Below are 51,494 nucleotides of genomic sequence, written 5' to 3'. Positions count from 1 at the left end.
TTCTCCTGCCTCAGCCTCCTGAGTAGCTGGGATTACAGGCACGCACCACCATGCCCAGCTAATTTTTTGTATTTTTTAGTAGAGACGGGGTTTCACCATGTTGACCAGGATGGTCTCGATCTCTTGACCTCGTGATCCACCCGCCTCGGCCTCCCAAAGTGCTGGGATTACAGGCTTGAGATACTCTTTTTCCCTCTTCAATATTCTCCAGCAGCTTTGTTGGTAGAATAGGACAACTCCATCCAAATCTGCTGTTGACATCTTGACATTGGCTGCCTGATCACATAACCTAGTCAAGCCTTAGTTTCTTCCTCTGAAAACTTCTGTTCTAGGGTTATGTGAGCTGCAATGGAGATAATGGAGATGAAAAGACACTGTAACCTACAAAACCTCTACATGAACATCAGATAGTATTATTGTAACCTTAAGAGCTACTTTACTTCTCCTTCCAGGGAAGGTAGGTATCCCAACATAGGGATGCTGGAAATAGGAACTCTCCCAGAAGTTTATGTATAGCAGAGGGCAAGCCTTTGTGTGACATGAGCTAAGATAGCCTGTTGAGGACAGACTTGAGATTTACAATCGTCCTCTCCTTGAAATGACCGCTCCTGTGTGTTAGCATTTGGGCCAACACACGTCCCTTTGCCCTTCCTGAAATGATATATCACCCACTCTCCCACCAAATTAGCAGTCTTCAGGAGCCACATAAATTCTAGTCTCCATTATCATTGTAACAATCGAGAACAAAGAATCATGACGTTTGTTTAAGGACTGGAGATTTATCTCAGCACAGTGGCGGGTCTGGTCTTGTCCTCGTGGAAGGGCAGTGGTGACTGAGTATGCTGGAGTTTCCCCCATCTCGTCCTTGGGCTGGGCTCCTAAGACACTGCCTCGTGGCCTGGGGGCTGCTAACCCCGGAGTGCAAGAGGCACCCCTGGAGTTGTTGCATGTGCAGGGCAGGCTGAAGGCAGCAAGCGCCGCCTTGTTCACCAGTGGATGCCCACAGTCTAGCACGGTGCCTGATTATGGGAGCTGCTCAGGAAATGCTTGTTGAATGATTAAACTAAGTCCCCCAGCTTTCAGAGAAATGCACAGATATTGTCTCTTGGGACTGTGGAAAGTGTTGGGGAAAAACGAAAACACTTGTGTGATACCAGGAGGTTGTTTTGACATAGAAGAGTTTTATTTTCTTGGTACATTTTAAGCTTCTTGAGGAGAATATTTCTATCTTCTCTCTATATATATTTACCTATATCTATCTATCTGTCTACTGCCTATCTATCATCTTTTTTTTTTTTTGGAAACAGAGTCTCACTCAGTTGCCTAGGCTGGAGTGCAATGGTGTGATCTCGGCTCACTGCAACCACCCCCTCCGGGGTTCAAGCAATTCTCCTGCCTCAGCCTCCCAGTAGCTAGGATTACAGGTGCCTACCACCACACCTGGCTAAGTGTTTTGAATTTTTAGTAGAAATGGGGTTTCACCGTGTTGGCCAGGCTGGTCTCGAACCCCTGACCTCAAATGATTCTCCCGTCTCGGCTTCACAAAGTGCTGAGATTACAGGCGTGAACCACCATGCCCAGCCTCATCTATCTATCTAAACTATCTGCCTGTACATTCATCCATCCATCTATCCATGTCCATATCCATATCTTATCCGTATTTATACCTATATCTATGGTGATTTGTGGCTGTCAATAAACAAGTAGAGACCAACTAGCTAGCCACTTAGTTAACTAACTTGTACTGCTTATGAGAATGTTCACATTCTTCAAGTGACTTCATCCTTCAAGCAATCCAAGCTGAGGTGCATTGTCCTCTCCTATTTGCAGAAGAGGAAATCGAGGCATTAGAACTGGTGAAACTGAGATTCAAATCATGCCATGCTCCTTCACTGCACCACCTTCTGGCTTTGGAAAGGGAGGCATGGAGGTGAATTCTGAAGATGAGCTGTGCCTGCTCGTCTTCTGAGCAACTCTTCCTGTAAGATGTAGGTGAGGTGAAGAGGAGACACCCACAGCCAGGCCTGTAGGTAGCAGTGGAATCCTTTGTCCATGTTCTGATTTCAGGAACTCTGAAATTCCCTCCGTGGTGATTAGTTTAAGTCTGAGAGCTATGTTCAAACACAAATATCCCTGGGAAGTCTAACCCAATAACAAGCAGTCATGGGATTAAATGTGGATGCATTTTGGACACTTTTCCCCGAAGACATTTTGATGTGAGCTAGGATGGGTTGAACAGAAGGCGTCAGCTCACAGAATAACTCAGACGCTAAAGAACAAAAAAATTATAAATCCCAAATATATTTAATTTAGCCTTAATTAAAATTAAGTTGAGACCAGAGGCCACAGTCTTGAATAGCAAAAATCTTGAGAGGATATAAGACCTTTCAGAATGCAAAGCATTGGATTAACCATGGTTTGTGGATAACAGAAGAGCTTAGAGGATATTTACAGACCCCTTATTATAAATTTAAGTTAAATCTCTGCTTATTCCTCAACTCGTTCGCCTAAAGTAGAATTTCTGCTAAGTCTGTTTGCTAAGAAGAGCAAAGGGATTTCCCATAAAGTTACCATGTTACTTGTAAACTTGAGACTGAGTTTGTTATATAGAAAACTGTGCTTGTCGGCCAGGCACGGTGGCTCACGCCTGTAATGCCAGCACTTCGGGAGGCTGAGGCAGGCAGATTACGAGATCAGGAGATCAAGACCATCCTGGCTAACATGGTGAACCCTGTCTCTACTAAAAATACAAAAAATTAGCCGGGCGTGGTGGCACATGCCTATAATCCCAGCTACTCAGGAGGCTGAGGCAGGAGAATCACTTGAACCTGAGAGGCGGAGGTTGCAGTGAGCCAAGATCATGCCACTGCACTCCAGCCTGGGTGACAGAGCAAGACTCTGTCTCAAAAAAAAAAACCAAAACCAAAACCAACCAACCAATCAAACAAACACAGAACCTTGCTTGTCTTAGGGGTTGACTTGACTCACAGACTCTCTCTCTGTGACTGTACAGATGAACTTCTTATCTACTCAACCCAACTATAAGTTTGGGCAGGTTCTCCTAGAACTAGGAGCACAGCTAAAGACATTCTATCTTGTAAACATAAATGAAATGTAAAATAAAGTGACTTGCATAATAAAGTGACTCTGATTAACTTTTTTGCACAGTGCAGAACTTCAGAATAAGTAAAAGAAAACAATGATGAAAGTAAAAGCATGTAATAATGAAATAGAAAACCAAGATAGAATACAAAAAAGCAACAAAGGCATAACTTGGTTCCTGGAGAAAACTAATCAAATCGACAAAACTCTGGCAGTCTTGATCAAGAAAAGAAGAGATGACATAAAGGGGAGAGGAGCAGAATTTCAAAATCCGCTTCACAAAGAGGATGGAAAGAACGTTACGAAATTGGGGAGAGAGGTAAAGAGCCCTGTCAAGGGGTTTTGTTAGCCCTGGTTGTTCCAGTTGGGTGGTGTGTTTATCTCTAAACCACTCAGTGTGGCTGGGAGAATGGAATATTCTGGAATGCTCTAGTCTAGATGGCATGTGTACTTCTGGGAGATGAAGGTATTCATCAAGTGAGCCACACAGACTGAACGCTGAGGAGGAGTGATTCTCTCCAAAGAAAAGTCGTGCCCTGTCGTCATGAGAAGGAGCAGCTGGTGCAGGGTAACACAGATGCCACGGACGCATTACGCCGGTGATGAGGAGGAGGCAGCAAAGGTCACCAGAAACCAGTGCCTGGGTCCTGAGGGCCCCTGGGCTGATTTAGGAATCTGAGTAAGATATCCACAGGCAGCTCTTCAAGAACATGATGCAATCTAAGAGGCCAATCAGGGACAGATTCGGAATGAGTTCCAAGCTTGTGACACCAACTGAATTTATGAAGAAAACAAATGGTGGGAAGCGAGAAACAGGATCCACATTTGGTCAGCAGCCAACCGCAAGAATAGCACATTGGGGTGATGTGGTCAAGAAGGGACTGACATACTCTATGATTTAAACAAAACAAAACAAAAAGGACGGCCAGACTTGATGGCTCATGTCTGTAATCCCAGCACTTTGGGAGGCTGAGGCAGGTAGATCATGAGGTCAGGAGATCGAGACCATCCTGGCCAACATGGTAAAACCTGTCTCTACTAAAAATACAAAAAATTAGCCAGGCATGATGGCGCACGCCTGTAATCCCAGCTACTCGGGAGGCTGAGGCAGGACAATTGCTTGAACACAGGAGGCAGAGGTTGTAGTTAGCTGAGATCGCACCACTGTACTCCAGCCTAGGTGACAAGGGCGAGACTCCATCTTAAAAAAAAAATGGACAATTTTTTTTTCTTTTTCACCCCAAGGAATCTAGTTTGTAGCCATTCAAGCCAAGTGCTCTTGGTGTTTGGATGAATAATTTTGTTTTAGTTGTTACAGCAAGCATCAGAGTCGGAAGTTTTAGACATTGATGGAGGCTTTCCAAAGCTTCTAGCTGTGGTGACAAGACCAGGTGAGGGGTGGGGATGAAGTTAGATTGGAAAATGGGGGGTAGCAGAAGAGAGGGAGGATAAGCAGCATGATGAGGTATCTGAGGTTCTTACAAGATTCACAGTTTGATGTAGAATTTAAAGCCTATTTTGGGTCCTAAAATGGAATTCCCAAACTGTGATATTCTTAGTCACGTTCTTCTGTAAGATTTCTGTTGCTTCTTACAGATTCCACCTGAGAGAAATTGTCTCTCTAATGTCTGTATTTCTGAAATGTCATTCCTTTGTTCAATCAACCAGTGTTACACGGAGGGCTTACCAAGAGGGAATCACGGATAGCCATATGGTCTAAAGATTTCCCATCCACCACCGCCCGTCTCCCTCTTCCCATCCTGACTGGGCTTCTAGCTGCCAGCTCAGCATCTGCACATGGAGACCTCCTGGACATTTAAAACTCAACATCCCCAAAACTAATCTCTTGATACTTCTCTTCCAGCCAAATCCTCTCCTCTTCCAGGAGTTCTCATCTTAAGAAACGGCACCTCCATCCACCCACTGGCTCCAGCCAAAACCTGGGAGGTGTTCTTTCCATTTCTTTCCACTTCTCTCCTAAATTCACCCAGCAGCAAGTCTTGTTGCTCCCTTCTTCAAGATACACCTTGAGTCCACATCCACTCTTCCATGCCACCTGTCAAGCCCCAGCTGCCATCATCTCTCCCCGGGACTAGGTCAATGGAACTAGTTTCCATTCTCCACTCAGCAATCAGAAAGAACTGACGTATAAAGGACAGCATGCCGCTTCTCTGAGTGACATCTTTCAATGGCTCCCTCTGGCATTTGGAACAACACGCAGGCTTTTTGCCTTGGCCTGCAAGGTCCTGCACAATTGAGCTTCTTTCTGCCTTTCTGACCTCGTTTCATCTCTTCCTCCCCTCACTCTCCATTCTTTGGCTACACAGGCCTGCATTCGGATCCTTACATGCACTCAGCATTTGCCGGTCTTGGTGAGTTCACACACTCCGTGCTTTCTGCCTGCCCATCCCTCCCTTTTAGCCTCTGTTACTGCCCATAGCCCTCCTGCACTTGTCTGTCCTGTCTCATCTCAAAGCACTCAGCTAAGTTCTCAGAAAGGCTTCCATCATCTGACAGGATTTGGTTGCGTCTCCACCCAAATCTCATCTTTAGTAGCTCCCATAATTTCCACATGCTGTAGTAGGGGTCGGGTGGGAGATAATTGAATCAACACTATGGCCGTTTCCCCCATAGTGTTCTGGAGGTAGCGAATAAGTCTCATAAGATCTGATGATTTTATTAGGGGAAACCTTTTTCGCTTGGTTCTTTCATTCTCTCTTGTCTGTCACTATGTAAGACCTGCTTTTCTCCTTCTGCCATGATTGAGGCATCCCCAGCCATGTGGAACTGTGAGTCCATTAAACCTCTTTTTCTTTATAAATTATCCAGTCTCCAGTATGTCTTTAACAGCAGTGTAAAAATGGACTAACACACACCTCAATTAGCTCTCCCCTCTTCTCTTCCTTCATATGCTCTATCAATATTTGCCATTGCTACTGATTTGTGCATTCTTTTAGTTTAAAGCTGTCTACAATGAAGGTGGGGACCATGTCTGTCTTAGTTATTGTTTTACTATTGATGCCCAGCACATAGTAGGTGCTCAGTTAATTCTGACAGAATGAAATGACAAGTAGCTGAACGTGAGGGTGCATGAATGCATGAATGAATGCCATTTTGAGCTTCCAACACGTGTAATCATATAAAATAGAACAAGTTTGAGACTTTAAAGAAGGCCACTCCAGCCTGCACCATTTCAGCCGCTGTAGGAACATGCGTTATTCGCGTCACAAAGACATGGCTTGAGTAAGTGTACATCCAAACAAGGATTTTTACATTTTCAAAAACTCTTGCTATTTCCTGAAACAGATTGTGTCTCTCTGATTGTCTATTAAGTTTTTTTTTTAAACTGCTGAGGAACTTGGAACTACACCAAAGTAATCTGCATTTCCATTTTTATATTTTAATTTATAAACTGCGCCTTATAATTTACAAGCACTCACTTACTTAGTGTCTCTAGCAGAGCCGAAACAAATACTAACTCTGCCAGCCCTGCTACTCCAGCCTGCTCTCTGTGCCATTCCTATCGGGAACTTTTGAGTTTTTCAGGTTGGAGAGGGTGGGCTGGAGCTAGCCCTAGCGTGGGGAAGTTAAGGTTAGTAACAATGATGATATGTCACATTTATTTAGGAAAGGGTGACGAAGGGCTCTTTATTCACATTTTATAGATGAAAAAATAGAAGCTGGAGATGGGAATCACATGACCAAGAAGGTTTGCTTGTGACCAATGAACCGGGCCGACTGTCTGCATCTCTGGAATTCCTCACGCCAAGGGCCTTTCTGGAACGCTAAGCCAGGCTCTCTCAACCTCAGCTCTAGCACCATTTTGGCCTGGATCGTTCTTGCTGAGTATTGCAAGGTGTTTAGTAGTATCCTCAGCCTCTACACATTAGACGCCAGGGGGACCCATTCTAAATGTCTCCAGGCATGGCCAAGTGTCCCCTGAATTACTCACGACTGAGAGCCACAGTACAAGACGGTGGTCATGACTTTGATTAAAATGGAGGCACAGAAGTCAGGAAAACCCGTCTCCCCTCACAGGGGAGCCTCTCCCCCGACTTCTCTACAATCTAGCCACATAGAACTCTGCTCCAACACTCAGTGCCTCCTTTGTGGTATTAAGCGCTTTACTTTCTTGATCTCATTTAACCCCCCAAAATGGTTACAACAACCTCTTGGTTACAGGTGAGGAAATGAGGTTTAGAAAGATCACAAGTTGCACAGCAGTGAGTAGCAGGCTGGGACTACACAATGACACAGCAATGAGTGGCAAGCTGGGATGCAAACCCCAACCTGTCTAGTCCTGGGGCCAGCGTTTAGCTACCCCACCCTGCCCCCTGCCACCCTTCCCACTCTCACAGGTGAGAAATAGATTTTCTTTTTCTGGGTCAGCAGGGAGTGCTGTTTCAGAAGCCTCGCTCCTCTGCTCTGTAGAGCAGTAGTGCCTCCCTCCTAAGGCAAATGTTTTTCAGGTGCACAGCACACATCCATGATTGTGGGTCTGCATGTCTGTCGCCGTCCCCAGGCTGTGGTCTGTGTCCTGAGCCCCTAACACTGGGCCTTGCTGAGTACAGCATTTGTAAAAGACGTTTTCCATACAGCAGCGAGGATTAGACACAGCAGCCAGTTGTGGAGTATGAGCCCCCTGGCCATGTCCTCTGTGACCTTGGGCAAGATAAAAACTTCTCTGAGCCCAATATTTCCACCCATACAATGGAAGGACTCATTTCTTAGGACAGATGGGAGAATTAAATGATGATAAATGCAGACTGGTTTGCACTGATGCCAGGCAGGCGCTGGACACATGGTCCCCAGCAGGGAGTGTCTAACTCCCTACATGAAGTTGCCTACACAAAGCTCCCTTTCATTCCTGAACCTCTCTTGGCCAGTCTGTGACCCCCATGTAACCAGTGGAGTTACCCTTTTAGGGTTGCCTGTCCAGCTAGACTGTAAGCTCCCTGAGGACAGGGGCTGTTCCTTTGTTCCCTCCCACAGCGGCCAGCCTGATAGTGTTCTCATGGATCCTGTCAATGGATCACCAACAATAATTGCTGAAGAAGCAATAGTGTGATTCCTATTTTTGCATTGGATACTGCCTTTTCAGGGTAGGTTTTAGCATCTGCAATGCTTTTCCTCGGTTTGCAGCGGAACAGTGGTGCTGTGATTCCCTTCTTCGAAAAGTTCAGGCTATTAGCCATTACTCTGCTTCTGCTTTGGTCATTTTCTTTGATTTCCCCAGCCGTACACTACCTGTGTTAAGATTCCAGCTCATTGCTTCAAACGCAAGGATTTGAAGAGGGGCTCAGGAGGGCCTAGTTAGCTAGCCTTTAAGGCTCAGATGCCCATCCTACCCATCCAGGAGCTGCTGGACCGCCGGCCAGTCAGGATGCTTTCTGGACTTCAGCAGCCTCATCAGTAAATTAAGGATATGGATGGGACCTGCCTCAAAGGGTAAGGACATGAAGAGCACAGTGGCTAGAAGGTATCACACCCTTAGTCTCTACTAACCCTCGTCTGATTGGGGCAGTGGGGTGGCCCGTGAGCAGCTGAGCGAGGGGAAACTTTCCCGGGCTTTCCAGCTCTTTAGCAGGCAGCAGGCAGGGCCCAGAGCGCCGGGCGTGCAGGCTGCAGCGGCTTTGCTTCCGCACGTTCCTCCCATCGGGAAGGCTGGCTGGCTTCAGTAACCCCTGGTGCTCTGGGAACGGGAGCCAGACCTCACTGCCCCACCGCAAAAGACGCGCAAAGCCACCCCCCTGACCCTGCTGCAATCACTTCAACATTAACAAAGGCTGCTCAAAAGTCTCTCCTCTTCAAAGCACCCAGGGCTGCCTCCCCCCCCCCCACGGTAATCAACCCAGTTCTCCACACCCCCCACCCCCCGACTTTATTTATTATCTGCCAGAAAGGACCCCAGTGCCCTCCCCGGGTTATACCCCTGGAGGGAATGCAGGCATCGGATCCTCTACTGCTCGCCAGGCCCCCAGGGGATCTCCGCCAGGCTCGGCCCCTCCCCCAAGGTCACCCAACTTTTCCCTCCGTCCCCGCGCCCGGGCCGGGGCGGGAGGGGGTGGCGGGATGGGGACCGGGTGGGGCGCCCTAGGGGCGGCGCTGGCCCCCTCCCCCGCGGGGCGGGCCCCGCCATGCATTATTCATTGGCCAGAGCCGGGCTGCGGGCGCGAGTGCTGATGTCAGGCAGGCGCGAGTGCGGCGGGCGCAGCGGCGGCGGCCGCCCAGCAGCCCGGGCTCGGGTGGGGGGGCGCCGAGTGGGGGTGGCGGCCAGCATGCTGCTCGGCTGCGGCTCGGCCTCCCACACCCGCGGCGCCCTAGTCCTCGCCAGCAGCAGCGGCGGCGGAGCAGCGAGCGGCGCCCGCATCTGCAGCGGCGCCGGGTCCGAGCGCGCGGCGCGGCGGCGGGGGTCGGGGCCCGGGCGGGGAACGGGGACCCGGCATGGCGCTGCGGAGAGGCGGCGGCGGGGCGCTCGGGCTGCTGCTACTGCTGCTGGGCGCCGCGTGCCTGATCCCGCGGAGCGCGCAGGTGAGGCGGCTGGCGCGCTGCCCCGCCACTTGCAGCTGTACCAAGGAGTCCATCATCTGCGTGGGCTCTTCCTGGGTGCCCAGGATCGTGCCGGGCGACATCAGCTCCCTGTGAGTGGGACCCCTCCAGCCCCCACCCCGCCCTGCCCCACCCTGCGCCCGCGGCCGCGAGGGAGTTGCCTCTGGCTGCTGAGGCAGCGCGACCCTGACCTACTCCCCAGGGCCCTTCTTTGCGTTGGGTGGGGGACGTGGGTGGAGTGTTGGCACCGGGGAGGACGGTGAGAACCTGAAAACCAGACAGGTCCCTGGGGCAGTGTTTCTCACAATGTGGCCCGCGGGCCACCTGCATCAGACTCACCTGGGGAAGCTTGTGCCAATGCAGAATCCGGCTGCTCTGAAGCTGTCTTTGGAGCGCAGCCCTGTAGAGTGCATCTCACGTCCCTGGGCGACTCAGAGGTGCATTAAAGTTTGAGAGGGGGTGTGTGTGTGTATGTGTGTTTGCGGGTTGGGGTTGTGTGATTGTGTAGGCGCAACTGAACACGACCTGATTGAGTGCAAACTGGGAAGAGTGAGGCCTCACCGCCCCACGTCAGGTCTGGGGTGAACGTTCACCCGTGGCCCCCTCCTAACTTCTCCACATCACAGGTTGCACAAAGCCGAGGTCAAGGCAGGCAGGCTCTGGGAGCTGAGGGGTTGCCCCACGTGGCCTGGAAGAGGGGGTCACAGAAGGCCTGGCAGAGGTTTACAGCATGTTGGGCGCCTAGCCCAGTGGCCAAGTGCTTTGAAGCCAGCCTGACTTCTTGCCCTGAGGTCAGGAGGGCTACTTGCCCCCTTTCCCCATCACACAGTTGTGTTGGCTGCGTTTTCAGCAGGAGGAGCCCACAGGAAAGGGCTTCACATGATTTATCCACCTGCCAAAAGGTGCTTTCACCCTGCCCCCACCTGGCCACTCACGCCAAACGACCAGCTCTCATAAGGGCTGTGGAAGGGGCTGGTTGGGCTGGATTTTTACTGCTAGGACGTTTCCTGCTAAGACCACTCTACTGTTCCAGGCCAAGGTGCCTGGGTGCCCATTCAGCGGTGGAGGCAGGGAATCCCCGGGGTGACGTTGCTTGCACTCAAGATACTTTCTTGTGTCCAGTGCTCCCACACCATCGACCCAAGGCAAATTGTAGGGGCCTGGACCCGGGAGTGAGGGGGTTTCCGTTTGCATTGATAGAAAGTCAGAAGAGTTTGGCTGGTGGGAACAGAGGACCTTTTGGATATTGCCAAGTTGGGTGACATGGAGGATTCCAGAAATTAGAGTTCCCTGTATTAAATCCTTCAGACCAGCAGCAGCTGCTTAAGTGATCTGCATGTGAGCTGAAAGGAATTCTGAAATAATGTATTCAGATCCTGCTGTGGCCAGAAAGGATAGGGACCTGGGGGCAGAAATAAAGCCAAGCAATCTTGCCAGCTAGTTGACCCTTTTATCTGGCAGATGGCACTGCCTCTTCCCACATAGGGGACTTCAGGTGTTTGTGAGTTTTTCCCCAGGGCCTTCATGGTGCATTTAATCAGAAGTGCTCCGACTGTCTTTCAGAGACGGGCTCCGGATAGGAATGCTTAATCCTACTCCATGTTTCATAGGTCAACAGTAACGCAATGTCTACACAAACAGAATCAGGGGCGGAGATGAAGCGATTATCCATTTTCAGGCAGGGGCCTCCTGTAGTTAAGAAAAGGAAGTGAGGGGATTGATTGAAACCGACTGAGATAATGTCTGGGGAAGGAGCTGATGGTAAAGGTTTCTGTTATTCAGACTAGTTTTCATATTGATCTTATTCATTGGGAAGTGGCTTGTCTCTTCTCCTTCCTACCCTGGGAAAGATCCTGGCCAACTGTGAGTCAGGGTTTGAAGTACAGGTGCAGGCAGAGGTTGATTGCCCACCCTGCCTGACTTCCTAATAGAAACCTATACCTACTTTTACCCATCTTTTGCCCATAGGAGCCTGGTAAATGGGACGTTTTCGGAAATCAAGGACCGAATGTTTTCCCATCTGCCTTCCCTGCAGCTGCTGTGAGTATGGGAAGATACCTCTGCGCAGTGGGGGGCCCTGAGGTGCCATCCTTGAAGGGCGGTCTCTGCCTCTTCGGTATGAGCCCTTCCCAAAGTACCCCAGCTCCATGAGTAGATCATGGCTGCCTCTTGGTGTTAATTTACCCTATGGTGCCCCCAGCAAAGCACTGAGGCTCCCTGCTCAGTTTTCTTTCCTTAGTGTGATATTTGTTTTCTTCAAAGACCTTATCGTAGACCCCAGCATGTAGATCTAGTAAATGGAGAGAGGTGATTGCTTTGACTCGTGACCTGAACATCACCTAAATGCACTGTTTCCCAAACACCTCAGTTTAAAAGAAAACTTCATTTTAAAATCTGAATGTTACTCTGGAAATAGGAATGTTTCTAGTTTACTGAGAACTAAAACCAGTCAGGCAGCATACTATGAACTTACGTGCATAATTTTATCACACCATTCCCACAATGAAGGCGTGTTGATAATCCCTTTTGATAAGGAAACTGAGGCTCAGGGAAGTTAAGTGACTTGCCCCAAATCAGAGCCAGGATTCCAGCCCAGGACCAAAAGCTCTCACTCATACGTATTCCTCATTCCAGCTTGTCTCTGTGAGCAATGCCCAAGGCACTGTGGCGTGCCCTGTAACCCAGCCTGGGTAATGTTTACCGGTGAAAAGAAATGTCCAAAAAGCAGTTTTCAAAAGCAAATCAGTGACAGGCAAAGTATGAGTACACACCTCATTCTCTTTATCTATGTTGGTTTCTTAAATCTGAGATGAGATTGAAATTAAAACAAGCGATGTGCTATAGAAAATTTTGATAAATGGACCAGGCGCAGTGGCTCATGCCTCTAACCCCAGCATTTTGGGAGGCCAAGGCAGGCTGATCATGAGGTCAGGAGATTGAGACTATCCTAGCCAACATGGTGAAACCCCATTTCTACTTAAAATACAAAAATTAGCTGGGCGTGGTGGCATGTGCCCGTAGTCCCAGCTACTCAGGAGGCTGAGGCAGGAGAATCGCTTGAACCCAGGAGGCGGAGGCTGCAGTGAGCCCAAGATCGCGCCACTGCACTCCAGCCTCGAAGACAGAAAGAGACTCTGTCTCAAAAACAAAACAAAACAAAACAAAAAACAACAAAAAAACTTGGGTAAATGGAATATAGGAGATCACTATTCATCCTAACACGGGTAGTCTTGATACTTTTGTCCTTGAAATGTTACATGCCTACTTTTCACATGATACTTAACTTTTTAAAATCTGAGGTCTCTTAGGAATTGCAGTGCTATTAAAATACACTTTCCATACAATAGAAATATAATTTAGGTATTCTTTTGCCAATTGAGTTGGTGATGGCTCAAATAGAAAACTGTACAGTGACAGTCTTCTGAAAGTTTCTTAAACAAACTGTTTTGTTTTGTTTTGTTTCCACTATTTCTTATGGGAGTGTATAATGTAGTAGAAAAGGTTTTTCTGTTTTTTGTTTTTTCTTGGTCTCAGCTGTGTGACTTTGGTCAAGTCACTTAACTTCTCTGGGCTTATATTTTCCTAAAAACAGATTTGGATGAGATCTTTTTAGATCTCTAATTTTATGATTGCTTGTATACCATAGGGCATTCACTGGCCATTTAGTTGTGCTGAGTATTATAATGTTTTAAAATAACAGGCATCAGGTCATATTTACTGAAACACACAGGGAAGAAAGGAGCAGAGTTCTGGAGATGACAAGAAAATCTGGTCAAAAGGGATCCACTTGCCACTGTCTCTAAGAGCAGGCTGTGAGAGTCAGGTTTCTGACAACCAAATGGATTCTTCTCAGGCTAACAAGACCTCATGTTAAAATGTAGCAAAAGAAATAGAAATGGCCTTGCATGTGACTCAAGTTTTACGTCTCTGCATTGGAATCTGTCTCTTACTTTCAGATTGCTGAATTCTAACTCATTCACGATCATCCGGGATGACGCTTTCGCTGGACTTTTTCATCTTGAGTATCTGTAAGTTTTGCGCTTTGTCTGTTTGCTGAACATCTGGTACCTTGGTAGAATTTCTGGTTTCTATGCTGGAATGGCATCTCTGCAAGGGTCTAGGGGTGGAGAAAGTGGAGAACACCCCATTCTCTTTTCAGCACTGACCTTTTGTAGTTGACTTGCGTACGAACATGCTGGGGCAGGAGGAGGCTGGAGGCAAAGAGGGAGAGACGAAACAAAGAAGGAGAGAGGTTCATTCATTCTCTGCTGACATTTAAGTCGTCATGTAGTAAGCACAATTGGAAATTGCATTGGATATTTTTAACTCTCATAACTAAGCATGGATTTGCTGATCAGCCGGAAATAGAGTTGCGGGGTTTTGAGGGTTACGGATTTTTAATAAAGCCTCCCTATTTGGGGGGTACAACTTCATGTTGTTCATTCACTGGCCTACATCTCTTTTGCAGTATCTCCTATGAATTGCTCCTGAGGGTCTAATTTTATTTTATTGTTTCCCTTTAAAATAAAAAGGTGATTTTTCCCTTTTGTGATGTGCAGGTCTTTCCCCTCGCAGTGAGCTTTGCCCTTGTTCTGATTTCTGCCTTTTCTTCCTTTCATGTCTTTTTTCCCCTTGAAGTTCTTTCATCCTTGTCTTTGGTAACTTTGTAATAATGTTAATCCTGCTCTCAGATGGGATTTCCTCACTTAGAATTCAGAGAGATTTTTAAAGCCTCGTCTCATTTTCTTGTCTGAGTTCAACAGGTAGTTTTAGAATTCTAGACACATCTCAGGTATAAGAAAGGTCTCTGCTGACTTTGTGTCCTGAGGAAAGATGTCCCTGAGGAATTTTTTTTCTAGAGTATACATAATATGTGTATTCTCATAATACTCTGATGTGATGGTATACGTAGTATAGAAAGTGTTGCACAACTGCAATGCTAAATCTGGCTAGGGTCTGTGAAAACCCATACATAGCCAATGGAGGTCGTGGTTGTAAAGCTATGAGTTTTCTCTTACAGGGAGTTCATCTTATGGTCACGGTTATTGGAGAGGAAGTTAGCTCATCAGTTTATGCTGAAGTCTATTACTGAAGAGACACCTCACTTTTAAAAACCATCAGTGAGCTCTCGTTGCAGGAATCAAGAACTAATTCATTGATGGTGTTGTGTTACAAAGCCCCACTCACGGAGCATCTCATCCAAGACCCTCTTACACTTGATTTCATGTGTTGCTATCAACTAAAATTTAGTTCTCCCTGGGCCTAGAGAATAGTCATAGTGAAGTCACATCCGTTCTTTCCCACAAAGACCTTAAAGCATGGCCAGTGCTATTACTGCAAGATCCCATGTGCAAGCCCGATGGAGCTTTAGTACAGAGAAAGAAGTATCGTCTCTACTCAACTTCATTATCCTTCCTACTTCCTTGTGGCTTAAAGAGCTTGGGCTTTTCCCTGCCTTGTCACCCATTTGTTTGGTGATTAGATGACGTAGGGCACAATATAAACTCAAAGTTGCTGAAAACCAAGCTTGATGGAACTCTCCCTCTGCAAAGAACTTTAATAAGGAGATGGAAAACAAGGAACCCTCTCAAGGGACAGTGCTACTAACAGAAGTACGAATAGCCAGACACCGTGCAATGCGGAAAATGTCTGGAAGCACTCCAGTCTTGCAGGGATATGAGACATTCTTGCCTTTGTATACTGTTTTCTTCTTTATTTCCCTCCAAGATTTTTTTTTTTTTTTTGAGATGGTGTCTTGCTCTGTTGCCCAGGCTCGAGTGCACTGGCACGATCTTGGCTGACTGCTACTTCCATCTCCCGGGTTCAAGTGACTCTCCTGCCTCAGCCTCCAGAATAGCTGGGTCTACAGGCACATGCCACCACGCCTGACTAATTTTTGTATTTTAAGTAGGCATGGGGTTTCACCATGTTGCCCAGGCTGGTCTCGAACTCCTGAGCTCAGGCAATCCGCCTGCTTAGCCTCCCAAAGTGTTAGGATTACAGGTGTGAGCCACCGCACCCAGCACCCCCAAGATGTTTTTACCCATGTTGCCAGCTCAGAATTTGAAGACTTCCACGCCGCTCTGGAAGGAGTGCACACCACACACTCACGTGCATGCCTTTTTGCACACGCCCTGCTACCGTGTGGAATTTGGTGTAGCTGACCTAGCCTTCAGAGATAAATCCTTATAATCCAGGAATGCTTTTAGATTTTATTCTGAAATCTTACTGATACAGTTTTTAAAGAGATACTAAGGAGAAAAAAATCATTCTAATTATACAACTTTTCCTCTTAGGTTCATTGAAGGGAACAAAATAGAAACGATTTCAAGAAACGCCTTTCGTGGCCTCCGTGACCTGACTCACCTGTAAGTCTTATGAAAAGTATTGTAAGTCTTTTAACGTGTGGAGTAAGATTCATTTCCTGGGGCCTCCCTGTTTCTTGACTGTTATTTCCATATTGTAATAGTCCTTGAAGGAAACGAATTTCTAGATTACCCCAGAAGTTTCTATGTTGTCAATCAGACACTGGCTCATTGTGACTACTCACATACTTGTCTTTATTGTCATCTCTAGCAACCTGAATTGCAGTGATAGACCACATGACTGTGTGTGAATTAAGGAGCAACCTGGGGTGTGAGGGGCTTGTGTCACTTGATGGAGGAGATGGGAAAGCCACGATTTTTTTTTATCCCAGGCTAAAGTGCAATGGCACGATCTCAGCTCACTGTAGCCTCCACCTCCTGGGTTCAAGACATTTTTATGCCTCAGCCTCCCGAGTAGCTGGGATTACAGATGCCTGCTACCACGCCCAGCTAATTTTTGTATTTTTATTAGAGATGGGGGTCTCACTATGTTGGTCAGGCTGGTCTCGAACTCCTGATCTGAAGTGATCCACCTGCCTCGGCTTCCCAAAGTGCTGGGATTACAGGCATGAGCCACCGCACCCAGTCAGGAAGGAAATTAATGTGAGTCTTATACCTGCTTGGCACCAGGCACAGGGCTGGGTGCTTAGTGAGCCTTCTCTTCTTTAGCTTTCATAATAATCTGTGAGTTCCCATTTTACAGATTTTGGAATCTAGGCTTAGATGACTAAGTGGAATGTTGGATGAGAATTAGGACAAAGTGGAATAGAGACATTTTCATGGCTCTTCTCATTTGAATGCAAATCACTTTTTTTTTTTTATGTTGGGTTAATTTGTGGTTTCAGCTAAGCTCTCTGGTTCTGTAAGAGCTTTCTGGAGATAAAATTAAACAAATCGATTTGAAATTGACTTATCAGAATGAAGCAAGTATACGCACTTAGAAAATTGATAAAATTTACAAAACTAGAAAAAATAGTGGCTGTGTTTATGAAAATATAAAAATACTCATTGCCTTGATAGGAGTAATTCGTTAGCCAGGAACCAGGTCCCTTTTGCGTGATGGATATTCTGCGTTTGAGTAAGAGAACATGTCTCCTCTCCGTAGTCAGCCTGCCTGCCATAAGGATAGTGGGGAAACTTGGAGGATTTCGACGGGAAGTGTCGGGCAGGGATGGTAGTACCTTCAGCGTGTGTAACCATGACTGGTACAGTGTGGACATAGTCATCTAATGGGGTAACCATTCACATCAAGCCTTGATATTTGCAAAGGGGTCTGTCCATAGGCCTAGCAAGCGCTTGGTTCTGGAATGCCCACAAGCAGACACTCTGCCTGAGTTAAAGCTTATGGGGTAAGGAGGGAACAGACGTGGGAGGCCCAAACATCCGTGTCAGCATAGTTGGTACTGGAGAATGTCCGAGGTCTTCATTTCTTCCTAAAAAAGCCTTGATTGTTTTTCAGATTCAAGCTAAGTGTCAAATCCCCAGATTCCTGTAGAGGCTACAGTCGTGCGCTTGGTGTTGTATAGGCTCGGGTTCAAATCTCAAGGCCATGATTTATTAATATTGCTTAACTCTGCTGAGACTTAATGTCCTTCTATTAAAATAGTAATAACTATACTGATTCCATGGGATTGCTGTACATAAAGGGTTAATGCTTGCTTGCGAAGCATCTGGCCCATTATTCATGGTAAACGCTCAAGGCACAGCCGGCGTCATCATCACATCATTCCTTCCCTCCACGCATTAAGAAGTCCCCATTTCCTTCATGGTCCATCAAGTATCTTTGACAGTAGCAGTTTGGGTGGCCAGACAGGGTCTGCTAAGAAGACAGCTGTGGGTGTCTGAAGAGGAACAGCTGTGGCCAGATGAATCTGGTTCCCAGAAGTCAGGAATTGGAGGCTTTGTATTTGAGCAAAAGCTCTGGGCAGATTATAAACCTAAAGCAAATCCCGTGTGAGGGGCTGAGTTAGCCCAGATGACAACTTTCATTTGCTCACATGGCTACGGTTCTTCCATCAGCAGCAGAGTGTGAGCAAGCAGGTATCATGTACAGACATTTGCATGTCTTCGTGCAGGTGTACAAAGTGTCCTTGGATGCATGGACTTACATACATGAGTGTACATAGCTGTGTTCATGTGTGCATGCTTATGCATTTCTTTCATGTGTACGTGTGTGCAAGAGGCACCTCCTTTTCTGTGGTATGCACAGAGAACACAAACACAGGGAGTGAGGGATTCCTGCCCTGGGGCCCAGAGAGCACAAATGCGTTAGGGAAGAACCAGCTCATCTCAGTGAGTAGGACGACCCTGCAGTCAAGCCCACAAGTCAAGCCTCTTCTCAGCTCTCTAACTTCATCTCTCTGAGTGTCCTCAGAACGTCAAGCTCTCAGTGCTCCCCCATGCTCACCTACCTTGTCCACCGCTTTTCCTCACATGCTCTCCCTTGCCTGGGATGCTGTTTCTCCTGCCCGTCGTCTCTTGGAATCTCTTTTCTTTCAAAGTCCAGATTAAGTTCAACCTCCCTCGTTAAGACGTCTCCATCTGCCTCTTCACTCCTGCCATTGGCTTCACGCAACCAGCACTTTACTGTCTACGATGGCCATACTGGCTGCTGCTGCAGCCTGGCTGCTGGTTTTATCTCCCAGCATGTTGGAAGCTCCAGGAAGGCAGGACTTTCAGTGATCCTCCCTTAGCTCTGTTCTTCCCCAGTGCCTAGCGCCAGGCTCAGCCAGCAGGACGTACTTTCTGATTTGCTAATTGATGGATGGCTTCTTAATGGAGTTGGATTTTCCATATGTGCTCTACTTCTGGGCAAGTCAGGCGAGATTTTTTTTTTTTTTTTTTTTGTGATGGAGTCTTGCTCTGTCACCCAGGCTGGAGTGCAGTGGTGTGATCTCAGCTCACTGCAATCTCTGCCTCCTGGGTTCAAGCGATTCTCTTGCCTTAGCCTCCCAAGTAGCTGGGACTACAGGTGTGTGCCACCATGCCTGGCTAATTTTTTGTATTTTTAGTAAAGATGGGGTTTCACCGTATTAGCCAGGATGATCTTGATCTCCTGACCTCATGATTCACCTGTCTTGGCCTCCCAAAGTGCTGGGATTACAGGCATAAGCCACCGCACCCAGCTGTCAGGCAACTTTTAAAGTTGACTCTTCTAGGTTGGAGATGTATTTAGTAATTCAGGTATTTAATATATTGTTTAAAGAATGAACCAGTTCAGCTCCCTCCTTTTTTTAAAAACCTCTAAGCTAAGAGAAGATACCAAGTCTCTAATGTTCACTCCTGTGCTTATAAAAGTTCCTACTTGGAATTTGCTTAATTCAGTTAAGCAGCTGATTTTTATCTTTTATGCTTACAGACTCACATGCCTAGGAAAAGAGACGCAGATCAGGTTTCAAAGCGTTGAAGGAGCTCTGCCAATCTGTAACTAAAATCTAGAACATTTGTTTCCAGCAGTTCCGTGAAGCCCAAGGGACATGGAGCTGTTAAATAGTTTTAGAAATAAAGTTAAGTGCCATGATTTGTAGGCAAAATGAAGTGGAAAGGCAGGTGTTAAGCACTTAGTGTGAGTGGGGTGAGTAACCCATCTGAATAATTCTGCTTTCTGAAATCTAAATTGAACACTTGGAACATTGCTAAACACTTTTTTTTTTTTTTTTTTTTGGCTTTGATCATTCCATGTATACTTAGCATTTCAATAGAATAACTTTCAATTAGCTGCAGTTTTTAGCTAACAATGTTAATTAGCTAAAACATTTTTGTACTTTACTTTCCAGAAAATGTAACCATCAACCAGGAAAAAAAAATCAAAACAAATACTCCCTTTTAAAAATTTCCAACAGACCTTTCAGTGTCGCTTCAGTCTGATGACATATTCAGCCTATTTTCCAACACAGTTAAAAATAAACAAATACATCATTTAGAAAAGAGAGGTAAAAGAGTACACGAAATTTTATTTAAATTCATTTGTGGTTACCTAGATAGAAAGGGGCACAATTCAGAAACTATGGCTCTTCCCATATCCAGTTGATGTCTTGAAGGAAGAGTGTTTGGGATCCAAGCTTTCTACTCTGCTCAGCTAACCGGCTCTAGGTAGGAATACCCATTTCTTTAATTCATCTTTCTGGGATGGGTCGTTAGGATGATACAAAAGATGCATTTCAGATATATCTTAAATAGATTGGTGCTGAATTGCTTACATGCTTATCATTTATATGTTTTGCTGCTGGCATTCATATGTGTAAAAGAAAACAAAAGTAGGCATCGGCTTCTTGGCTGACTCACATTAGAGTGCAGCGCCTGGGGAAATCACAGACTCGATGTACATCACTTCAACACTCAGCGTCTTTCTACATCAACAGCCCTGCACCATGGACATTCATCTTAACAGGATGATGACAGGGCACTGCAAAATCCTGAATCATCAGAGAAAGAGTGGATGCTGTGCATTCTAGTCTATTTCCTGGAGGTGGGGAAATGGACTAGGACATCTTAGAATGATCTTCAACACTAAGAACAAAAATGCAAAATGGTTTCGGGTCAACCTTCATTAATGTGAAAATGAAATTGATCATAGTCAATCATTCGCTACACATTCTGATTCACTGAGGTTTTATTATGTTATTCTTAAAGGTTGAGCTGACTGTCTTTAAGTAAAGGGGTGTTTACTGAGTCCTTTCTTAGAGTCACAAGTAATAGCATTCACTTAGATAAACCACTATGGAACTTCTTGGGACAAGACTGCCATATACCGAGTGCCTGCTGTGTGCCAGGCACTGTTCTAGGAACTGGAGATACAGCAGTGGACAGACAGACAGTAACCTCTGTCCTCATGTGACTTATGTAGAGGGAGGATACACAGCCAGTAAACAAATAGATAATTAAAATATGTAGCGTGCCAACTGATGGCAGTGCAGGGAAGGGAGATGTGCAGAGGCCTGGAAAGGTGATGATACTTGAGGACAGACCCAAAGGAGGCAATGGAATGCTAAATGGATATCTGGGGGAAGAGCCTTCCAGGTGGATGACCAAGTTCAGAGGCCTGGAGGTAGGAGCATGCCTCACCCATTGGAGGAATAGCAAGGAGGCCAGTGTGGCTGGATCAGAGATCCACTGAGGCGTTGGAGACCGATGAGATGTGGTCTCCTAGGTGAGCAAGAATGCAGGTAATCAGGCAATAAAGGTCTTTCGCCACCGAAGGAACTTTGGCTTTGATTCCAAGAAACATGGGAAGCCATCTGAGGTTGAGCAAATATACATAAAGAGCTTAAAAAGTGCTTTTTGTATTTTAAAAAAAAAGTAGAATCCAGCATCTCTGATGTTATCTTTGCATAACTAAGCTCATTTCTCTATCTCAATATTGATGAGCAAAGCTGCACTTTAAGTCAATAGCTTTACTGGAAGGAAATTGAGAGTGACAGATTGTGAGGTAATAACCACATTGCAATGTGACTTTCTTGTTCTAGCTCTCTGGCCAATAACCACATAAAAGCACTACCAAGGGATGTCTTCAGTGATTTAGACTCTCTGATTGAACTGTAAGTAATGGAATTAAGTTTATGTGTGCCTGTCATTGTGCCCCAGTTAATCATGTCTTTCAATCCCCTCTCGCCTTCCTTTTATGTGTTTATTTTATGCTGTGGCTAAAAATCTATAATAAAGTAGTGCATCCTGGGAAACAGCATACAGTTTGAGTTGTGTTGGATTTTGCCATTTTATGCTTAATGCTCATGAGGCCAGTGGTAAATCACTCCTGGGTGGGAGGTCCCCTCCCTGAGATAGTGCATTCACCTGCTTTATCTTCTAGCGTTTGTTGTTTCTTACTGGATGTAGTGTTTTTTTGTTTGTTTGTTTGTTTTTTCAGACCAAGTCTCGCTGTGTAGCCCAGGTGGAGTGCAGTGGCCTGATCTTGGCTAAGTGCAACCTCTGCCTCCCGGGTTCAAGCGATTCTCCTGCCTCATCCTCCTGAGTAGCTAGGATTACAAGCACCTGCCATTATGCCCAGCTGATTTTTGTATTTTTAGTAGAGACGGGGTTTCGCCATGTTTGCCAGGCTGGTCTTGAACTCTTAACCTCAGGTGATTTGCCCGCCTTGGCCTCCCAAAGTGCTGGGGTTACAGGCGTGAGCCGCCATGCCTGGCCTACAGGGCATAGTTTTAACAAGAGCCTGAAGTTTCGATTGTGTTTGTGAAACCCGTCTTTTTACAACATCTTTATGTTTATGAGAACCTTTGTTGGGGGATGTTCTTCTGTCATCTGTCTCCCATTTCCAGCATGGTGTGGAGACAGCTTCAAGAGCATCTGGAGAGATGATGATATGTCCTCGCTGAGAGCTCTCTGGACATTATGCAGTTAAATCTCCAGTGCTAAGGAGCATTCAATAATGTCAATGATAGATATGAGAAACAGGAGGCATTAAATACAAAATTTTTTAAACTTCATTTTTAGGGGGCCTTAAATATATCACAATGTTAATAATTCTGGAGTTAGGTGTTACACGTCAGACACGTCTATTTCTCTGTGTATGTGTTTGTGTTTTGTTTTGATTTTTAGAGATTTAAGGGGTAATAAATTTGAATGTGACTGCAAAGCCAAGTGGCTGTACCTGTGGTTGAAGATGACAAATTCCACCGTTTCCGATGTGCTGTGTATTGGTCCGCCAGAGTATCAGGAAAAGAAGCTCAATGATGTGACCAGCTTTGACTATGAATGCACAACTACAGGTATTCAGAACCTCAGCAGACATGGATATTTCAAATAATCTCCTCGTCTTTCTTTTAGACTGTTAACGGAAGGTAGGGAAAGTGAATATAGAATTGTTTATCAAAATTGTTTTAGAGAAATTTTAAGCATTCTAAAGAAATGAATCAACGCGGTAAGGAAAATATCTCAAAAGTTAGGAAGAACTTTTTGTTAACTGCCCTGGCTTCAACTGTGCTTCTTTACAAAATTCAAATTTCTCTAAGGGTTTCATTTTCTTAAGTCAAAGTATGAACTCGTGGGTTTGGCATGAGAATGTTGTCAAATCAACCTAGGTTTCATAGGAGGCCAGCACAGAGAGGCCTAAGTTACTCAGTTGAGACTGTTCTCTTGCTTTAGTAAGATGAAGGTCACTGGACATTTAACTAACAAATACCAGACTGTTACACTTTTATTTTTTGAGATGGAGTTTCATTCTTGTTGCCCAGGCTAGAGTGCAATGGCATGATCTCGGCTCACTGCAGCCTCTGCCTCTTGGGTTCAAGCAATTCTCTTGCCTCAGCCTCCCAAGTAGCTGGGGTTATAGGCACCTGCCACTATGCCCAGAAAATTTTTGTATTTTTAGTAGAGACGGGGTTTCGCCATGTTAGCCAGGCTGGTCTCAAACTCCTGACCCCAGGTGGTCCGCCCACCTCGGCCTCCCAAAGTGCTGGAATTACAGGCGTGAGCCACCGCGCCCAGCAAACACCAGACTTTTAAACTTATGAATGACTTTCAGAGTCCCATATAAGAAGAGATAACTAGGTAAATTATAACCAATGGCAAAATAGAAAATAAAAGTTAACAATTAGTTATCAAAGGAAAACAACCCATATTGATGGAAAAACATAAAGAAAGTTTTATTTTGTTTTCCAGGGCCTGACACAAGCTTTCAGTTTATACATTTTTCAGGTTATAAGATAAAATTAAAACACTAACTGCCTCCACTGTCACAACGTGAGGCCCATGGTATTGGTGAGTCTCTCCACCGGAAAGGCTTAGGTGGGTTTTTTACAGCTTCTAAAGCCAGAGAGAGGATCAGGCCACTGTATGAAACCTGCTTACCTGATTTATAAAAATACACATTCAGGCTGAGAGCTGATATCTACAAAGCCTCAAGTCATGTCAGGAGAAGCAGCAGGAATTGAAACAGAAAATAGTTACAGAAACTCAAAAGACACCAAAACTCAAAGAACAAAATATCCCATTTAGGCCAGTCCCGCTACCACCTTCCAACAAATAAGCAAAAACCCACAAAGTAAAAATCATTTCTAGGTATCTTTGTTTGTAAATAAGGGAGCCTACAAGTTCTGTTCTTTTCTGATAAACAACCTGAAATCCCACGGAAATGACATTTTCTTTTATCATCGAATAGGGGCTTATTCAGCTGTGTAATTGGCAGGTGCCCCATAGTCAGCAGAGGCCACTAGGAGGTTAATTTATTGTATTTTAGAGCCAGGGCAATAAATCAGAGGTTGTAGTCAATAACATTTGCACCAAAAGGTGGCATTCAAGACTCTGGTATTAAATGCTAAATTGAATTAAATTTAATTAAACCACAGCTAAACCAGAGCTCACTGAGACTTCTCTCTACCTTTTCTCTATTTTTTTTTTCTGAAGAGTTCTAGAAATGCCAAGGTGAAATTTGCAGATTTTCCATTGTTCTCTTCACACCTGGCCACAGCGTGTGGAAACTTTGCCAATCTCTGATAAAAGTAATGGTCTAGAGGGCCGTGGGAATAGAATATAATTTCTACAAGAAAATATATTGTCTGAATTTAGGGCCCTGGGGATGGTTATAAAAATGATCTAGGCTCTGAGAATTGTTATTGGAATGGAAGTAGCTTGGAACTAAGGTAACCTGTTCTCATCCCAGAGTCCACGGAGCCGCAAGAGAGGCCTTAACACGTTTGAGGGCCTTCTCTGTCGTATGCAGTATTTGTCTTCATGAGCAAGCTTTCTACTAAAATTTACAAAGTCAGCACAAGGCTTTCTGTTGAGAGGGACATGATGATTCTGTCTTTGCCATGGTTTTATCCCTTTAAGACTCATGAACAGATGAGACTCTTGCTGAGAGTTTCTTCCATCAGCTTCTGTGTCTTCATTAAAAGCTAAATGGGGGCATGGGGTGGAGGGGGGAATGAATGAGGATGGATGGAAAACGGAAGGCCAGATTTGAAAGTTTATGGTACAGTTACCGTATTCTTGCTAAAGGTTTGGAAAGAAGCACATTTTCTAGTATGGTTGTTTTCCTTTCAACTCAGATTTTCAGAAAAGGGGTAAGTTTTCTTGTGTCTCACTCTATTTTTTCCCAGAGAGAGGAAGGCCCTGTTACCATTCTGTTCCTTGGCCAAGGGATTTAATTTGCACCACAGAGCCACCATTGGGCTGTTTCAGGTCTTTAGATTAATAGTCTCTTTTGTAACCCTCCCCTTCAAGTCTATTTTTAACCACCTCAAAAGTCCCTGTTACCTACCAATGATTCCCTGTGTTAGGTGAGTAATTCACTGAATTCCTCAGAGGAAGTGAATTTTGCATCCTAATTGTCCTGTTAGCTTCCCCTTTTCAGGGCTGATGAAAATGCAAGGAGAAATAATGCATTAATGTGCAGTTTCTCTCCCGGTAGGATCTGCATCATGTATAATTTATTTTCTGCAAGTGCTATAAATAGCTATGTAAAAATCTGTTGATTCCACTGGGAGAAAGGCCTAAATTGTGAGAGTCCCACTGACATCATGAACTTAATCCAGTGTGAATGGAAGTGGCAGCTCTTTTTGCAGAATGCCATTAATATTTTAACACTAGTAAACTGATGTCATATCAATATGTGTATTTCTGAGATCTTTCCACAAGAACGTGCTTTTGCTGTTTGTGACAAGTAAATTTAGGTGGGGTGGGAGAAGGTATTTAAATTCCTCTGATCCTCTTCTCTGATACCCACGAACGTATATGCATCAATCATTTTCTTTACATTCTCTCTCTCTCTCTCTTTTTTTTTTTTGTTTTGAGACAAGGTCTTCCTCTTGTCATTCAGGCAAGAGTGCAGTGGCACAGTCATAGCTCACTGCAACCTCAGCCTCCTGGGCTCCATCGATCCTTCCACCTCAACCTCCAGAGTGGCTGGGACTACAGGCATGCACCACCGCGCCCCATTAATTTTTTCAATTTTTAGTAAAGGGAAAGTCTTGGTATGTTAGCTAGGCTGGTCTCAAACTCCTGGCCTCAAGCAGTCCTCCTACCTCAGCCTCCCACACTGCCAGGATTACAGGCACAAGCTATCTTGGCTATCTTGCCTGGCCCCATTCTTCTTTTTTCCTTCTCTTCCTCTTCTTCCTTCTCCTTTTTTTGGGGGGTGGGGAGTGGGTTCTTCTATTAAGAGTTAGATTTGTAGGCCAGGCGCGGTGGCTCAAGCCTGTAATCCCAGCACTTTGGGAGGCCGAGGCGGGTGGATCACGAGGTCAAGAGATCGAGACCATCCTGGTCAACATGGTGAAACCCTGCCTCTACTAAAAATACAAAAAAAAATTAGCTGGGCATGGTGGCGCGTGCCTGTAATCCCACCTACTCAGGAGGCTGAGGCAGGAGAATTACCTGAACCCAGGAGGTGGAGGTTGCAGTGAGCCGAGATCGCGCCATTGCACTCCAGGTTGGGTAACAAGGGCGAAACTCCGTCTCAAAGAAAAAAAAAAGAGTTAGATTTGTAATTCAAATGATATAACAATCTGTAATATGCAAGATAGTCAGTATATAGAAAATACTATGAAACCACTATATGGGAAAAATAGATTAAAATAGGGCCATGAAAGGCTAGATTTGTAAAATGCTCTCCGCTGTGACAGCTCTTTTTCATCCTGGGATTCTTCAATAAAAACAGAAACTTTCTAGTCTACGCTTTAAACAGCCTGCCTTTTTAAGCGAATGCTCGTGTTTCTGAGAATGCAGAGGGCAGCAGGGAGGCGAACGGGAAGGAGGAGATGAGTGAGTTACGGGCGTCGCGGGAGTGCTTAGAACTTTTGGCAGACTCGGATGAGTCGAATGCAGCTGGAGATGTAGGAGAGGAGCTTATAGCCGTCTTGGTTGTAATTAAAAGAACGCAGTTGTGCTCTCCAAGTCCTTTATATCCCCAGAAAAGGGAGCACGTGATGACTGCCACCATCTCCCCTTCCTCTGTCTACACGGGAACACAAACCAGCAGAGCCTTGTGCAGTGAACACGCGCTTTCTGGCTTCTACGCTGGTTCTGCCAGTGCCAACAGGAGTGAACACAATGTGACTGTTTTCTGTTTATTTATCTTTGACCAAGCAACTGTTATTTTGGTGGTGGGGGGATCAAGGGGGGCTGTGACTCTTTGCTAAGTCCTCAAGCAGGCAACTGAATACTATCATTGTTGCATACATGAACAATGCAGTGATCACCCTAGCACTGCGGTACGTACTTACATGTACTCTTGCATTTAGTCCTTACGGCAAGCTTAGGAAATAGACATCACCCTCCTTTTACAGATGAAGGAAGAACCTGAGGCTCAATTGTCTTGCCAAAGATCACATAGCTAAAAGTGGCAGGGCAAGAATCGGAAGCCCAGTGTGTCTTATCTCCCAGCCCCAGCCCTTCCCCAGGATGTTCTGCTCTTGACTTGGGGATGAGAAGGTTCCCTGTCCACGAGAGTCACTTGTCCACACTCTCCTCTGTCACCTCCTGCCTGTTGGGTGGCAGAGGCAGCCTCTTCCTTTCTCCTCCCTTTTTCCACATCGGCGTGCACCACTCAGCCTCCGTTCCCTCCCCTGTAGTCTTTAAAGTGGGCTGAGAAGAAGGCCAGGCCACTCACACTGGTTTAGCCAAACTACTCTGCCCCCAGAGTGAAGGGAGGGGCACCTCTAAAAGGTAACACGTGTTGAGCACTCACTTTGTGCTAAGCTGAGTAGGAACCATAATAAACAATGCAGAAACTAAGGCAGAGAGAGGTTAAGTCATTTGCCCAGGAAGGTGGTGGCTCAGCTCCTGCATCTTATCTTAGATGCCATTAAAACAGCCACTTCCTGAAAGGCCCATTGGTAGCTAGGACAGAGGAGGTGAACAGTCCTTTCTCGGACCTCAGTTCCATCTTTTTTTTTTTTTTTTTTTTTTTTTTTTTTTAAGACAGAGTCTTACTCTGTCACCCAGGCTGTAATGCAGTGGCGTGACCTCAGCTCACTGCAATCTCCATCTTCTGGCTTCAAGTGAGTCTCCTGCCTCAGCCTCTGGAGTAGCTGGGATTACAGGTGCCTGTTACCACATTCGGCTAATTTTTGTATTTTTAGTAGAGATGGCGTCTCACCATGTTGGCCAGGCTGGTCTTGAACTCCTGCTCTCAAGTGATCCACCCGCCTCAACCTCTGAAAGTGCTGGGATTACAGGCATGAGCCGCTGCACTCAGCCTCAGTTCCATCTTTATAATGTGCTGAGCCCTGAGGTGGGCATTTGGCATTTCCACCATTATCTGATCTGTCCTTGCTGTCAAGCTTGGGAAGTAAGTGTCACTGCCTTCATAGAGTGAATACATAAACTGAGCCCTTGAGAGGAGAGGTGACCATCCCGGGGTCTCAAGTGTGGGGAAGTGGCCTCAGCTGTCGGCCTCCAGGCACGGGGCTCACTCCTGGGCCCCCTGCTGCCCTCCTGCCCTCAACCCCACCCTGTTGTCCTGCCACCTGACTGTCACCTGCTCTTCCCATTTCTCTTCCACACTTCCCTTTTGACACGTGCTCAGCCCCTCTTAACCCTCTCCTGCCTCTGCTCCTCTTGCACTATCCCCTGTACTCACTACTGAGGGGCCCTTCGTTGACATTCTCATTTGACTCAGTTGACATTCTCACTCTCAATGACATTCTCATTTGGAAGCCTCTTTGATGAGGCTTCCAAATCAGTGGTTGCCTCCTGAGAGGCTGTCACGCGCTTGAGCTGTGGGAGGCTTGGAAAGTGTGGGATCCAGGCCCTGCCTCAGGGAGCCCTTGGTCTGCGAGACACGTCATGCTGGCTGCCTGGCCATAGCCAGACGCTCACCCTCTCTGGGCTCTGGAAAATGGCTCGAGGATCTCAGATCCCTGTAGTATCTCCCGACCGGACTCTAATGTTATTATCTGGCGTCATCATGAATAATAAGATTTAAGCAATAGTGCCTACTTATGAATCCAGGGAGTCAGAAAAGTGTCCCGTGGATTGGACTTGTCAGGGGAGGCTTTTCAGAGACTTGAGTGGAACAGGATAAGGACTAGGCAGAGTGGAGACGGGCAGAGTCAGGATTTCCTCATAAAAGTGACTTTCCTTAGTCAGGCGTCTACCATGACGCCATGTTTTACTGTGGGTGTGTTTAAACTACCAAGAAGCAGTGCACACTGAAGCACCTCTGGCCAAAGAAATAACTTAAACCAGGCCCGGTGCAGTGACTCACGCCTGTAATCCCAGCACTTTGGGAGGCCGAGGTGGGCAGATCACCAAGGTTGGGAGTTTGAGACCAGCCTGAGCAACAAGGAGAAACCCTGTCTCTACTAAAAATACAAAATTAGCCGGTGTGGTGGTGCGTGCCTGTGATCCCAGCTACTCGGGAGGCTGAGGCAGGGGAATCGCTTGAACCCAGGACATGGAGGTTGCGATGAGCCGAGACTGCGCCATTGCACTCCAGCCTGGGAGACAGAGGTGGACTCTGTCTCAAAAAAAAATGTAAACTTTATTTCTTCCTGGGAGACAGAGGTGGACTCTGTCTCAAAAAAAACGTAAACTTTATTTCTTAAACTTTATTTACGTGTGCGTGCACTTTTTGTAGAGGCTCTTTTTTCGCTGGATTTCTCTAGTTACCCCACATGCTTCCAGAGGCCATGCTCACTCTGTTTCTTGGAAATTCTCCATTCCCTACCAAGATTTAATAGTGAGTCAGTTGCAGCTCAGGAGAGCAACGTGGATGAAGAGTTCTGACTTAACACTAAATGCAAGCGTGGCATGCGTGATAAAATAGGAGGGGCTTGGTATTGCTTCAGACGCAATAGGTCTGTTGTAATCTCTTGCGGAGCTGCAGAGTGCTGCACAGCTGTTACCACTGCATTTACCGGCAACTTTCCAGTAACCAGTAACCAGTAAGCAGACCTAGGTTAACTACCCTCCACAGTGGACTTTATAAACCCCTGAGACCGGAGCAGGGGGTCTAGTTTGGTTTCCAACGTTCAGTGTGCCATTTGGGGAGTGTACCATTTATCCTGAACATGCAGTGCCATTTTCTCGCGATGGGTAATCTCAAGCTAGGGGTTATAAGAACTGGAGATACAGGGTCAGGTAAGTTTGAGAAGCACCACATCAAACAAAACAAACAAAACAGACATCTTCCCTACAGGGGCTGTTCTGAGAGGGCTGGAAGTACAGCGTTTTCCAAACTCACTGGACCGTAGCACCCCTCTGTCACACAGCGATTTGTACAGCGGTTTTGAGCACATTGCTGTGTGGGGTTTCGTCCGTCTTCTGACTTTGAATGCCAGGCCTCACCAAATATGTTTACAACTTTGAGATCCTTTAGCCAGACTTGGGAAGCTGTTTCTCCACAGGAAGCTGTACTAGAAGCTGTGCATTCCATCTGATAATGCTGTGCAAGCCAGAACTTTTTCTGGAATGTTCCAGAGTCAAATACGCTGTGATGTTTGTGCGGCTTCCCTCCGGCCTCCTCCTTCTTCTCCCCCATCCTTTTCAGAACTAGTGTGATGATGGAAAGGTGATGGTGCTTGGTCATTCCTGCAAGAGATTTTATGAACCCTTTTCTTTTTAAACACCTGTTCCCAGATTTTGTCGTTCATCAGACTTTGCCCTACCAGTCGGTTTCAGTGGATACGTTTAACTCCAAGAACGATGTGTACGTGGCCATCGCGCAGCCCAGCATGGAGAACTGCATGGTGCTGGAGTGGGACCACATTGAAATGAATTTCCGGAGCTACGACAACATTACAGGTGTGTTGTGGCTTTGATGGGACGTGTTGACCTGATTTCAGCATTGCTGCAAGCCGGTGAGAGGAGGAATACCCTGTGTATCGAGGGCGAGCTCGGCTTTGTAGCTTGGTTGAGCTGGGGAGCACGTCGCAGCCTACCCTCTTGGTCTCTCCAGTTTTTGTCTTGGTGTGGTCAGTTACTGAGAGAGTGGAAACCTCAGGCTGTGTTGCTGCTTATTACTGACGATCATTTTGGAAAGGGAGAGGGTGACGGGTCGCCTGTGGTGGGAGGCGTTTCCTAATAGTGGTGAGAAGTCACACTGAGAATCCCTTGTCCTGAGCTGTATGGCAGACCAAGACTGCATCAGCTTTGTAACAGCTAAATGTTGCTTTGACTTCCCTTAAGCTGATTGTTAACTAATATGCTAACACACACACACACACACACACACACACACACACCCTGTAGCTTGTTCCTAGTGCCCTTTGCTAAGTCCTGGTGATCACTGCTTTCTTTTAATAAGTACATACAAGGCTGGGTGTAGTGGCTCACGTCTATAATCCCAGCACTTTGAAAGGCCAAGGAGGGCAGATCACGAGATCACGAGATCAAGAGATCAAGACCATCCTGGCCAACATATAGTGAAGCCCCATCTCTCCTAAAAATACAAACATTAGCTGGGTGTGGTGGTGTGTGCTGGTAGTCACAGCTACTCAGGAGGCTGAGGCAGGAGAATCACTTGAATCCGGGAGATGAAAGTTGTAGTGAGCTGAGATCGCGCCACTGCACTCCAGCCTAGTGGCAGAGCAAGACACCATCTCCAAAAAAAAAAAAAATACATACAAAATAAGAATAAATGGATCCCTAAATGAGGCATGTGGGATATGAATTGGTTAATGCTTCTTTCAGTGCCATCATGGAATACCACTGCCTTAGCGCTACTAAATACGGACTGTGTACTCGCTTTTGAAATAATCTTTGAAAGATTTCTCATTTATCAAAGTGCAATCTGACAATAATTATCACCCAGGAGAGGGTTTCCTTTCGAGGTTCCTGATGCGGCCTTAGAGTAGTTGCAGCAAGAAGCATATTCAGGTAGAATTTCTGGGTTGGGAGGCTCCTAAGAGTCTCTCAGGCACCAAGTGGCTTCACGGCAGGTACGGGGATGCGGGGAGGCAGGGAGCGCTGCTAATGAGCCTTATCTCACTGTGTATCTCAGTGTGGGATGTACATCGGATGCTCCGAGGATGCCGTTTCAGATGAGTTGGCCACCGTCGGGCCATCTGGCTTCCCAGTGCTGAGCTCACCTTCCGGAGAGTAGCCCTCTTGGAAGTGCAGACTCAGCACAGAGCGGCACAGGCGAACCTGCCGTGGAAGCCAAGAACACGGTAGATGGGGCAGTGAGTCCATGTCCACGTGGTTTTGTGCTTCCCTCTTTGTCCTGACATGGAAGGTAGGGGAGGGAAGGATGGCCAGCCTCTCTGCCTTTTCTCCCTCTCTCTAGGGTTGGAGATGGGAGCAGAGTGAAGGTTTGTGGTTTTTGTTTTGTTTTGTTTTGTTTTGTTTTGTTTTGTTTTGTTTTGAGATAGACTCTTACTCTATCACCCAGGCCAGAATGCAGTGATGCAGTCTCGGCTCATCGCATCCTAGAACTCCTGGGCTCAAGGGATCCTCCTGCCCCAGCCTCCCAAGTAGCTAGGACTACAGGCACATACCACTGCACTCAGCTAATTTTTTTTTTTTTTTTTTTGTTGTATATAGGGCTCACTACAATGCCCAGGCTGGCCTCAAACTCTTGAGCTCAAGGGATCCTCTTTCCTCAGCCTCCCAAAGTGCTGGGATTACAGGCATGAGCCACTGTGCCTGGCTGGGCTTTGCTCTTGGCCAAGGAGTTCCAATGCCGATGTTGGCTGTGAGCCCGTGAGGTGCCAGGCCCTAGTTTATCCCATTGGAAGCTGACAACAGCCCTTGAAGTTATACCTGCCCCTATGTTAGAGGACAAAAGCTCTCTTCTCCAGAGAGAGGAGGCGTACAGACAAGAAAGAGCTCAGGTTTTGAAAACTGACGAGCACAGATTGTACTCCCAACTCTGCCGTGGACTAGCAAGTACCTGTGCCTTGGAGGCTTGGTTTTCTCATCTGGGAAATGGGGAGTAGATGAGCCTCGGATGGATGTTGTGAGGATTTGCTGAGTGCCCAGAGTAGGCGCTTCTCAAAGCCGCCATCCTTTTCACAACCTTATAAGTGATGAGATAAAGACGCAGGTGTGTTCAGTCACCCACTGTTTATTCAGGGCAGGGCACGGGGTTTCTCATAGTTGTACACCACTGGTTTTTTCTCCCAGGTTGACCTTGGTCGGACAGCGCTGTCTTTCACCTCCCCTTCTCACATACTGAAGCTGGTGACGTTCTTAAATTCATTCATTCATTCACAGAGATTTCTTGAACACTTACTCTGAGCCAGGCATATTCCTGGTGCTGGGGACACCGCAGTGATAAACCAGATAAAACTGTGCCCTCAGGAGTTTCCATTCTAATGGGAGAAAGAGACAAGAAGAAAGGATATTGGTACTGTAATAATTATTGCAAAAATAATTGTAGTATTTAAAAAGCACATCAGGCAGAAACGTGGTAAGGAGGGGAAATGAAGTGAAGAAGGAAGATGTGGAGTACTGTGTGTGGGAGGATTTGAAGGCTTGGGCAGAGTGGCCAGGAGAGGCCTCATCAAGAAGGTGCTACTTGAATAAGACCTGTGGGATCGGAGGGATTGGTCCCCACCATGGAGAGCTGGGGGAAGAGCATTCCAGGCAGAGGGAAAAGCAGGTGCACAGGTCGAGAGGCAGGAGAGTGTCCTTCCTGTTTGAAGAACATCAGGAGGATGGTTTGGCACGAGCAAAATGGGCCAGGGGGGAGTTGCAGTTGATGAGCCGGAAGTCAGAAGGGCAGAACACGGAGTCTCATAGGTACTAGGAAGGACTTGGCTTTTCCTCAGAGTGTTTTTGTGCAGAGGCAGGAAGATGCAGGTACCTGGCACAGAGGCTGGATTGTGTCCAGCTACCGGGCCAAACATAGCCTTTTGGAGTGAGGGCAAAGGTGGAAACACAGTGACTGGCTAAGAGGCTATGGCAAGAATCTGGAACCCAGGCAAGCGAGGGTGGCCCGGACCCAATGGAGGCCACAGAGCTGGTGGGGAGGAAGTCAGTGCGATCTGAGTGGGTGTGCTTGGGGCCAGAGCCCTGCTGGACCTTGTTCGTTTCCAAGGATTCCTCAGCCTCTCAGTCTCCAAGTCTGAGTCATCCTGCAGCTCGGCGGCCATGACATGAAGCCCACCCGGCTCCTGTTTTCACCATCAAGCCCAAGAAATGAGTTCCAACATCAGACTGGCTTTTCATCCGGCTCCAGCTCTTACTAGCTGGTGGCAGTAGCCAAGTGATTTAATGGGCATGAGCCCCTTTCATCTGTAAAGTGAGGATTTGAGGAATTTCCATTTCATCTGTAAAATGGAATCAGCATAGTATTGGACTTAGGGAAATACTATAAGGATTTTTTTTTTTTTTGACAGAGTCTCACTCTTGTTGCCCAGGCTGAAGTGCAGTGTTGCCATCTCAGCTCACTGCAACCTCCACCTGCCAGATTCAAGTGATTTTCCTGCCTCATCCTCCCGAGTAGCTGGTGCTACAGGCATGCACCACCACGCCTAGATAATTTTTGTATTTTTAGTAGAGGTGGGGTTTCACCATGTTGGCCAGGCTGGTCTTGAACTCTTGACCTCAGGTGATCCACCCTCTTTGGCCTCCCAAAGTGTTGGGATTACAGGTGCTAGCCAACATGTCTGGCCAATACAATAATGACCTAATGGGGGTAAAATAGGGGCAACCCTCTTTTCCACCCCCACAGACTCTACCGTTTTTGATCTCCATTAAAACTGTTCCACAACTTGCACGAGCGGGGGAATGCAGAGACTGGCAGACTGCCCCGAGGGAGGTAGGAGGCTGTGCTACAGAAGGAAGGGGGATTGCTCCGTGGAGGAAGGAGAGGAGCTGTCTCTCGGTAGCTGGCATTGAGCCTGGCATGAGGGAAAGCCCTATAGCACACATAGGTAGGCCAGGACACTGCCCTGGGCGCCACTGGCCTTAAAGAATAACGAGATAAATGTGGACCATTCTCTCTCCCTGGGCCATGGATACCTCATTTGACATCTTGTTTGGCCATAGGTGGTCCTAGAGTTGGCAAGGGCAGGGCAGGATTTTCTCAATCCATGTACTTCCTCCTTTGCATCCCTGGTGACTATGTTGCAAAAGGGACGGCTCCAGCTGTCCATGTGCCCCCAAGGGAGAGAGAAACCCGTGGTCACTTTCACACTGAGGCTCCTTCCCCTTGTTCTCTCTACACCTCATCTCAGCTTTCTCAAGTTTGGTCTATTTGTTCGCCTGTTGATTTCTGCAGGCTAAGTATGTTCCAACCTATAATCCCTCTTCACACACACACACACACACACACACACACACACACACACACACAATGCTCTGTCTGCTACTGACAACTCCATAGCCTAAAAGTGTCTACCTGGACAGTGTGTCACAGAGCACCTCCAGGAAAGGTATTCCTTCCGTTTCACGTGGTCTTTTGGCTGTGGCAGGCAGACCTCTAGGATGCTTCTGGAGAGTGGTGGCCTCCGTAGCTGGGTGCTCCGGAAGGGGACGAGGAGCCTGCACTCTCAATTGGTGTTGGTAGGATGGAAATCAATGCTGCTTTGAAGAGCAGTTTGGCAATTAAAACCCAAAAGCTTAAAAACGTACCCAACATTTGCCCCAGCAATTCTTACACTGGAGAACACTGCCAGATGGTATCCAAACATGTTATTTAACAATATTTTAGAGAAAATGTTATTTTACAATAAGGAAAAGCTAGAAATAACTGCAATGTCCAACAGTAGGGCATTAATTAAACAAAATATGGTGCATCCATGCAATGGCATGCTGTGTAGTGCCAAACATATCAAATTGTTGAAGAATCATCAACATGAGGCAATGTTCACAACATGGGCACATTGTAATCCCAGCTCTTTGGGAGGCTGAGGCAGGTGGATCACAAGGTCAAGAGATTGAGACCATCCTGGCCAACATGGTGAAACCCCTCTCTACTAAAAATACAGAAATTAGCTGGGCGTGGTGGCGCATGCTTGTAGTCCCAGCTACCCAGGAGGCTGAGGCACGAGAATCGCTTGAACCTGGGAGGGGGAGGTTGTAGTGAGCTGGGATCTCACCATTGTACTCCACCCTGGAAACAGAGTGAAGTTCTCAAAAAAATAAAATTTAAAAATAAATAAATAAATAAAATATATATGGATAGCATAAGTCCCAATTTTTAAAAAAAGAGTATTTGGATATGTGCATAGATTAAAAATTAAACAGTATATCAAGCTATTAAGTGTGATTTCACATTTGTAGTACAACTGGTTTGTATGTTCTTCTCTGTACTTTTGGTTCCTGGGTGGTAGAGTATAGACTGAGGCCAAACCACCTGGATTGAAATCTCAGGCTCTACCATGTACTAGCTGTGTGACTTTTTATAAATTACTTAACTCCTCTGTGCCTCAGTTTTACCCTTTGTAAAATGGGGATGATGATGATGATAAGAATAGAGCATGCCTCATTTAGTTGTTATAAGGATTAACTACGTAAGTGCATGTAAAGTGCTTAGAGCAGTGCCTGGTCACACCTACGCGCTTTCTAAGTTTTACCTCTTGTTATTTTCAATATTTGCTTTGGTCAACATTTAACACACATACCCTCAGGGAAAAAACAGTGCAATAGTTTTAAACAAGGAAAAGGGATTAGGTCCTTGCAGGAAGGCCAGAATGGTGAAAGAGGATCTGAAAACCACCCAGTGTCTGCCCTTAAAGCCAATCCTTAGGGTAGAAATGGAATAAAATTATCTGTAGAATTTAGGATTCTGGCCAAATTCACTTGGTCCAAATTACCTAGAAAATTAAAGGAAAGAAATAACCTTTAATGGAATGATCTAGATGGAGGATCAGTAGTCTTATAGGTGGTCCCTTGCTTAGTGGTTGGTCTTCCGGAATGGGGAGGTCTGGGGGGCATCTGGGCACAGGGTGAGAAAAGATGGTGGGAGGTGAGCCAGAGAGGAGAGTCACGACGGAAAATGGTCCTGTCTCTGTAAAGTCTTAGTTTTATGACACCTGAGCTTGGTCATTCAGACGATTGCTCCTTCTCTAGATAGTTATGCAGTGCCCACTATGGGCAAGCACTAAGGGGCAAGGTCTTGTGATTATCATGACATTTGCTTCAGTTGTTCAATAATGATAGCCACTAATGAACCACCACCTCCTGTGTGCCGGTGCTCCATGCTAAATACACTTGCCATGAATGGCTTCATGTCGTCATTACAGTCACGTGTAAGATCTGAGCTGGTAGCATCTTTAATCTCATTTTACGAATGAGAAACTGGAGCACAGAGCATTGGGTTAACTGGCACAGGGTCAGAAAGTTTACAAGGTGCAGGGCTGGGTTTTGAACCCTAGGCCACCTGACCTGTATCATCAGGTTTAACCCCCCTCTTTCTGCCTCCACTGGGCTTCCTTTAGCTCTGGAAATCAAAACAGTCCAAATATCTTCATGAACACTCAGAAATCTTTTTTTTCTCCTGCCTCTGAGACCTCACTCTTACGTTTTTACCACCCCTTACCCCCCAACCCCACCCCAGGAGAAGAAGCATGTTTAACTGCCTCCTGCCATATGGAGTCAGGAAATACTTTTTTTATTTTTCAAGGATACACATTTTTTAACTGACAAATAAAAATTATATGTATTTGTTTGTGTATAACATCTTGTTTTGAAATATGTCTACATTGTGGAATGCCTAATCAAGCTAATTAATGTAGCTTTATTCAAAAGTATGACGATAACTCCTTTGGTGCATTAGTGAGTCTCCTGAATTGCATGTCTGCCTCTGAAGACTCCAGAGGCCCTGATGACCTCACTTAGCCATTTTTATGAAAGCACATTTTTGAACAATTGAAATTTTTTTTTAATTGTGGCAAAATACACATAGCAAAAAATGGCTAATTAAGCCACTTTTTAATATACTATTCAGTGTGTTAGGTACATTCACATTGTTGTACAACCAACCTCCAGATGCTTTTCACCTTGAAAAACTGAGACTCTGTGCCATGAAATGCCAACTCCTCATCTCCCCCATCCCACAGCCCCTGAAATCCACTCCTTTACTTTCTGTCTCTATGCATCTGACAACTCTAGGTACCTCATATAAGTGGAATCATATAGGATTTATCTTTTTGTGACTGGCTATTTTATTTAGCCTAATGCCCTCAAAGTCCTTCCATGTTGTAGCTATATGTCAGAATATTCTTCCTTTTTAGGGCTGAATAATATTCTGTTTTATGTATATGCCACATTTTATCTATCCATTCATCTTTTGGCTATTGTGAAGGATGACGTTATGGGTTTCTTAGTCTATTTGGGCTGCTGCAACAGAATACCATAGACTGAGGGCTTATAAGACACAGAAATTTATTTCTCATAGTTCTGGAGCTGAGAAGTCCAAGATCAAGACACTGGCAGATTTGGTGCGTGGCAAGAACCCAGTGTGTAGCTGGCCATCTTTTTGCTGTGTCTTTATGTGGTAGAAGGGCAGAGGGAGTTGGAAGGGCACTAATCCCTTTCCTGAGGATTCTGGTCCCATGACCTAATCACCTCCCAAAGGCCCCACCTCCAAATACCATCACATTGGAGATGAGGTTTCATCATATGTGTTTGGAGAGAGCACAGACATTTGGTCTATAGCGTTAGGTGTACAGATAATCTCTTGGAGTCACTGCTGTCAATTATTTCGGGTATATACCAAGAAGTGGAATTGCTGGCTTATAGGGTAATCCCATGTTTAATTGTTCAAGGAAGCACTGTACTGTTTTCTACAGTGGCTGTGCCATTTCACACTCCCAGCAGCAGTGTACAGGAGTACCAGCGGAGGTGCCTTTTTAGCTGGTGTTGCACTAATCTCATGTCCTTTATTTTGGAGCACAGGTCAGTCCATCGTGGGCTGCAAGGCCATTCTCATCGATGATCAGGTCTTTGTGGTGGTGGCCCAGCTCTTCGGCGGCTCTCACATTTACAAATACGACGAGAGCTGGACCAAATTTGTCAAATTCCAAGACATCGAGGTCTCTCGCATTTCCAAGCCCAACGACATCGAACTGTTTCAGATCGACGACGAGACGTTCTTTGTCATCGCAGACAGCTCGAAGGCTGGTCTGTCCACAGTTTATAAATGGAACAGCAAAGGATTCTACTCGTACCAGTCTCTGCACGAGTGGTTCAGGGACACGGATGCGGAGTTTGTTGACATCGATGGAAAATCGCATCTCATCTTGTCCAGCCGGTCTCAGGTCCCCATCATCCTCCAGTGGAATAAAAGCTCCAAGAAGTTTGTCCCCCATGGTGACATCCCCAACATGGAGGACGTACTGGCCGTGAAGAGCTTCCGCATGCACAACACCCTCTACCTTTCCCTCACCCGCTTCATCGGGGACTCCCGGGTCATGAGGTGGAACAGTAAGCAGTTCGTGGAGATCCAAGCTCTTCCATCCCGGGGAGCCATGACCCTGCAGCCCTTTTCTTTTAAAGATAATCACTACCTGGCCCTGGGGAGTGACTATACATTCTCTCAGATATACCAGTGGGATAAAGAGAAGCAGTTGTTCAAAAAGTTTAAGGAGATTTATGTGCAGGCGCCTCGATCTTTCACAGCTGTCTCCACCGACAGGAGAGATTTCTTTTTTGCATCCAGTTTCAAAGGGAAAACAAAGATTTTTGAACATATCATTGTTGACTTAAGTTTGTGAAGGTGTGGTGGGTGAAATTAAAAGACATGTAGCATTAGCTCTCGCAAGAGAGGACCAAGAGAAATCAACAAACCAGTCAAAGTCAGGCTCGGAGCTCTGAAATTAAAAAGCACTGAAATAGACTTTTTCAAATTTTTAGAACTCACATTTTAATCAGGGATTGCATTTATTGGCTAACTGCATGACATGCCCATTCTACCATTTAAACAAAACATCTTAAAGCTTGTAATTTCTGAGAAAAGAGTACAGCATTTACTCTTCCCATCTAGAAACGTAATATGCTTTTCTTTCCCTTTTTAATGAGGAAGGAGAAAATTGATAAGATGGGACAGCTCTTATGATGAAATAAAAAAAAAAAAAACTTTGAGCCCCTCTCATTCCACTTTAGTAATCTTTTTGGTAAGAACTCTTAAAGCCAAAAGTCAGCTGGAAAGATTTGCTGATTATTAGTTTAAAAATCTTGTAACACTCAGCAGTGCTATTTTGAGTCATTGCAGTTTCTTGAAAGTAATGCCCGGTCTTCCTGAGTCCTTAATAGCAGAATGTTGGTGATTTTGTTGGCTCATATGAATACTTGTCCTGGGTATGTTAACAATTTAATGTTTGGCATTGCTTCCTCTGCCACAGAGAAAATATTCTGGTGTCACATGTCTAGACCCAGCACAGGCTGTAGGCCCAGGAGCGAGACAAAGGCGTTTTTTCCTCTTTCCTACCATTCAAAGCTGACCCTAGTGGTGGCCGGAGCAGTAAAGCTTGTGTGATGCTCTTCGTGGCTCATCTGCTTCTCTGAACCCGCCCTTTGAGTCTGTGGGTGACCAGCACACAGGCCAAAGACTGAATGGTGCTTTTCATTTTGTCCTTTACAGGGATGAAACAGTTATTTCCATCTGATGAGCCTTTGGTAGCATTTTTGAAGTGAGATTTTACGGAGTCAAAGGGGACTTTACACAGATCTCGGCATGCTTTGAAACCTAGAGGTGGCCGTTTGATTTGTGCGTGTCCTTGCCCTCTGGATGACTTAATATTTCAAGTCATTGAATACCAACTTCCCTGCCGGCCCACCTGCCTTCCTCCCCACCGTAACAGTCCTGTTTTGTTGAGTTGCTGCTGTTGCTGCTGCCAGAGCAGCCCACACCAAACCACAACCCAAGACACTCAGATAGGAATGCTCCTCCCTCTCCCCACACTCTACCAAAGGAAACGCTCCAGGACGCACGTGCTCACAGGAGACCATGTGTTGGTTGTGGAGTCAGCCTGTGCAGGCTGGGGGCTCTCAGGCTAATCAGTAGGGACCAGCTTTGGAGCCAGCCAAGCTGAATCCCACACTCCGAGTCTGTGCTCAAGAAACCAGATGGCATATTTCCAAATGGGCCTCTCTGATACACACAATAGGGAAGCTCGTGGGGAACCGTTGTGTGGAAGGTTCTTAGTGGATATTCTGCCTGGTTAGCTGGTTCTCTTCAGAGAATCTAAAGTGAATGCCTTTGGGGTAGCTCTGGGAGAGAAACCCAACAACTTCACTCCTAGCCATGAAAATAGCACGATCATATTGTACTGTATTGTTATTTTAAAATGATTATTTGCCATGTCATGAGTAGGTAGATGTTTTGCCACAAATATGAATGTGTTTGTTGTTTCCTGACTTTAAGCAATGCAGACGGAGGCAATAAATAGCACTCAGAGAATGAGGCATTGATGTTACTTCAGCACTCTTGGGTATGTTCTGGGACTACTGTAGGCTGAGGCTTCCAGCCTCAGAAACCGCAGATTTTAATGAACGAACTCACCCACACACATAGTAGTGTTGTTACTTGAAACGTCTGCAAAATACCAAGCAAACAGGAGAAAAGTGGTTTGTTTTCATATTTAAGTGCAAATTACTTTCTTCTGCTTTTTCTTTTTTTTTTTTCTGCCTTCTTGGTTTATTTGAACAGGCTACAAATGCCCAGGTCTCCACCTTGGAGGCTGAAAGGGGACAAGCCCTGCCATTCCTCCAGCCCTAAAGATGGCAAGCTCTTCTTTCTGTTGCATGGAACCCCTCAGACAAACCTGGGTGGAAAAATGCGTACTTGGCAAACTGTAGGAGATATTTAGACAGCCCCAGCAACTGTGTCAGATCAAAGTGATGTTCCCAATTCCAGCCACCTGTAGGGATGGCAAGGTGGCATCTTTTCACAGTGTTGCCACTGCAGAGAGGTATCACATTCCCAGCTGCACCTCTGAGGGGAAATTGGCCACTGAACCCCTGCACTCACTATTCTGATCATGCCGCCAGATTCTGGGAAACCGGGAAACACAGGGCACCGGGCTTAGGATGGGGAGAGTTGTCGAGTCCAGATGGGGAATGAGGGGGTGAAAGAATGATCTAAACAGGTGACGGGTGAGGGCTGAGAAGTGGGGGACCCACTCAACTGCAGTCAGCTTTTCCTTTTTTATAATTTTATTTTATGCAGGACTAAAGCCTTCAATCTATAGAGTGCCTATTTCTGTGGGAGGAGATATTTGTTCTGGCCAACTTACTAAAGGAGCATAAATGCTCTTGGCACAGGGTGGCAAAACCTTTGCTTCGTTAATCTTACTGCTCCGTCCCAAGAATCTCTGAAGTTTTAAACAATTTCTGCAAGAACCATTCTTCCAGTAATAATGTAAAACAAAAAAACCAACCAAGCAAGAGCAAAAGTGCAAAGCAGAGAAATACATGGACCGTCCCCAGCGGAGATCAGCTTAAAGGAAGGGACAGATCTTTCTTCTGCTTTCCCTCCCATCACCCATTGGGTGGTCATCTGCTCAGCTTGTCTGTTCATGAGCTCTGTGGCTAGGCTCCTGGACTGATCCCTCTGTGCAGCTATGTGGCTTTAAGGCCTTTCCGTAAAGGGGAGACTTGTCCCCATACTCCATAGAGTCAGGAATGAGTCTGTTACCAAGACTCTAAGAATAAACCTTAGATGTGAAGAGCACTGTGTTCTTGGACAGTGGGTAATGAGGCCACCTTACATTTTAGCAAAGCTTTATATTTTTCCAATGCACATTGATATTCACCTCATTTGTTCATAAATAGTTCTGTAGTTTATTGCAGGGCAGGTATTATTCTAATTTCAGAGAGAAGGGAATAGACATGAAAACTATATAAATTGCCTGCCCACAGTTATCCAATCGGGACTGGCAAAGCTAGAACTTTTCCTCTGATCAGCAGATGTTGAATTTTCTTTCTAAGGCACCTTGCTATACTCTCCCAAAGAAAGACCTTCATTTCTATCATGATTTTGAATTTGGCAGCACCTTGAGATAAAGTAACAAGTGCAGTAAAATATGCATAGCCAGAAGAAAAATCATGCTGAATAGACACCATTCAATCAACCGATCCATTTAACAATGAACAAACATGCTATTACATGCAAGACCCCACTCTTGAAAGTCTTCCAGAAATTTTGGATAGCTTTCTGTTGTTCTAAGGAGGATTTCTAGCTGGTCTGGCTTTTTCTCTCCCTGCATAGCCATGGGAGGGACGTTGAGGTTGAAGCACATCTGGTTCTTGTCACAATGTCCACCAGATAAACAAGAAGAGATCTGTGTAGGAAAAATTCAAACCCTGAACGCACGAGCAGTGATGGATTGCTCTCAGCCATCAACACCCTTCGGGGAGCACACTGAAAATGGCAGAGTTGCATTTTTCTTCCCCATGGAGTGAGAGGCTGTGTATTTTTAGGAAAGAAATCAGCGTGGGATGCCGGAGGTTTGACGGCCAGGAACGCTCATGATGGAAATTTCTCCAGCCTGGGATGTAATGACGGGAAGATGACGTTCTGCAGGAGGGGATGTTTGCATGTCACCTAAAGAAAATCTCTTAAGCTGGCTTCCTGATTCTTCCGCAGAGGTATCAGCCTCTCCTTCACAGCTGCGGAAGGAAGTTCTTTAATTAGGCAGTGGTCAAAGATTCTGTTCAACAGCTTCCTGGAGTGGAATACAATAATCTAGTTGTATGCAATGACGCAATGAGAAAGTGGTCCAGATTTGGGTGGCAATGGAAAGGGAATGGCAAAGTGGGGCAGATGGCTCTGGAGGAAGCTTGGGAAAGTGAAAACAAACTAAAAGAAAGGGGAAAAAGGATAATGATTTCCTTTGCCTCAGCCAGGCAAGCAGAGAGTAGAATGACCAGGAAAATTAACAGCATCTCAGTTATTAATGAAGAGAAGAACTGTAATGCTCATTCAAATAAGAATTATATTGTAAAGCTACTGAGATCTAAAGGAAGTCATTATTATCCTTACTGTATTCCATTGCCTGTAGCAAAACCTATTATCTTCTAGTAGGAAACATTCTCTATCCCTTTGACTATCAGGAAGGTATAAGAATTGTGATAAAATAGGCCAATATGCTATTTGGTACCATTTTTATGTATTTTAAATGCATAACCTAGATAAAATAAGAATAGTTTCTATGTGTAAAGAATCAAGTTTTACAGTATGCAGACTACAATGGATGTATTTTAGGCTGTATATATATTTAGCTGTTTTTGGTAAATAGAGTGTGCAAACGATATGTCTCTTAATGCAATGTATTCGGTAAGCCTATGAATAAAAAGTGGTTCATGTCTAATATGGCTTTCATCTCTGGTCTGCTTAATATGAATATATCCACTTGAGTCACAGATTTGCAGGGACACCCATGGGCCACTGAGGGACAGCAGTATATCTGCAGCTCACTCTCTGTTTAGATGGAAGGTGACCACTATAAGGGTCTTTTGCTTCTTCTACTCGGAAACTTAAAAAACACTCAAAAGTCACTACAGATTCACTGAAGAGCTTCAGGTTACACTCTGCCTGATCTGTGGAATTATAATCCCGATAGGTTGACAAAGAATTCTAGGAATCTGAATATCTTCCAATTCTGCCAGGTAAGGAGGAAGTGAGATGGTAAGACTTCATTGGTTGGGTTGAACCATCATGGATGCCTGAGGACAGAGCTTTTGTCTTGTCCTCTGCACATCTGGGGTCTACCCTGGCACACGGTAGGCATGCAGTGTTTGCCACATATATCTTCATCTAACACCCATCTGATTTAGTTGAACAAGTGAAGCCTCAGAAACCCAAATCACATATGACTGTGTACTCACTGTGTGTCAAGTACTTCCATATGCCATGGGGCTTTTGAAAATCTTCAAGAACAAAGTTCTTGCCATCAAGCAACTTAAAATCTATGTAGTTAAGAGGGAAAATAATAAATGCATGATGCTATAGTCAACAATACAAGGTTTAGGTAAAATTCTGTATCACAGTCTAGGCACAGTGGCTCACACCTGTAATCCCAGCAATTTGAGAGGCCAAGGTGGGAGAATCACTTGATCTCAGCAGTTGGAGAACAGCTTGGGTCACAAAGAGACTCCATCGCTACAAAAAATACAAAATAGCTGGATGTGGTGGCATGCACCTCTCGTCCCAACTACTCAGGAGGCTGAGGCAGGAGGATCCCTTGAGCTCAGGAGTTTGAGGCTGCAGTGAGCTCTGATCATGTCACTGCACTCCAACCTGGATGACAGAATAAGACCCTCATCTCTAGAAAAGAAAAATCTGCATCACAAAAATCACAAAACAGTGTGTAACTAATTATGCAATGAATGAAACAGTTAGCTGTAATAACCAAAGAGTTCATCACCTTTCTCTATTCTACTGGTTTGAAGCAGGTCAAAGTTTGCGTCCTCAAAGAGAGGAGATTATACAAGAATGTGATTCAGGGATGCAAGAAGTCACCTGAAGGTGTGTCCACCACAGGCACAACCAAACAGTGTGAATGCCTGCCTGCTCAGAATAGACACCAACCATAAGCAACCATCCACCTGGACCTAAGGCATTCCAGTGGAATCTGAGTGCTAATACAGACAATAAATTCATGTGAGGAAAGGTTATGTTAGGTCAGGAGAAGTACCCTTCTAACCATTTTGACGAGAACAGCCTGGTTTCTTTTCATTGTTGTTTTACCATTGAATCATTGTTTTGTGTTTGTGGAGAAATACAGAAAAGAACTAAAGTTTTTCAGACCCGCAAGTCAGAAACTCATCAAAGCAGAGATTAATCCTAATATCTCAGTGCATTTCATCTTGGAACTAAAATGCTCCGTATAAATTGCGCAGAGCTGACCATGTACCCATTAGTGAGGCAAGTACACTTATTTTCTCTGTGTCTTGGAGAGTAAATTGAGGGCTGAGAAGAATTGGAGGCATAAGTAATGTGTCACTTTCATTGATCTCCTGTCCTTGCAATTGGCTTCTGTACCTGCCTCCTAGACAGAACAACACTTTCCTAACCAGGGTCTAATTGGCACAAATGATTTTTCTCCGACAAATTGGTAGCAAAGCTGAGACAGAAGGCCTGGGACAAACCTTATGCTCTTGGCCTCTGCTCCAGGCAGCCTCTTACAGAACATGAGTTTCTCCCACTCCTGCCATTAACCAGACAGCAAACCAAAGCAATACAGGGGAAAAGAGGCCAGTAGTCATGGAAAGGCTACCCCAGAATCTCCGGCACCTGCTGGAATCTGTATGTGGGCCCCAAAGAGCATGTTTCTGCACACACCTCCAGGTTTCTACCCCAGAAATCCACACAAAGAGAGAAAATCCAGCTAAGTTATCTTCCTCTTCCAAGAAACAATTGTTAGGGAAGGAGAAACAAGTCTAGATCTCTGTGCCTTATCTCACACCATTCATCAGCCACAGAAAGGATGCAGGGCTCTGATGAGCACCTCCCGTTTTGCAGCTAAGAGATTTGAGGTGGTGCTGCCAGCCCGTCCGTTCTGCCATCTCCCTGTTTTCTTTCAAAGGTGGTGTAGGCTGCAGAGCCTATGGAAGTAGGGATGGGACCTCAGAGGAAGTGACACTCTTGATATTTGTCCTGGGCATGGGCTTAACTCTGCTCCCCCTGCTGTGACTCTCTTCTTGTCTCCTGCTTTTGTTTCTCTTAAATTGTCAAAGAGTTCTGGACACATTGTCACTTAAAAATAGTTTTATTTCATTTTCCTGCCTCTTTGGATTATAGCATCTTAGATTATAAATCACAAGGAAATCCAAAAAAACTTTTTGCTTGGGTCTTTCCCACTAATTTTGACTACCTGTTATGTGAACAGTACGGTACTAGTACTGAGAATACAAAAGTCTTAAGATACAAAAGTGTTCAAGACCTTATCTTTTAACATAGTGCTTTCTTGCCAGTTTGCATAAAATAGAAATTCACAGAGTGTGAAGGTAACCTGAATAAATAGTATGACCCATGTGATCCAGTCTCTCTACAGTAGAACACTTAACGAAACAGACTCCAAACCAAATAGTCATACAATTAATTCTGATTTTTACCATGCCCTTGAAAGAAGAGAAAAGCCTGTTCACAACCATCCAAACGCTGCCTCTGAAATCCGGTCTCCACCAAGCCTCTTGCTCTCCTACTGCCCACTTCAGTGCCAATCTCTTTCCTCCACTCTTCCACAAATCTCACCTTTACATCACCCTCCCATCCACTGGTCTTCACATCAGTTTTCCTGGGCAGATCATAGAGAGAAAGGAGCTCCAAGTGTTCCAACATTCACATACTTCATTTTTGCTATTATAAATTCTATAGGTTTTAATATTCTTTGGCTCTGCTTCTCTCTCTCTGCACCATGTGACCTGCAGTAGTTTTGAAATATACTTGCAAATTATTTGGTGCCCCTCCCTTCAAGAGGTGGAGCCCAGTTTCCCTCCTCTGGAGTGTGAGCTTTGCTTAGTGACTTGCTTCTAAGGAGTAGAATGCGGCAAAAGTGTTGGCGTATGACGTCCCAGAATAGGTCTTGGACTGCTCACTTGGAGGGAGGCCAGCCACCATGCTGTGAACATACTCAAGCAGCCTGTTGAGAGGCCCACGTGGGAGGCACTGAGTTCTTCTGCCAACAGTCTGCACCATGGGAGTGAACCAGCTTGGAGGTGGATCCGTCGGCCCTGGTCAAGCCTTCAGATGACTGCAGATCTGGTCAATGTCTTGGGTACAACTTCCTGAGAAACTTACGCCACTCCTGGATTCCTGATCCATAGAAACTATGTGAGACAATAAGCGTTTATTGTTTGAGGCTGCTGAGTTATGGGGTAATTTGCTTTGTAGTAATGAGTAACACACCACCACTTTTACTGTCTTATAGGAATGAGGTTGCTGCCAAATGGGTCTATTAATTTGAGAAAGAACTAACACATCCACATACCACACTATGACATGGCACCACACACACACACACACATACACACACACACACACCCACACACACAATGTTTAAGGGAGAGAAGTCATTTCCATAAATAATTTATGCACCCAGGTGAGTAAACAATTGTGTTGAAATTGAAAAGAAGAAACAATCAATTTAGCTGAAAAATCAAGGGAGATTTCTTGAAGGGATTTCAGCAGAGTCTTGACTGGGGATTGAATGTTGAAGAGGAATGTTGTCACCTTAACTTCCTTAATTACAGCCAAAAAGACTTATTAGTGATCATAAGGTCTCCTAGGCAGTGTTTGGAGGGTTATGGCTGACCAGGAGGAAGATGGCAATGCTCCGAAGACTATCCATGATACCTCAGAGACATCTTTGTCACCTACTGGGATAGCCCTGTCACAAGCCCCGATTCTCTGCCTGAATACTGCAGCCCTTGAGAAGCAGGAAACACACCATAATAGCACCCTTTATGATGGATAAGGTTACATTGGAAACTGCAACTAGTTATCTGCGTGCAGATGGGTTTCCTAACACTGATCCCTGAAACACACATTTTGACATACGGTACCTGGTCACATATTTGCAGTGTGGAGGAGCAGATGAACGTTTGTGCTTGGCAGACAACCGGAGGGAGAGGGTGAGATCCGTTTTAGTGTGTCCAGTTTCTGGTCCTAATTCACCAATCTTCTTAGAATAGTGCATCTCATTGAGGCTGGAGAGTGAGGCCTGCAGACTAGTGCCAGGATTACTGTGCTCCTGGGTTCCCTCCACAGGGAAGGAGACATCAGGAGTAGGAATCAAGCCTTTTCTCTAACATCAGCTACTCAGGACAATGCAATGCTTCTTATCCTTGCGTGGATCCGGGGAGCTCAGGCTCCTTCTTCCCTAACTCTGTTTGCAAGTTATGCACAGAGACCAAGAGAATATATTTTTAACCACTTGGAAAAGATCTTTCTTGTATGAAACAGACCAGAAAAAGGAAATTTGGCAGCACCGAGAGAGGATCTTTCTGCAGTGCAGGTGATGAGAAAGGACTTGGTGTCATTCAGCAAAGCTCTGTTCTCCACACACTCCCTTTTAGGTTTTTTATTTGGTACTTTATCAGCTTTTCACATTGAATAGCACTGACTATAGTGAAATATAATGTCATTCTGGGGTCCTGAAAAAAGAAGCAGGTCAACTTTACATTTCTTTCATTAACATAGACAGTCAGGAGAATTTTCTGGTGTTTCATATTTTCAGCGAAGTGGAGTATCTGCTCTACTTACTAAAAATGACACTCCACCTCCCATTTCCATCTGCATTTACGTTCTGCACATACTGCTGAAGTAGCTTTTTCCTCCTTATGTTTACTGCCAATGCATTTGCATTTTCTGTCGCAATAAATAACCCAGTAAAACTCTCCAATGGTAGGTTCTAGCCTGGCTCTTTCTAAGCATGGAATCATAGGCAATGATTTATAGTCATGCTGGCCCAGAGGAAGGAAAAAAAATGGATATTTGTAAGGGAAAAGTAAGTGAGTTCAAACAAATGCTCTCTGAGCTCTTAGAAAATTAAAGATGTGAAATTAACACGAAATTTTCTATGACCATAGAAGTCACGGGTTGGGGTGGGAGGCAAGGCAGAGGAAGCTCTCATTTCAGAGGCTCCATTTGTGGGAGTCACCACTCTCCCCGGAATGTCTGGCCCCAAAGTGTACCTCAATTAATGTTTGCTAAAAGGATACTGATTGAATGATTGGTTGGCATTTGCAGAGTGCCTCGCACCAGGAAAGTGTTACATACCTTAACTCATTTATTCTCAGGACTCTTCACAAAGCAGCACTTTCATATCCCCATTTGACAGAGGTGGTAATGGAGGCACAAAGAAGTGGAGAGCTTCCCTGGGTCACACAGCTAAAGAGTGGCGAAGCCAGGAAAACAGGGCCCAGGGTGGTTAGGCAACTCCCTCAAGTTTGCACAGCCAATAAGACCAAAACAGAGAAAACAATAATCATAGCTAACCCTTCTGCAGCCCTAGCCCAGAGCCAGGTGCTGTTCTAAAGGCTTTATAGCTATTATCTCAGTTGGTCCTCACAGATTCTGGGAGACAGATCCGATCATTATCCCCATTTTATAAATGAATCAACAGAGGCACAGAGAAGTCAAGGAACTTGTCTGGAGTCACACAGCCAGCAGGAAGAGGAGCTTGGGCTTAAACCCAGGAAAATCTGCCACCAGAGGGTGTACCCTTATCCACCAGGCTCCCCTCCCTTTTTAATCCATAAATATGCAAAAACCATCAGCGTTGTTAAGTGCCAAGTGCTGATCCAGATGTGTTTGACTCCATAGCCCATGTTTTGTTATGTAATCCCATTCCAAGGAGAGCATGAGCATGTGGTAGTGGGGTGAGGGGTAAGGGACCACAGAAGGGGGAGGGGGTCTGTTTTGCTGCATGGGTCAGTCATATGAGAAGCTGGATAGGCCATTCTTCATGAAGGGCTCCCTAAGCCCAGCCTTTTCTGCTGACCACCCACTTACCCATGAGCAGCCAGTAGTCACTGATGTGGAGCTCTCTCGTGTGCCACCAGCCAGCCACTCTATCTGGAGCTTAAGACATGGAGGGGCGGGATCAGGTCTGAGTCTGGGAACAGCTCAGGGGCCTGAATCCTTTGGAGCCTCTCACTCCCCCTCATGTTCTAGGTAGGAGGCGGAGGCCCAAAGATGACGTTTCTTGCCTAAGGGGGGCAGAGCTAGCACCTTCCTGCTTGTGCTTTGTCTTCACAGTGGAAGGTGATGGACATGGTACCACCTTGGAATCTGCAGCTTGAACCATCTGAGTCTCAAGTAATCAAAACTGTAAAAGCCCATGACCTTGTGATTTACAGAAGCACAGCTAGGAGAACTGTGAGGCTGTGGCTTCTTGAATGGGGATGGGCCAGCCTGTTTCAACACCTCCATCTTCCCTTGGGGCTCTTGTTCTCTACACAGTAGAAACGCTAACGTGAGAGCTGTGCACCTTAGGAAGGTGACGCAAAGGTGGAGTTTACGGCAGACCCTGTGTTAATTGCTCTAATGCGCTTTCCTGCATTTTTGTATTTTGTTGGAGAAATCTCTTCCTCCCCTCCCTTCCTGCCTTCCACAAATATTTGTTGACATCTGGCTATATGTTACACACTGTGCCAAGCAGTGGGCAGTCAGTGTTTTAAAAAAAGGCACAGTTCCTGCTCACGTGAAGCTATCTACCATGATACTCAGACATTAAGTGGCTCCTTACAGCCTTTGGTCATATCTAAATGTGATGGGCCTATACAGTGATTTGTAAATTTTTGAAGGATCAACTTTTGATAAGCCAAACAAAGTCATGAACTGTCTCAGCTGAAAAAATTAAAAGTGTATTTCCATTTATAAATATGTCTAGATACTGACCACGTTCACTCTGGCCCATGTCACCATGGTTTCCCACCTTGATTACTGTCAAGGCTGCCACACTGGGCCCCCTGCTGCCTCCCTGACTCCTCCTTGTCTGTTTTCTACTTAGTGGTTGGAGGGATCCTTTTAAAGTGTAAGGCAGATCAGGTGGCTCAGGAAAAGTCAGGGCTTTCCATCACTCACAGAGCCAGAGCCAAATTTCTGCAATAGCGTACAAAAACCTAAACTGCTCTTTCTTTGTTTCTCTGACATACACACACACACACACACACACACACACACAC

General features: G+C 45.6%; 1 protein-coding gene across 1 annotated transcript; it reads left to right on the top strand.

Moving 5' to 3' along the window:
• Positions 1-9,293: 9,293 nt before the first annotated feature.
• On the top strand, positions 9,294-41,471 carry LGI2 (leucine rich repeat LGI family member 2). Its single transcript, XM_017518414.2, has 8 exons — positions 9,294-9,743; positions 11,620-11,691; positions 13,608-13,679; positions 15,948-16,019; positions 21,482-21,553; positions 22,569-22,738; positions 30,552-30,716; positions 38,760-41,471. Exons 1-8 carry the CDS (start codon positions 9,547-9,549, stop codon positions 39,575-39,577), a joined length of 1,638 nt encoding a protein of 545 aa, XP_017373903.1. The 5' UTR covers positions 9,294-9,546; the 3' UTR covers positions 39,578-41,471.
• The last annotated feature ends 10,023 nt before the right edge of the window (positions 41,472-51,494 follow it).

The sequence above is a fragment of the Cebus imitator genome, unplaced genomic scaffold (genome assembly GCF_001604975.1).
Source record: "Cebus imitator isolate Cc_AM_T3 unplaced genomic scaffold, Cebus_imitator-1.0 Scaffold679, whole genome shotgun sequence".
NCBI lineage: Eukaryota > Metazoa > Chordata > Mammalia > Primates > Cebidae > Cebus > Cebus imitator.
This window is presented reverse-complemented; position numbering and strand designations above follow the sequence as displayed.

Bases quoted from the DNA above. Each gene is read 5' to 3' on its own strand.
- LGI2 (XM_017518414.2), top strand. From the start codon at position 9,547: ATGGCGCTGCGGAGAGGCGGCGGCGGGGCGCTCGGGCTGCTGCTACTG. The intron at 21,554-22,568 runs GTAAGTAATGGA...TTTGATTTTTAG, and splicing joins TTAGACTCTCTGATTGAACT to AGATTTAAGGGGTAATAAAT. The intron at 22,739-30,551 runs GTATTCAGAACC...ACCTGTTCCCAG, and splicing joins CTATGAATGCACAACTACAG to ATTTTGTCGTTCATCAGACT.